Source organism: Carassius carassius, chromosome 15 (genome assembly GCF_963082965.1).
Source record: "Carassius carassius chromosome 15, fCarCar2.1, whole genome shotgun sequence".
NCBI classification, from domain to species: Eukaryota; Metazoa; Chordata; class Actinopteri; order Cypriniformes; family Cyprinidae; genus Carassius; species Carassius carassius.
Window position 1 is genome coordinate 6,460,303 of NC_081769.1, and position 72,089 is coordinate 6,532,391.

Genomic DNA, 72,089 nt, shown 5'->3' on the forward strand with positions numbered 1-72,089 from the left:
GCTGTCGATCTAGAAAGTTTTGTACCTCGGGACTGGACGTGGCTCTAAGGATATATAACCTGTCTCTGTCAGTCACATGAGGTCTCCATTCCAGATGAAATTCGATATCTTGCAGGTAAGCCTGGATGCCGTGGCCCTCTGTGAAGTTCGGGTTGAACCTGCTGATGTTTTCAGACAGCTTGATGAGGTCTTTGATGGTCATCCCATGTGCAGCTCCAAGGTCTTGGACGGGAGGTTTTCTTTCGTTGGCAGGAAAGGGTTGTGTGGCGAAAGCAGGTGAGGTTTTGGGTTGCGGCCCTTCGCTCCTTTCGTCATATGCAAGTTCTTGGACGTGGGACTCTGCTCTGCTCAGCAGTGATGAGGCTAAGAGATGTTTCTCTTTCCTCTGCTCTTGTTTCTTCTCGTAAGCATATTGGAGTTCTTTTCTGACCATGTAGAGCTCATCGTTGGTATCATCTAGTTGTTGGGTCAGATTGTCCGTTTCAGTTCTGTACCTTTCAAGGTGTTCTTCCAAAGCACTAATTTTAGAGTTATTGTTTCTGATGTCTAGCTTGGCTTTCTCTAGCTGTTCAGCATACTGGACTCTGTTTACCAGGTCTTTCTGAGCAGCCGTTGCATGCTGCTGGTCGAGCTGAGCTGCTGCCAGTGCTGCTTGGATCTTTTTAACTTGTTTCCTGCTCCCTCTCGCTGGGTGCTTTGAGTTGATCTTGAACTTTCACTTCCAGCTTGTCTATGCAACGTTGAGCACATGTCAGCTCCTCTTGAAGGTGGGTGATGTGCTTGTCGCTCAGTTTCAGTTGGGTTGTGAAGGCATAGCTTAGGGAGCTGGTGATCTTGACTAGCTCCTCATGGTTGTTGTTCTGGCTTGAATCTTGTGTCAGGAATCTTCTCAGGATTAGGATTATTATTAAAAATAGTAACAGTTCAAATGTCTTTGGAGTGAGGCTGTCTGTCATGCCTCTCAGCCAACTGTTCACATCTTCCCCATGGACAATGGGGTCTGCAGTCTGCGGCATGTTGGCACACTGGGGAGAAGAGAGACTGACACAGATCTGTGTGGAGTAAAAGCCTATGTGTTGCGGGACAACTAAGTGTTGTATCAGTGATTGTGGACCACTAGTGAAGTGTGGTGATGACGGTGTTGGTCTCATGGTGTAAGTAGACTAGAGATGCGAAGATTTTGTCACTCAAATGAGGAAGAGGAAAAGAGAGCAAAAGGTGAAAAACAAATTTAATGACAAGCAAAATTTTCTGTTTTTCAAATGAGGAAAATACATTTTTCCCAATTAAATGTTATCAAAAATTTAAACAACATTATTTAATCTCTTGTTTTGGACAAAAGAATACAATAATAATGCTGATATCTCTTTCCTTAGTCTGACAGGATTGACATCGTACACCTTACAGCTGGACCGCTCACCAGGAAGGCTGCAAAGGCGACAGATGTTCAACATGTATCTATTAAATTCATCTCAATGTTGGATGAGATACTAAAACTTGGATTGCGTTTCCAAATGTAGGGAGGTTAGGAAGAACAAAGGAGAGGATGATTACAATCAAATTCATAAGGATGATTTGTCATCTTTGACACAATTGTGTATTTCATTCACTTAGAATTGATTGATGGTTCTTACATGTCCCTACAAATGTTAAAAGTGAATAGGAAAGGAAAGGAGAGGGGACGGAGACAGTAAGTCTCAGTAGCGGTTATCTCAACTACGAGGAGAGCGTTGTTTTAGTTGCTGCACAACTAATCAAACAAAATAAACTTTAAATGAAAGAGTTGTCTTTCTAATTTATTTGAACTCTAGTGAGGGATAACAATGTCTCCTTTTAGGGCTCAGGTGTGTCATTCCCAAGCTAGGATACACAGAGAAAGAAATGGTAAAAAAAGTTAAATTAAAAAGTAATAAATGGGCAAAATAAGCAAAATTTAAATTAAATCAAGGAAATCGATGAATAAAACAATAATGCTTAAGTGTATAACAAAAACAGGAAGAAAGAGGGGTAAAACACAATCAAATAAGTACAGGTCTGAATAGCATATACAATATTCAGATGGGCAATAAATAAATTAGGTAGAATAAGTTTACTTAAACTTTCAAAGTTCAAGGCTTATACATTCCTAAAATAAGTAGGCCTCAAAGAAAATACTAGAAATAATGATCATATGAAATGATCCGAGAGGGAAATTTGAATGATTCAAAATAAATTTAATGTTTCAGTTAAATTTCAATTTAACACAATTAATAATTTTGAGTCAGTATTTCCCTTTCTAGTAAAATTAAAATAAGTGGTATAGTGAGAAAAAAAGAGCAGAAAGAGAGAGAAAGATACCAACAAGTGTTAGTTAAGATGTTTAAAGAGGTAAATCACATAAGCGTTGCCCAAACAGACACTATTCAACCACTGGATGTTAATGCTAACGGCTAATCTTTGAGGCTAGTGGCTTTAGCATAGACGTCAATGTAAATACAACCGTTTCATTAGCTTAGCAACACCGTGGAGTTTGTTTACACTAGCATCGATGCGCTGTGCGTGCGCAGTTCAAAGTTGCTCCAGATGTACGTTAAGACTTCCATGTTACGTTCGTAACTGTGGCAACCAAAACAAACTTTAGTGTACTAGCGCTAGTATGACAAGTACAGTTAAGCATGTTACATTAAATGTCGGCTCATTTTAACACTGTACAAATAACAACACCGCTTTTAGTTGGTTTTGCGATGTGGCACTTCAACTCTCAGTTCGTATAGAGTACAATTTACTTAATTCAAATAGCAGCTTCTTGCTGCAGTTAAGGGAACAAAGTGATAGCGATCTCGGTGGATCTGAATCTATGTGCCAGTTTCTCTGGACACAAACACAACAGATTTTTTTAGCTGTTGGTACACAGTTAAAATTTACTTGATCAAGCTTTTAAAACACTCCCATTCAAATTACTCTCAGACACGAGATCTTACACGAGGTTGCATTCACTTTGTGAACGGACACAAACAGGGAAACATTATTCTCTAATGTTTAACTCAGGGGAGTAAAATATAATTTGATTTGGCAGTGGAACACGCACTGGCAATTAAACGATGAATACTGAGGCTTTGATAAATAGAGGAACACGATTTATTCACTGATTTATTCCCCTTTGAATAACAGTTTAAATTTAGCTCAGTTCAGCGAACGGTGACTGAGATAGGATAGCTTTTGAGAGACACTGGAATATGGAGGGATTATTGGGTCAGGTTATAAACAAAAAGTCTAAAACTAAAAGTCTTAAACCAAAACTAAAAATCTAAATTTGAAACTTAAAGTCCAAGTCGACAATTAATTTGATATTTAGGATTGGGCATTTGGTATTTAGGATAGGGCATTTTGTATTTAGGATTGGGCATTTTCTATTTAGGGTTGGGCAATTGGTCATTTTGGCCATTTAGGATTGGGCATTTGGGGATTTAGGATTGGGAATTTGGTATTTAGGATTGGGCAATTAATCATTTAGCCATTGAGGATTGGGGATTTAGGATTGGGCATTTGAAGATTGAGGATTGGGCATTTGAGGATTGAGGAGTGTATGCAAATTAGGAGGCATGGCCCAAATACTGGAGGCTGGGTAAGCAGCAGGCCCCTCATCATGGCCAGGTGAAAGCAGTGACAGTGAGGTGGATGTGACAGTGAGACAAGGTGAGCTTTTAGCAGAATTGCCTGTTTTAACACTTAGTAATTAAGTGTTAAGAGGAAGTAAGCAAAATGGGTACATTGTTATTGTACACATTTAAACTTTAAAGGGAAAGCCTGTTTCCTCTGCTCTAGTGACTTTTATATTATAAAGGTTTTACCTGTTAGTCTTTAAATCGTAGACTCTATTTATAGTATAATTATTTGTTTACATATACATATTTTTTGTGAGTGCAATATTTGACAAATCTAAAGGGTTTCTTATTTTACAGCTGTTTACTTTTTGTGCAATATTGTACAGAACTTGAAGTTAGTAATTTAACTGAGAAAATACCATAGGGTTGGTTATGGAGCTATTATTATGACAAAATGATTTGAATTTGAATTGTGTAAATTTGAATTATTTGCAAAATTGAATTTTAGGTGGTAGTTTAAATAGTTCTGAATTTGATTTTTTTAAACGAATATTGAACATTTGAAATTTAACAAACTGAAATGTTTTTATGGCTGAATTTTATAGACATGTATTTTCAAACAGCTAGTTTTTTTGTTCTGAATTCTTATACTGCAAATATTCATTAAAAAAAATTCAGATTCAAGTTTTCAAGATGATGAAATTCGGAACTTCAAATTTAGTTTTCGAAAATTCAATGTCAAAAATTCAAACTCAAAAATTCAGATCTTACAGAAAGTAGGTCACAGGTCATCCATAGGGAAGAGTAGGTGATCTCAGAAAAGTCGAACAGAGCATTTTGGCCAATTGGGGCCTGCCGAAGTTTTCCAGCGCGAAGGTGGTGATGGTTCAAGTCAAGCCCTACTTGACTGTCTGACTCTGATCATGAATCGACCGGAGGTCATTTCATTTCGATTCTTAAACATGAATGTTTTTGTGTTTGTATGTTAGGTTAGTGTTCTCGGCACATGAGACATTTGTCTAAGTGGTCTCTGGTGTTTGTTTTAAAGTATATATTTTGTGTAAAAGTGATTAGAACGCCACCGTGTCTACTAGGCCTAAGTTACACAGACAGGGCGCGAGCGGCACGACGCAACACAGTGCTTGAAGCAACTGTTGCAAAGAGCTGGGACTAGGTTAGAAATAGGATGGGGAATCCGTGTGCTGTTGGGGATTTCACGGGTCGCGTCGCACCGTTCGCGTCCGGTCTAGACTGCGTCGTACATCGAGAGGGTGTGCTGTATCGTGAATACGACGCGAACCGGAGTGCTTGCAACCTCTTCAGACGTGACTTATTCACAAGACAGCACTAGCCTTGAGTACCTTATTGCTTTTCTAAAGCGATAACCACTCAATAGTCATATTAAAATAAATTGTATTAGTGCAACTTTCATGAAGTAAAATCACCAAAAGCCAACCTTCCGCTGGAAAAAAAAATTGTTCCTGGCTGTGAGCAGCAGCAGAAGTTAAAATATTTCGCCTGTAATGTTAGATGGCGGCAAAGACAGTCTTTATTACTGAGTCAGTCATCAGTCAGTAGAGAAGACTTTAATATGGAAAGGACAATTGCATTATGTAGACTCATTGTAAGACATTTAATGGCTAATTCACTCGCCGATCTGCAACAAATAGTTGTCACAGACCGTCGTGTTCAAAGACTACCATTATTACTCTGCGCCCTGAATGATATCTAGCTAAAAGCATTGCACTGTTAAACCAATAATGAACGAGATAAAAATTATTCTGCTTAAACTGTGTTTACAGGACAGTGAAGTTGTAAGGTCAGCCAGGCACTTGTTGTCATTGCTGACGTCTGGCAGTACAGCTGGTCCCAGTCAGGAAAATGCCTTTTTTTTTTTTTTTTTTTTTTTGCGTTAAGGATAGTTTGTTAGAAAATAAAACCGTTATATAAATGAATTTGTGCATGCATGGTTATGTTGAAATTACTTAAAAAGTATATGCATTAATTTCATGATTCCGCCTAGTAGGCAGCACCCTGTTCAGCAGCACCTTGTTCAGCAGAGGGCCACCATCCAAACTGAGATGACCCGGTTTTGCAATTATTTTATTTTTTATTTAATACTGACATAAACATGCCATTATTTGATGGTAGTTATTTTTTTTTAATTGTACTTTTTTGCCAACAGATCATTTCCTGTTTTTTTTAATAAAGAGCGGGGTAAAAGGCGGATTACTTCAACAAGCACTAGCAAACCCGCTAAAATATTGCCTGTGAACATTTATTTGCTGCCTCACCTCTTTGAACGAACGCCTAAAGAGGGTGAGCAACTCATTCACATGCAAGCTGGGTTGGGCCGAAAAACAGTGCATTTAGAGGAAAATGCCACCTATGAAGAAGTATAAAATATGTCTCTCTTGCATCTTTTAAAATTGTCTTTTGCTTAATGCAACAGAGATTAAGATTAATTCATTAGTACATTTGTAGTCTGTATACCTTTGGATAATTAGTTTTCTCGTTTTTGTCTTCTAAACGGAAAAACCCTTCTCATGAACATAAACAAATCTTGTCTTTTTATATTTTTATTTTCATCACACTTTGTTCTAATCCGCCAAATGGAAAAACAATAAAACCAAAATGGATTAACAGCTTGAATATTAGATCTCTACATGGTTTGGAATAAATGCTCCTTTTAGATGATTGGTCCACCAAAATCAAGCCGTGTTGTCATCAGTTCTTACTCCTCACAACAGAAAGAATAATAGTCATTTGATACAGTTGTACGGATTATTACAGTTTATTGCAAGTTGCAACTACATTTAATCTCTTTCTCATCAAACAGCAAGACTAATAAATGTCTCGACACAAGTCGTACCTGAACAGAGCTTTCTTCTGTGTACAGATACATTTGCGTGCTGTGAAATACTAATTTATTCTATTGAATATTCATTTATGTGGCATTGGCTCTCACAACTACCCCTAGCCTACGTATTTTGCACACTGCTGTTTTATTTAGCTGACCAACTCTTGAAATCTGTGTGCTAACGCTATATGCTATGCACTGGACAGTGCAGAGAGAATTGCATAAGCTACATTGTAGTGAAGCACAAAGCAAAATCGATTCAAGGGTAGACACTTTAAACAATAAAGCCAGAGATGAAGAGTTTTTTTTATATTTATTGCCATCTAAAAGATTTAAAACCGATTTTATAAATTTAAGTATTAAATTAGTCATTAAAATTAGTTTGACACTAAAGTCAGTTTTAACCAAAGGCATCTTGCGCTGCATCGGTGTCATAGAAACAGCATCATTCTGAAGTTGCTTTTAGATGTATTTAGAGAATTTAATTGTGCTGTGTGAGGTCAGTAAATGCTGTAACACTTGAATGCATGCTTTTCTCCCCTTGGTTGGTAAGAACAAAAGTGGATGTTCAGATGAAATTTTCCGGTGAACAGTTGCAGTTCTGGCTCCTCCGTCTCAACATACTGTACAACGAGATGTACATTCACATCACACGTTAACGCAGTGGTAGAGTTACGCTCATGTGACACTGCAGTTTTTCACAGGCATACACATTTATAATTTGCGTGTGTAAATAAATACATAACATTGCATTAACATTTCATTTGCTTGGTGTTCTGAGCGTGTACACACGAAGCGCGTGTAATCTATAGAAGCCTGCAGCGCGTGAGTACTGTTATGCGTCTTATTGGGCTTAAACTGTCAAATGCACAAATTACATAAACACAGTTGGTTCTGTCTAAAAAGTAGGCTAGGGGTAGTTGTGACAGCAGATGCAACGTAAATTAATATTTAATATGATAAACTAATTTCAATCAGGGCACACAAGTGTGTGAATACAGAAAAAAGCTCTGTCTATGCTATATCCCCCAGTACGGTTTGGGTCAAGCCATTCATTAGTCTGGTTGTTTGATGAGAAAGAGATTAAATGTAGTTGTAATAATCCTGACTACTACAGATTGACTACTACTTTTCTGTTGCATGGAACTGAGAACTGATGACGGTACGGCTTGATCTACACTGTACACGAAACCTGCAAAAACAACAAATAAATACCGTATTTTTCGGACTTTGAGTCGCACCTGAGTATAAGTCACATCAGTCCAAAAATACGTCATGACGAGGAAAAAAACATAAGTCGCACTAGACTATAAGTCACATTTATTTAGAACCATGAACCAAGAGAAAACATAACCGTCTCCAGCCGCGAGAGGGCGCTCTATGTCTTCAGTGTAGACTACAGAAGCACTGAGCAGCATAGAGCGCCCTCTCGTGGCTGTAGATGGTAATGTTTTCTCTTGGTTCATTTCTCTCGGTTCATGTCAAATTAATTTTGATAAATAAGTTGCACCTGACTATAAGTCGCAGGACCAGCCAAACTATAAAAAAAAGTGCGACTTATAGTCCGGAAGATACGGTAAATATATAAATGGATAAATATATTAATTCATAAGTCCACATATTACTCCAAAAATAAAATTATAAATAATTAAATGTGCCAGGAGAAAGAAAACAAGTTGTGTTCACACAAGTTTTTGCATGGGTGACAGGTGAGAAATTATTTTATTTGACAGTTTATTTTTTGATAGTGCACAAAATACTTATTTCCAAATTAATCAGTGAGTGTTTTTTCTTCAAAATTTACAAGGAGCAATATTTTATAACTTAGAGAGCATGTAACATTCGCTGAGAAATCTGTAGGAACGTATCACTGGTCACCAATGGGTGTCACTAGGCTCTTTTTAGGGCGGGCTTTAGCCCTGTATTAGGCATAAGATCAAAAATTTATTCACAATGTACATATTCATTAAATAAACTTGGTTACCTAGCTTTCCTGGTAGACTTCAGTAATTTAACATATCTGAGAAAATGATTCATAAAATTTGTTGACCCTATGTTTACTTTCTTCACTTGCACAGACAAAAATGAAAAGCCTATATCACTCAAAGCTCAGCTTTAGGAGGGGAAGAGACAGGGCAAGATAAGAACAAATAGAAAACTAAAAACTACCACGCATTTGGTACCTCAGTGATTATAAAACCCTGCCATTTATATCTACTTATTAACAGCTAATATCCTAGTAACACGCATGTTAATAAGCAACTACTTAATAGTGAGAATTGGACCCTAAAGTGTTACTTTTTTTAAATCATACACTCATTGGGGGCTGAGCTCCCCTAAAATGAAAATCCTAGAATCGCCCCTGCTGGTCACGTAATGTATACTTTTATTGTGTGTGCTGTTAGGATTGCCTCAGCTCCTCTTCACAGCAAATATCAATTGAATATTGTTTCATGTTAAAATTATTAATGTTTAATCTATTTAAAACGTTTTAGGTAATTCATTCTAAATGTATTTTTGTTCTTTTGTTGCACACAAGTATGGTAATGAAGTATGTGTATTTTATTATAAGTATACAACCTCTGGAATTAAATGCGTCTATGGAATAACCATCTACATCTGGCATTTACATGTCGTTGACGTATACCGCTGAACCTTCAAATGCAGCTAAAGCCACAAGCAAGAGTCATGGTATGTGTTTTTGTTTTTTAAAGTTTTGAAGTAGAACTGATAAACACAACACATTTTTGAGATGTAGGCTAGCACTGAAGTAGTGGAGTACACAACTAGCTTCAACTGAAAGTGTTGACATGTTGCTTCTATTCGTTTTGCAGATTGGAAAATTGAACCAGATAAAAATAAAGCAGCATCCTTATACACTAAGGAAATAATTTGCCAACATGACTGGAAAATCCCTCTTGATGACCATGGATGTGAGAATGGACAAGGAAGATCAAGACAGAGAACTTGTTGCATTCTACAAACAAAACGGCATAGAATGGGCATGCCCTGTGAAGTGCAAACTTCAAGGTGGTATTAAACAAGTATAAATGCATTTGTTCAGTGGCATACTTAGCTGGTTTTATTGGCCATTTTCTTTTCTTTTTGGACTGTTGATTTTAATCTGTTACATTCAGGGGATGCTGCCATTGGTGAAGGTGTGACAGAGGCTTCAGCATAGTTTCAATTTTAACATGGGTATATTAACTATTTTTATGGAACATTGACTGGCATTTTGTTTCATCTTTGAATACACAATGTTAATTTAAGCCCATTATTTTAAACCAGGAAATACTGCAAGGACCTGTCTCTTTGAAGGTGAACCAGGCCATCTTGTTCCATCATCTTCACAATTTCTCATAGAGTTTAAAAAAAGTTAATTTCATTAATTCAATTTAAAAGGTGAAACTAATTATATACTCATTACATGCAATTTCTCAAGTTTCACCTGTGTGTATATAAATCTCAAAAAACTGTTTATGTGTGTGTGTGTGTGTGTGTGTATATATATATATATATATATATATATATATATATATATATTAAAAAAAATGCAGACCTGTTGCAACAGAAATATGTAATTGTTTCCAGATGCTGCTACAATGTATCTGCTGGCCCTCGGATAGCAGTGTGAATGATGATGACAACGAAGACTGTTCGCTAGAAGATAGATGTCGCATCTTGTGGTATTTGCGTCACTTCATTGAGACGGCTATAAATGTTTTTTTTTATTTTTTTTTTTATAAAAATTAGGTTTTATAATTTGAGTAAAATAAAGCCTGTGGTAAGCTACTTGATGAAACTTTTTTGTTGAGTTTGGAACTAAATTTTGGTGAGTAATTAATTGTTGATTTTGTTTTATTTAGCATCCAGTTTTGGCTTGGGTGGGAAGTGCCAGAAGGAAAGATGGTAGTGGAAGTGGTTAACTCTGAGATGCCGAGGTCCTCCACTTTTTTCAATGTGCTACGCCTCCCAGCCCACTACATGGATTTCAGCAATTTTAAGGATGATCTCCTTATGTGCATTGGCACTTCAGAATATGGTTTTGGCCTTGTTTAGATCTGTGAACTCCAAAACTGTAATAGTAACACCAGATCTATATATTAGATTACATTACCAAAGTTTGTCCTGTTTTTTGGACATACACATGTAATCTTGTTGTTTAATTATCCACCAAATTCAAATTGTTTCAGCAGTTAAACTAATACGTTCATGTATTATTGCGGTTTTATTTTGGAAAAGGGCAAAAAAAAAAAAAAGCAACAGGTTACAACATACCTGCTGGAAAGCAATTTAGCAATCCATACTTCTATGTAATCTTATGGTTTAATTATCCACCAAATTAATTCAAGTTGTTTCAGCAGTTAATGTGTCATTACTCAAGTGCTTGGCAAAACTGGACTGCAGCCATGAACATGTCTATCCCATAGGATTGTGATGGTGACCTAGGATCCACTGTGTCCTTCAGTGCAGTAAGTTGCTCAGGTGTAAGTGGACATTGTACAGTAGGAACGTTAACACCAACACTTTCATCAGGAGGCAGTCAACTGCTTTCCCAATCAATCTCGGCAATGTTCATTTCCTTGGTATACAAAAGACATTATATATAATTATATATAATAATTATATATATAATGATATACTTCCTCTACAGTCAGAAATCTGGGTGTTATATTAGAGAGCAATTTGTCTTTTGAAAATCATATTTCCAATGTTACAAAAACTGCATTCTTCCATCTTAGAAACATTGCCAAGCTACGAAACATGTTATCTGTTTCTGATGCAGAAAAGCTAGTTCATGCATTCATGACCTCTAGACTGGACTATTGTAATGCACTTCTAGGTGGTTGTCCTGCTTCGTCAATAAACAAGCTACAGGTAGTCCAAAATGCAGCAGCTAGAGTCCTTACGAGGTCAAGAAAATATGATCATATTACCCCAATTTTGCAGTCTGTGCACTGGCTACCTATTAAGTTCTGTATCAGTTACAAATTATCATTACTTACCTATAAGGCCCTAAATGGTTTAGCTCCTGCGTACCTAACTAGCCTTCTACCACGCTACAACCCATCACGCACCCTAAGGTCACAAAATGCTGGACTTTTGGTAGTTCCTAGGATAGCAAAGTCCACTAAAGGAGGTAGAGCTTTCTCACATTTGGCTACCAAACTCTGGAATAGCCTTCCTGATAATGTTCGGGGTTCAGACACACTCTCTCTGTTTAAATCTAGATTAAAAACGCATCTCTTTCGCCAAGCATTCAAATAATGTATCTCTTAAATTGTGAGTGTAGTTGCATCTGATCAAATGTGCATTCTTATTCTTTAGCTTGGGTTAAACTAATTAATTTTACTCTGTTGGATCAGCAGCTATGCTAATGATGTCTCTATTTGTTTCTATGTTTTGCCGACTAGAACTACACAAGCTCCAGTCTGGATCCAGAACACCTGAGAAGAGATGATGCTGACCCTATGAGGACCTCAGATTATGCTAACCCTGAATCAAAAAACAGAACTAACAATTATTGCTGATGATGCTGACCCTCAGAGGACCCCAGATGATGCTAACCCTGAATCAAAAAACAGAACTAACAATTATTGCTACATGTGTGACTGCATCATATAATAATTATTAATTAATAATATTAATAATGTTCATCGTCTAGCTGACTACGTCTTGTATTAATTTTTTCAAAAAATCCTGTCAAACGTGCACAAACTGACAGTCACCACCATAAGCTACTACTAAATATTGTAGAAACATAATTTTCTGTAAAGTTGCTTTGTAACGATTTGTATTGTAAAAAGTGCTATACAAATAAACTTGAATTGAATTGAATTGAATATATATATATATATATATATATATAATTATATATATATATATATATATAATTATATATATATATATGAAGATTTCAGATGCAAAAGATGATCATTTTGATCAAGCTGGTATATTTAGGTTCAGTAATTTCACTTAAATGACAATAGGTAATTTGCATTGCCATTTAAGTGAAATTACTGAACTTAAATATACAAGCTTGATCAAAATGATCATTCTAGAAGAAAACTTCAGATCGCACTTAAGAGACTTTTGTATCTGAACTCTTCATATATATATTTTAAAATGCATCTATAAATGGTATACATTCTCAGTTCCTATAATAGTTCCAAATATTACATTTACATGATTACTAGAATGCTAATTACCGGTAGGTGTTTAAATGCCACTGAATTAATATTTGAATTCTCATGACCCCTGTAATTTTTCTAAAAAAAAAAATAATGTGAACATGGCTGTACATTTGCATAAATACCTCTTCGTTTGGGGGATCATCAACTTGATATTGAATTTGACCCAATTCCCAGAGCTGGTTTGGAGACATGCTAAGTTCTGTTCTCAAAGGGTGATAATCCCAACCATCTCGGAAAAAGTTTAGATCATCTTGTAGCCTTGGCAGGAATGTGTAGTGGCAACAGAAGAGATGTGTTTGGTCTGCAATATTAAGGTAGTTGTCCTCCTCGAGATAGTGTAGCACATCATAGTACACACTGGTCACTGCAGTCCACACATCTCTCCACAGTCTCTCTATTCTATAACAAAGCATTACAAGAAAACTCATAAGCAATTAGGTGGTTCAAACAAACACTTGAAGTATAAAGCACACAGTTACATAGTAGAGATATCTCTGCCACATAGTACTTTCTTTAAATACCTTTGGTTGTGGACACTTTTTCCTGAAATGAAACTGCTTCTCCCTGTGCCACGAATTGTGAACATTAAACGTGCAATGTCCACATTCTCAACTCCATGGTCCCCTCTGACCCTGTAATGTTACAAAGTTGGTCAAGGCAATGTTTTAATACTTAACCCAGTCCTCATTTCCAAAGGTTAATTTAATGTTCCTGGTGAAAATGATGCATAAAAACAATGAATAGTTGTTGTTAAATGTGTGCATTGGACAACATTTGACATTAACATGACTACACCATACTTCTGTAAGGAATAATTGACGACAGGCCGTTGAATTATTAGAAAAATAATGCACACCAGAGGTGTAACTGCCACTCCACTTCGTGACTGCATTACCACCTTGAGTGTGCATTATTTTACTAATAATGCAACTGCCTGATGTCAATTATTCAGCTTATACAATAGTTACCACAACTTACCACACCTTGAAACACTGTTCATATAATGCATTTCAAGACATTTGTAAAGTTTTAGTATGTAGGACTAATTTCTTACGCATCTAATCCCATGCCCCCGTTGCTAATTCCAAAACGTCATTTTAGAGATACTGTAGTAACGGAGGTTTGAGCCACTGATAGCAGTCTAATGCTGGGACACACTTAATGACTAGATGACACATTCTCTGACTGTTTCCATTAACGACTGCAGAAGATTTTGAACACAGCTTTAAACATAGACTGAACGCGCTGAACACTCGTTTGGGAATGATCAGTCATAAGTATCAAATTACATTCATAACCAGCCTTACAGTAAGTGTGTCCCCGGCTTTAAGCATCTATTAATGCAGTTATTAGAGTACAAGAGAGATGTTGCAATGAGACAGAAATACTATTATTTATTTATTCAATTCAGCAGACTTTACGTCACTTCCTGTTTGTTGTTGGCGGCTGTACCGCGTTTGAGCTCCGTCACTATATTCTTTTCATTGACTATTTTTAACTTAAAAATCAATTTTATACATCATCGTTTCCGTTTATATAACGTGTGAATATATCCTCTATTGTATTCTACAACAAAAACAATCAGAGCGCCTCGCTATCACTAGTTTTATTTTGATCTCCCGGGTCCGCTATTAGATTTTAGCCCGTTAGCATCAGCAAGCATGGTTGCTGCTAACTGCGCTTACATTGCTAATACTCTATTCACACACATTACCACTGCTGTACTCACTGTTACTTGCTTTAATGGCGGATGAATGTCTCCACTCTGTGCAGCTCGAGCTCTAGGCCGTGGGGAAGCAGATTCGCGACCTGGAGGTAAGGCAGGCCCAGCTGAGAGAGAGCGGAGAGCCGCGCTGGAATCATCCCGGGCTGACGCTCACAAGTCCGGGGTAAGCATACAGCGTGCTGCTAACAGTCCCACCACGTCTACTCCGTGTGTTTCTGTGCACAGGCCCGGTGCACCCAGGATGCGATCTTCCCAGATGTCCTTCACTGCGACGCCGGGACACCACGGACCCTGGGTGCATCCACAGCGGAGGACGCGAGCCGGGTCCCGGGCGACGACTTCTCCCCCTCCTGCCTTCGAGATCTCCATCCGGAACCGCTTCGCTCCCCTCCGCGAGACAGGACGCGACGCTGTGATCATCGGAGACTCCATCGTCCGACACGTAAGTGCTACGTTAGCCGAAGGTAAAGTGCACACTCATTGTTTGCCTGGTGCTCGTGTTCTCGATGTTTCTGCGCAGATACCCGCGATCCTGAAGGGCGACGAGAGCCCCAGAGTGGTCGTGCTTCACGCCGGGGTTAACGACACCACACTGCGGCAGACGGAGACGCTGAAGAGGGACTTCAGCAGCCTGATCGAGACGGTTCGCAGCACGACGCCCGCGGCGACGATCGTCATGTCAGGACCACTGCCCACGTATCGACGAGGACACGAAAGGTTCAGTAGACTTTTTGCTTTAAATGAATGGTTGTTGTCATGGTGTAAAGAACAGAAACTGCTATTTGTTAATAACTGGAATCTTTTCTGGGAGCGTCCTAGGCTGTTTCGCGCTGATGGATTACACCCCAGCAGAATCGGAGCGGAGCTGCTCTCTGACAACATCTCCAGGACACTTCGCTCCATGTGACTAGTAAGACAATTCTCAGATAACTATTATGATGAGTTTTGTTCCACCCGCTTAAATGATAAAAGTACTTGCGCTGTAAAAACTATTAAGACTGTGTCTGTTCCCCGAATAGTGAGGTCAAAATATAATGTAGGATCTAGAAAAAATCTTATCGTAATTAAACCAGAAAAATGTAAAGTAAATGAACAAAAACTATTTTTAAAGTTTGGGCTCATAAATATTAGATCACTCACACCCAAAGCAGTTATTGTAAATGAAATTATCACAGATAATAGTTTTGATGTACTCTGCTTGACTGAAACCTGGCTAAAACCAAATGATTATTTTGGTCTAAATGAGTCCACTCCACCAAACTACTGTTATAAGCATGAGCCCCGTCAGACTGGTCAAGAAGGAGGTGTTGCAACAATATATAGTGATATTCTCAATGTTACCCAGAAAACAGGATACAGGTTTAACTATTTTGAAATACTTCTGCTAAATGTTACACTGTCAGACATGCAAAAGAAGTCTAATGTATCTCTTGCTCTGGCTACTGTGTATAGACCACCAGGGCCGTATACAGAATTCCTAAAAGAATTTGCAGATTTCCTCTCAGACCTTCTAGTTACAGTTGATAAGGCGCTAATCATGGGAGATTTTAATATTCACGTTGATAATGCAAATGATACATTAGGACTTGCGTTTACTGACCAAATAAACTCCTTTGGAGTCAAGCAAAATGTCACCGGGCCCACTCATCGTTTTAATCATACACTAGATTTAATTATATCCCATGGAATCGATCTTACTGCTATGGATATTGTACCCCAAAGTGATGATATTACAGACCATTTCCTTGTATCGTGCATGCTGCGTATAACTGATATTAACTATATGTCTCAGTGATACCGTCTGGGCAGAACTATTGTTCCAGCCACCAAAGAAAGATTCGCAAATAACCTCCCTGATCTATCTCAACTGCTATTTGTACCCAAAAATACACATGAATTAGACGAAATTACTGACAACACGGGCACTATTTTCTCTAATACATTAGAAGCTGTTGCCCCCATCAAATTGAAAAATGTTAGAGAAAAACGTACTGTACCATGGTATAACAGTAATACTCACTCTCTCAAGAAAGTAACTCGTAGTCTTGAACGAAAATGGAGAAAAACTAACTTGGAAGTTTTTAGAATTGCATGGAAAAACAGTATGTCCAGCTATAGACAGGCTCTAAAAACTGCTAGGGCAGAGCATATACACAAACTCATTGAAAATGACCAAAACAATCCAAGGTTTTTATTTAGCACAGTGGCTAAGTTAACAAATTACCAGACGCCACCTGATTCAAATATTCCACCAACGTTAAATAGTAATGACTTTATGAATTTTTTCACTGATAAAATAGATAACATTAGAAATACAATAGCGAATGTAGATTCTACAGCGTCTAACACTTCAGTTTCATCCATCGCACCCAAAGATAAACTGCAGTGCTTTACAAATATAGGAAAGGAAGAGCTAAATAAACTTATCACTGTATCTAAACCAACAACATGTTTATTAGATCCTGTACCCACTAAATTACTGAAAGAGCTGTTACCTGTAGCCGAAGAACCGCTTCTCAATATCATTAACTCGTCGTTATCTTTAAGTCACGTCCCAAAACCATTCAAGCTGGCGGTTATCAAGCCTCTTATTAAGAAACCAAAACTAGATCCTAGTGTACTGGCAAATTATAGGCCTATTTCAAATCTTCCATTTATGTCTAAAATTTTAGAAAAAGTTGTGTCTGCTCAATTGAGCACCTTCCTGCATAAAAATGATCTGTATGAAGAATTTCAGTCAGGTTTCAGGCCCCACCATAGCACAGAAACTGCACTTGTTAAAATTACAAATGACCTGCTCCTTGCGTCAGATCAAGGCTGCATCTCATTTCTAGTCTTACTTGATCTTAGTGCTGCGTTCGACACCATAGATCATGACATACTCATAGATCGATTACAAAACTATACAGGTATTCAAGGGCAGGCTCTAAGATGGTTTAGATCCTACCTGTCCGATCGCTACCATTTTGTTTACTTAAATGGGGTGTCATCTCATTTATCATCAGTAAAATATGGAGTGCCACAAGGATCCATCCTAGGTCCCCTTCTATTTTCAATATACATGTTGCCCCTTGGTAATATTATTAGAAAATACGGAATTAGCTTCCACTGTTATGCTGATGATACTCAGCTATATATCTCAACGAGACCAGATGAAACTTCCCAATTATCTAAGCTAACAGAGTGTGTTAAAAATGTAAAAGATTGGATGACAAATAATTTTCTCCAATTAAATTCTGATAAGACAGAGATATTAATTATTGGACCAAAAAACACTACACAGAATCTTGTAGATTACAATCTGCAACTAGACGGATGTACTGTTACTTCCTCTACAGTCAAAAATCTGGGTGTTATATTAGACAGCAATTTGTCTTTTGAAAATCATATTTCCAATGTTACAAAAACTGCATTCTTCCATCTTAGAAACATTGCCAAGCTACGAAACATGTTAACTGTTTCTGATGCAGAAAAGCTAGTTCATGCATTCATGACCTCTAGACTGGACTATTGTAATGCACTTCTAGGCGGTTGTCCTGCTTCGTCAATAAACAAGCTACAGGTAGTCCAAAATGCAGCAGCTAGAGTCCTTACGAGGTCAAGAAAATATGATCATTTTACCCCAATTTTACAGTCTGTGCACTGGCTACCTATAAAGTTCCGTATCAGTTACAAATTATCATTACTTACCTATAAGGCCCTAAATGGTTTAGCTCCTGCGTACCTAACTAGCCTTCTACCACGCTACAACCCATCACGCACCCTAAGGTCACAAAACGCTGGACTTTTGGTAGTTCCTAGGATAGCAAAGTCCACTAAAGGAGGTAGAGCTTTCTCACATTTGGCTCCCAAACTCTGGAATAGCCTTCCTGATAATGTTCGGGGTTCAGACACACTCTCTCTGTTTAAATCTAGATTAAAAACACATCTCTTTCGCCAAGCATACGAATAATGTATCTTTTAAATTGTGAGTGTAGTTGCATCCGATCAAATGTGCATTTTTATTCATTAGCTTGGGTTAAACTAATTTTACTTTGTTGGATCAGCAGCTATGCTAATGATGTCTCTATTTTGTTTCTATGTTTTGCCACGGGATGTAACTAGGATTTACACAAGCTCCAGTCTGGATCCAGAACATCTGAGAAGAGATGATGCTGACCCTCAGAGGACCCTAAGAGATGATCCTAACCTTGAATCAACAAACAGAACTAACAATTATTGCTACATGTGTGACTGCATCATATAATAACTATTAATTAATTAATAATATTGATAGTTCATCGTCTAGCTGACTACGTCTTGTATTATTATTATTATTTTTTATTTTTTCTAAAATCCTGTCAAATGTGCACAAACTACTTAGCTGCTACTAAATATTGTAGAAACATAATTTTCTGTAAAGTTGCTTTGTAACGATTTGTATTGTAAAAAGCGCTATACAAATAAACTTGAATTGAATTGAATTTTAATAAGTTTAATCTTTTTTTCTATTATTGACAGGTGACAGTAAACTAGCTTTGAAACACAAAACCCTTTTAACAAGTAGGCCTATTAATATTTTTTTATTTTTTATATTATCTGCATTAAAAACCTGTGCTGCAGGAATATCCATCTAATTAGCCCATATTCCGTTTAATTTTCTATTGATTACAGATAGGACTATATACTTTATTTACTTTAAATGCATGTTTCCATTGATTGTGAAGCTAGACATTGAAAATTGCAGATCAATCGTATGGGAGCATGCATGGTTTTTCTTGTTATGAATTGTATCCTATTTTCCATTATTACAGTTAACTACGCAAAGTGATATGGAACTGTAATGCAGTCAAGACCTGTGGTTGTATTGAGTGATGACTGATGAGCAACGTGCTGCTGCTTGATTAAATAAAAAAAAAAAAAAGACAAAAAAAGCATCTTTACAGATGAAACTGACCTGAAACCCTGAACAGGAGTTCTGCTTCTCTGCTCCAGCAGTTCACTCTATTCTCTCTCTCTCTCTCTCTCTCTCTCTCTCTCTCTCTCTCTCTCTCATTGATTACTCTGGGTCTAATCCAAACCGTTTGGCGGAGGCGCGGAGAGCGCGCGAGTCATGACAATTCATGACTTATTAAAGATTTAATTATCAAATGGCGGATTCGCAAATGATCGCTTTAGTACATTCGTCAGGCAATTATACAATAATGAAATTAAATAGTGGGGCAAAATCGGCTGCCAGGCCACCGGGAATTGTCCCGGTTCTCCCGGTGTCCAGTCCGCGCCTGATTTCCACAGACACGCAGAATGTGCAAGTCATATATTGCATTTTTGGGGCTTTATATTCACAGACACTAGTCGATGTCATGTTTTGATTCAAGTGTACTGACCTACTTTTAATTTAGTCATCCAAAATGTGGCATATTCCGTCCGCGTTAGGCATTCCGTTTTTAAGACTGGATTCTACGAACCAGACTGTATTTCCGCATCCCGGGAATTATTAGGGCGGTATGTCTCAGAATTGTCAGTGCAATTTGGGAAAGAAATCAGTTAAATCTGTATGTGGATGTGTGTAAATATTCAAATGTAATCCCCTTTGTAATCGCAAAAAAAAATTCATAAGTAACTGTAATTTAATTACTCATTTTTTCTTAGTAACTGTAACTAATTACAGTTACAATAATTTTGTAATTAAATTACGTAACGCCGTTACATGTAACTAGTTACTCCCCAACACTGAATAAGTCTACATAATGCAAATGTCCTTTCCATATTAAAGTCTTCTCTACTGACTGATGACTGACTCAGTAATAAAGACTGTCTTTGTCGCCATCTAACATTACAGGCGAAATATTTTAACTTCTGCTGCTGCTCACAGACAGGGACTATTTTTTTTCCAGCGGAAGGTTGGCTTTTGGTGATTTTACTTCATGAAAGTTGCACTAATACAATTTATATTGAGTGGTTCCCTTTCGAGAGTACTCTCGTACTGCGTAAGCTAGCTTACGCTATGGGAAAAGGTCCCCTTTTCTCGAGAATATGAAGCCAAAAATTATCCTTAATTTTTAAATAATGTAAAACGCAGTGCTGCAGCACAGCAGACCCAAGCGATGCGGCTCGCGCGCTTATTGGCTGTGCTGCGGCAACTGCAGCAACCTATGGTGAGGCGGCGGAGAGTAACGAACCAATGGGGGCGCTTCGCGCCCATTGGACGTCAGAGCGCGCCAAAATAGGCGTGGCTGGAACTATATAAGCCACCGCTTCACCATAGGGATCAGATTTCATCTCCTTCAGCGATCTCACCTGCACTTCGCTGTCTTCTCCGGAGAAGCCTCTACACGCCGTCGAAAAGCCTCTCAGCGGGATAGCACTGCAACGCAGATCTGAGGACGCCGGCTCGTGCTTCATCTCGACGCCGCCTTCAGCACTCGCTTCCTGCTGCGCCATCCGGCGTGACTATATCCTTTTCAAAGCTAGTGTGTTTGCCGCTGCATCAAATTTTTTTCCTCCAGAATTCGAGGCGTTGTTTCAAATGCCTCGGGCCTGCGCTTCCTGCCGAGGCCCTCTGCCCAGCGAGGACCGCCACATCATCTGTGTCTCCTGCCTGGGCCGCGAGCATGCTGAGAGCGCACTCTTCAAGGGCGGCTGCCCTGAGTGCGACGACATGGCTATATCGACCCTGCGGGCTCGATTAGCTCAAACCAGCCACGATGCTCCACCCGCTCCGCCTCTTCTCTCTCAAGTGCCGCGTAAGAAACGCCGCGATCAGAGAATGCCTGAGCATACTGTTACACGCGAGCTCATGCCGGAACACTCCCCGCGTGCCTCGCCCGCTCTCGCTCCTTCGCCTGTCCTCTTCGTGGACGAGCAGCGCCAGTCCCTGCTCACCAGCGCCCCCTTCTCCTTCAGAGCGCCTGAGGCGGAAGAGGACACACGACAGCCTTTCCTTGCCGCGTCCAGTAGTGAGGAATGGTCGGGCTCCATTGCGGACCCCCCCCCCTCTACAGCACCCAGCTGCACCGGACAACGCGCCGATATCGACGCGGAGCTTACTCGCGTGTTTACAAGGGCTGTCAGCGACCTTCAGCTCGACTGGTCTCCTCCAGACGAGCCCGCTAAAAGCAGGCTGGATGAATGGTTCCTGCAGGGGCGCCCTTCGGCCCCTCCGCAAAGAAACGCCCCCTTCTTCCCGGAAGTTCACAATGAACTCACGAAGTCGTGGAAAGCCCCATTCTCCGCACGCTTGAAGACTTCTGTCTCGTCAGCGGCGCCCGAGACCACGGTTACGAGAGCCTCCCCCCTCTCGAGGAGGCTATTGCTGCACACCTCTGCCCGCCCTCAGCCGCTGGATGGCGGTCGAAGCCTGTGCATCCATCCAAGCCGTGCCGCACCACCTCAGCTCTCGCTGGCCGAGCTTACACCTCCGCTGGTCAAGCTGCTTCGGCTCTACACACCATGGCTGTGCTGCAGGTTTTTCAGGCCAGACTTCTCCGTAACCTAGACGAGTCTACCCCAGATACCTATGACTTTAAAGATCTCCGCAGCGCTACTGATCTAGCCCTGCGTGCGACAAAGACCACAGCACAAGCGATCGGCCGAAGCATGGCAAGCCTCGCTGTTTTAGAGCGACACCTCTGGCTCACGCTCACGGAGATGAAAGACGCCGACAAATCCGCCTTTCTCGACTCTCCTATCTCGCCTTCCGGCCTCTTTGGCCAGTCGGTTAAGGGTTTCGCTGAACGCTTCACTGAGGCTCAGAAAACGTCGCAGGCAATGAGACACTTCCTGCCGAAACGCTCTAGCTCTGCTGCGGGACGCCGTAGAAATGCACCGCCCCCTCAGACCTCGAAGCCATCGCAGCCAGACTTACAGTCTCGCCCAGCGACCAAAACCCAGCACCGCTCTCGCTCTACGAGCCGCAAACCGCCAGAGAGACGGGGACCTCGGCCCAGGATTGTGCTGAACCCCGAGCCTCCGAAGCCCTCCTGACCTTCGGGCTGAAAAGACCGTGGTTAAGTCCCGCTGCGGCCGGACCACCACACAAGAAACCTCACATGCTTCCTCCAATCCCCTCACTAAAGGCGGTTGGAGATGTCTATACTGCAGTAAACGAGCCTGTTACAATGCAAGCACGCCTGCACACAAACACCGTTTTCACGGCGACCTCAATAAAGCACAAAAAGAGCTTTTTCTATGTAGGCAGTGTGCCCACTACACAGTACGCACCCCTACATGTATACACACTCCCCCAAGTGTCACAAAGACTCACTCGGGTCTCCTTTCATGCCCACCTTCCCGCTCGCGCCGGAGGTGCTCTAAATGTAGCGCGCGTGCCCACTTCTCAGTGCGCAACCCTACAAATAAGCGCTGTCACCACAGTGTCACAAGCACAGCATACTCGAGCTACTGGTCCCCTCATAACAGGCGGCCAGTGCCCGAAACACATTCAACCCATAGCCGCACGAGCCGCTGCATGGCAGGCCATCCCCGGCATATCAGATTGGGTTTTGAATATAATAAAACGAGGTTACTCGCTCGAGTTCGCTCGCAGACCGCCGCGCTTTCGCGCCGTGGTCGAAACGAAAGTGAAAAGCGAAATGACACACGTCCTTCGCGCCGAACTGATAAACCTTCTTGCAAAAGGGGCGATAGAAACTGTCCCCCCTGCGCAGCGCGAGTCAGGCTTTTACAGCCGCTACTTCCTCGTACCAAAAAAGGATGGCGGTCTCAGACCCATCCTAGATCTCAGACGTTTGAACAAAGCGCTTATGACGCGATCGTTCAAAATGTTAACTACCAAACAAATACTCGCGCAAATTCGCCCGAGGGATTGGTTTTTCTCAGTGGATCTGTAAGACGCTTACTTTCACATTCAAATAGCACCCCATCACAGGCCATTCTTGAGATTCGCCTTCGAGGGGCAGACTTATCAGTACATGGTTCTTCCATTCGGCCTCTCCGTAGCGCCCCGTACGTTTACACGGTGCATGGATGCCGCTCTCGCACCCCTGAGAATGCGGGGAGTGCGAGTATTGAACTACCTCGACGACTGGCTAGTTTTAGCCCATTCCGAGGAACTACTGACGACACACAGATCCTGGATCCTCAGCCATTTAGAATGCCTGGGTCTCACGATCAACACTGTCAAGAGCGCTCTGTCTCCCAGCCAGAGGATTTCCTTTTTGGGGATAGACATAGACTCTGTGACATGTACAGCGCGTCTGACGTCACAGCGCGCTCTCACTATTCAGCATTTAGCCGTGTCGTTCAAAGCCGGGTCTCTTTACCCGCTCAAACAATTTCAGGAAATGCTAGGTCTGATGGCATCAGCCTCTGCGGTTCTCAAACTGGGCCTGCTGCGCATGCGCCCACTACAGCGCTGGCTGAGAGACCGTGTTCCAGCGCGCGCCTGGATTTCCGGCCGCGCGCGCATCAGGGTGACCCACGGCTGCATCGCAGCTCTGGCCCCTTGGAAAATAGCCAACTGGTATCAGTTAGGAGTAAGCACGGGCGCTGTCTCGAAATGGAAAGTAGTCTCGACAGATGCATCCAACCTCGGTTGGGGCGCCCTGTACGAGGGCAGGTCTGCCTCCGGCCTCTGGTCGAGCCCGGAGCGACTGTTACACATAAATTGTCTGGAGATGATAGCGGTCAAACTATCCCTGAAAGCTTTCCTCCCATTTTTAAAGGGCCACCACGTTCTGGTCAGATCAGACAGCATGTCAGTGGTGGCCTACATAAATCGCCAGGGTGGTGTCAGGTCAGAAACCTTGCACACCCTGACCGAGCGTCTTCTGACATGGGCACATTACAATCTGCGCTCGCTAAAGGCAGCGCATGTACCTGGCATCCTGAACCGGGGCCCGGACATGCTTTCCAGGGCGAATGTTCCCCCTGGGGAGTGGTCTCTTCACCCACAGACGGTTCAGTTGATGTGGAGCATCTTCGGCAGGGCAGAGGTCGACCTCTTCGCCTCAGAAGACAACGCTCATTGCCCAATATATTTTTCAAAGAGCATGGACGCGCTGGCCCTCGATTGGCCCAGACGCCCGCTTTATGCCTTCCCACCGGTCGCGATGCTACCGCAGGTCATCGATCGGGTCAGGAAGAGCAGATGTGCTATGCTGCTAGTAGCCCCACTCTGGACGACCCAACCTTGGTTCTCCGAGCTGATGCAGCTGTCCAGTACAGCCCCATGGCCAATACCGCTGCGGAAAGATCTCCTCACGCAGCTGAGGGGCGCGCTCTGGCATCCCCACCCCGAACTTTGGGACCTTCATGTATGGCCCCTCAACGGGTACCCAAGAACCTCCCTGAGGGAGTGTTAAAGACCATTACGGAAGCCAGAGCGCCCTCAACCAGGCGCCTATACGCGCAGAAATGGTCAGTGTTCTCCACCTGGTGCGGGACACGGAACCTAGACCCTCACTTATGTGACGTGTCGGAGATACTCTCCTTCCTACAGGAGCGTTTAGATGCGGGCAGATCCCCGTCTACGCTCAAAGTGTATGTGGCAGCCATTGCAGCTTCTCATGCTCCGGTGGCCGGCCTATCACTGGGAAAAAACGAACTGGTCATTCGTTTCCTTAAGGGAGCTCGTCGGATGAACCCTCCCCGACCCCCTTCAATCCCTTCCTGGGACCTGTCTACGGTCCTAGAGGCCTTAAAGGGCCCCCCTTTTGAACCGCTTCAGTCTGTCGATATGAAGCTTCTTTCGTTCAAAACCGCTTTTCTACTGGCTCTGGCCTCAGTCAAGCGAGTGGGGGATTTACATGCGCTATCTGTAAGCGCTGACTGTCTCGAGTTTGGGCCTAATGACTCCAGAGTCATTCTCAGACCAAGACACGGCTATGTCCCCAAGTTGCTCTCAACACCGTTCAGAGCGCAGGTCATCTCGCTGTCAGCCCTTTCCTCGCAAAGCGACGAAAGCAACGCGAGCTTCATCTGCCCCGTCAGGGCTCTTAAAACCTATATTGCGCGCTCCGCCTTATTCAGGAGGTCGGACCAGCTCTTCATATGCTTTGGTGGGCGCACCCGAGGTCTCGCCACCACGAAGCAAAGCCTATCGCGATGGATAGTAGACACTATCTCGCTGGCTTACAAATCTAAGGGCCTTCACTGCCCGTTCGGCATCAGAGCCCATTCCACCCGAGGTATGGCCTCGTCATGGGCGTGGTCCTGCGGGATACCACTGGATGATATCTGTGCGGCGGCAGGCTGGGCCTCTCCGTCCACATTTATTAGATTCTATAATCTGCAAGTCCCTGCCCTGCAGGCCAGGGTACTTTCTATATAGACGTGCTAAGCCTTATCACGTCCCCCTTTTTTTCGTTCTCTATATAAAGCTCACTAAGGTTGGCTGTTGGGACTGGGATTTCTCCTGCTATAAAGCCCCGAGCTCTCGCCTCGGGCTGTGACAGGTCGAAGTTCCCGAGCACGCACGGCGTTTTACATTGTGTTCCCATAGCGTAAGCTAGCTTACGCAGTACGAGAGTACTCTCGAAAGGGAACGTACTCGGTTACTAACGTAACCTCGGTTCCCTGAGATGAGGGAACGAGCACACGGATTCCCCATCCTATTTCTGACCTAGTCCCAGCTCTTTGCAACAGTTGCATCAAGCACTGTGTTGCGTCGTGCCACTCGCACCCTGTCTGTGTAACTTAGGCCTAGTAGACACGGTGGCGTTCTAATCAATTTTACACAAAATATATACTTTAAAACAAACACCAGAGACCGCTTAGAATGTCTCACGTGCTGAGAACGCTAACCTAACATATAAACACAAAAACATTCATGTTTAAGAATCACTCCCCAATTGGCCAAAATGCTCTCTTCGACTTTTCTGAGATCATCTACTCTTCCCTATGGATGACCTGTGACCTACTTTCTGTAAGATCTGAATTTTTGAGTTTGAATTTTTGACATTGAATTTTAGAAAACTGAATTTGAAGTTCCGAATTTCTTCATCTTGAAAACTTGAATCTGATTTTTTTTAAATGAATATTTGCAGTACAAGAATTCAGAACAAAAAAACTAGCTGTTTGAAAATACATGTCTATAAAATTCAGCCATAAAAACATTTCAGTTTGTTAAATTTCAAATGTTCAATATTCGTTTAAAAAAATCAAATTCGGAACTATTTAAACTACCACCTGAAATTCAATTTTGTTAGATTACACTTGCAAATAATACAAATTTACACAATTCAAATTCAAATCATTTTGTCATAATAATAGCTCCATAGTTGGTTTATTTATTTATTTATTTTTACTATAGAACATTTTACAGAAGGGAGTAATTTGTTTACAAAGGTTTTCTAGTGCTGTTTTTGACATAAGTTTGCATTTAGATAATTTTATTATAATGTCATATTTGCTTGTATTCTGCACAGTTCACCTTACAGCAAAACAGTGATTTGTGTTGTTTCTACTTTAATGCTTCAGTTTTAAATAATAAATACCCTTTTCCAACAATCTGTTTCAATTAGTAATATATCACTATCCTATTGACATTGTAAAACGGATCTAGTAAAATATGACGTTTACAAATACATTTTTTATGTATACAAGTTTTTATTTTTCTATTTAAAAGTGTACATTGCTAATGTATTTTTGCAGAGATGGTACAATACATGTATGAATGGCCTATGTTTGGATTGATTATATGAGTTTAAGACAGTGTATTTGAATGCATTTTAGAAGGACTTCTTATTATTGAGGACACCACATCATGGTCCAGTTTAAATATGGATGTAAAGTTATTTTTGACATGAGACCATAGTCTAGACCATGTTCGATTGTTACTGTTAGAAAGAGTCTGGAGTTTGTGAGCTCTGGTGTGTTTTCATTACAAAAGGTTATATTATTGTGTAACTTCAGTTACGGACAGTGTTTGGAAATTGTTGCACTTCAGATCACACACATCAACTTTCACATGACGAAATCCTACAATCTTACATTGCTTTTTTTTTTTTTTTTTTTTTTTTACTTTTGTGCCCATCCTGCCTCACTAAAATGGAGTGTAAATTAACCAATATATATGTGAGCCAGAAAAAGAAAGGAAAAAAGTAAAGTATATAATTATTTTTTTTTTAAATCCTCAAAAAAAAAGAACAGCTAAATTTTGGAACTTTGCGCTCCCTCACGTGCCTCTCACGCATCACCCCCACTCCCAGTATTCCACAGAGAGAGAGAGAGGGTGACCAAAAATGTAACCGTACACCATAAGCATGCGGACCACAGATGCATCCGGATGTGGGAATGGACCATAAATCTACAAAAACATTCCTCAGGACTTCATTTATGGTTTTGTCACAGGTCGGACATCTAAAAAAAATTGTACAAACAACTTATTTCCTTGCTAAAACTCAAAGGTTGATGTCGGAATTTCACGCATGCCGATTTTCGTATCTGGAAATTATTGTGAGGTCAGAGGTCGCATATGATTAAGATGTCACGAAATGTCTTAAAGGTCAAAGTCATAAATCAAAAATGACATTTGGTATCAAGTACTTACTACTTATATATATATATATATAAGCAAACATGTCTAAATGCACATGAATAATCAATTATGGAAAACTTAACTATGGAGACAGTTCAGATTATCTCTTGAAGACAACGGTGTCTTTGTTCAGATGAAGTCGGTTCAGTGTTGGTTCAGTTCAAATCAATAACTGTGAATTTCATCAAATTTTGAAGCAAGGTTCAAATATTATATCAAATATTATAGGAGGACATAAACGCAATTCAGGACTGGTGCTAGGACACTAGCCTTGTAGTGTTTTAAATTTCTCTTTTACAATTACAAAAGTAGAATATATTTCCATGAAATAATTTCAAGTTAGGTGCACATCCCAGAATAAACACTCCAGATAAATCCTAAGCTACAGTAGCCTTGAGGTCATAAACGCATGAATTAACATTTCTGCATTTGTCATTGAGAGAATATGTCTTAATTTAGTTGCAGTTAAATGCAGTTTCACAAATGATAGATGTATGGCATTCAAAAGAAATATTGTTATCAGATAGCAAACCTTGGTTCCTACCGATAACTTGACAGAGCACCTATCAAATTTCGGAGAGTATTATATGCTAATATGTGTGGAGGTTTTTGGTCCAATAATTATTACTGCTGCAAACCTTTTACTTTTGTGAACATGTTATGTTTCAACAGGCTGTGAAGAAATATAGAGCTAAGTATCATAAAGTGAAAGCTAACATCATGTTTCATGATGATATATCCCAGCGGTAACATTTACATGGTGAAAAGCAATGGTCCTACTTCTAAGCCTTGTGGTACTCCATACTGAACTTGTGATTGATATGATACCTCTTCATTTACCATTACCAACTAATGATGGTTTGGTAAGTATGCATTCAACCATGCTAATGCAATTCCACTAATGCCAACATAATTTGAGGTTAATCAAAAAATATTGTAGTTGATAATATCAAATGCAGCGCTAATAACATAAAAATACTGATTACATATTTGTAAAATAATGATTACATTTATAGGGAAATGTTCCAAATTCTGCATGTAATTGTCTCTTATCATAAGAAGAGCTAAAAAAAAGGCAACTCTTTTATAATAGGTCCATTTAATGTTGAATATTCAGATATCAGATACCTCATATGGTTGGGAGGGACTTATTCAGCAATACATGAAGCACCATTTCTGAGCAGAGTCTTATTCAACTAGACACTCTTCACAGACTGCTGGTGTGTATTCATTTTCATATCTACAGTAGCACACTTTTGGTTTGAGATGTTTAGTCAGTGCCTAATATTCTACACATGAATAATATATTAGATATATAATAAACAGCAATTGTTTATAAACAAGTATTTGTAATACCATTTATTTATTATATAAAACATTTACTATTTTGTTTAAAAGCAGATAATTGAGCTTGAGTCATTGGTGGATTCCAGGTGAGTTCAAGGTTTATGCACTTATATATATATATATATATATATATATATATATATATATATATATATATATATATATATATATATATATATTCTCATTGTCAAAAGAGACCAAGTTGTGTTACTTTTCTTTAATTATTGTTGTATTTTTCCTTTTCACAAAACCTTAATATCTGTAAATGTCATGTTCATACTTCACAAAAACACAAAATAATAAACCAAGTCTGTTTGTTGATAATTTTGAACAGCTAGTTTACATTATGTTATTCAAGACTGGATTTGTGAATATACATGAATGAAAACAGATGCAATTGAATAGTTTTTATTAACTGCATTAAAAACTTTGCAACTTTGCAACTTTCCTTTTCTGTGTAAATGAGGATGAGAAATTGAAAATTATTTCTTCATATTCTGAGATGATGTGATGAGTTCTTATGTTTTAAATCAGGATGGCCATGCGTGTGATTCTAGCACTAACATTTTTTACTGGGCTGTGCGTTGAGAATTTGACAGGTATGTTTATCTGTAACCATTTGTTTTGTAGTCATATTACATATCAATCAGATTAAATTATTAAAATTATAGGCTGAAATATTTTAATTGGAAGCTTGTGGTTAATTAATTGATTGATTGATTTGTTTGTAATTCTATGAAGCTCTCTTATATATATATATTTTTTATTAATTGAACAGCCAATCTTGCTCTCAATGCCAAAGTGATGCAGTCCTCCTTAGAAAACAATCAGGGAGATGCTGAACATGCTGTAGATGGAAACAGAAATGCAGATTACTGGCAGGGCTCATGCTCTCACACAAAAGCTGAGTTTAACCCATGGTGGAGAGCTGACCTTGGAAAGGTCTACAGTATAAGCAAGGTTTCCATCACTAATCGTAGAGACTGTTGCAAAGAGCGGATCACAGGAGCTCAGATTCGCATTGGTAACAGTCTGGAGAACAACGGAAACAACAATGAGCTGTAAGAAATGTTTCATATGTTTTATGATGTTTGATGTTTATGATGCCCGATCTGGTTTAACTGGGGTGACCATACATTCACTTTTTCCCGGACATGTCCTCTTTTTGGACTTAAAAAAAAGAAAAGAAAAAAAGTTTCGTAGAGCCAGGATTTCTAAATCATCAAAAAAGTCCAGGATTCTGCTTTGGTTTTCTGCATTCGCCAATTTTTTTGTGCAATTTTGTATTGCTCTTACAATTCTCTTTAGGTACCGAATTCTCACACGCCTCCATTGGTCGTCATGTAAGCAAACATTGGTCAAACTGCATGTCTGTCGACCTGTTAGTTTCTTCTTTGCTCTGCAATATATGTTTCACTGCATGAGAAAACGATGTGTGGTGTGAGTTTATGTCAGGTCATTTATAGCAATGTGATATAAAACATGAACAATCATTTTGTATTGTGAAGAGTGCTATACAATTTCATTTGATTTCAATAGTCTAACTGAATTTGTTAAATTTACATTGCATTGAGAGGCCTCTGGTTTCTATTTTTAACACTGTCCTTTTTGTATTTGCAGGGTTGCAACTGTTTTCTCTGCTTTCGATGGCACAAAAACATTTGAGTTTGAGCCTGTTAACGGCCGATATGTCAACATTTTTATACCCGGGAATAATAAAATTATTACTCTGTGTGAAGTCGAGGTGTTTGGAGGTAAGGGACATAGAGAAAAGACAGCTCTGTGATAGATTTTGTTCATGTATTTACTAATGTGTGTATATTTTATTTACAGAAGCAGGCAAACCACTGTACATTTGTGTTCCAAGTGAGTGCTCTTCATTTTTTCTGAATGCTGTCAGTTACACATATATTTTATAACCAATAAGGGATCATGTACATTCAGACAGTTGTTATCTACTAACATGCTCAAAGTGCTCTTTTGTCAAGGTAAATTTTATTTTATTTTATTTTATTTTATTTTTTCATTATTTAAGGCTCTTTTGTGAAGGCCTGCCCAATCTTACTATTAGAAAAATTAATGAATAATAATTAAGCCATAAAATGATGACCTTTCACTTGACCTCATCCGACCTCAGTAATTTAGCACACTATCAGGAGACCTTCAATTACATCTGCGGCTGCCATCATGTGTCCAGTAAGTCTAAGTGACAGTTTTTTCTGCTTACTTCTATGAGTCCATTTCAGACTTTCTGTGTTTAGTGCTCTGTAATGTTCACATAGCCTTATTTCGGATACCAACCCAGATTGCACAGGTACCTCTGCAAGATGTCGGTTAAAGATCACTTCACCTGGAAAACATCTGTTGTGTACAAAAATCTAATAGATGTCTTTAAGAAGGCAGTTTTACATACATTCTAAATCATCTTAGAGGATCGTAAAGATTTTAAAGATCTTAAAAACATCTTATAAACGTCCATTTGACATCTGATAGGAAACATCCTATAGATGTATAGCAGATAAGCAAACACTATAAAAAATGCGTCTTGTGGATGTAAAAGATTTAAGTGTGCTATCGGGGAATAAAGTGTCAGGTCAAGCATAGACTATCCTGTCTTTTTGAATTAAAAATAGATTTATTTACACTGGGCATGTTTCACGGGCGTCGAAGGGTCTGGTCTTTTTTTATGTTATTTGACTAAAAACTATTCATACTTTGAACTACTATTATTACAGTATTTATTATTTAAAAAACTTAGCGTAGAGTGCCTTAAAAATAATTAGGCTATCACAGCACAGGTAAAACTTATACAGGCTTATCCTGATTTTCTCATCCCCCAAATTATACTTATCAGTCCTGTTTTTATTATCATTAAAAAATAAATTCAGAACAGGATTAGTGTAGATTTATATTTGAAATATGACAGTTTTTTCTAAAACAGCAACAGTAGTGCCTGTAAACTCAGTAATAATAATAATAATAATAAACTTCAGTTTCTAATCTAATAATAAGAGTTCCTCTTCAGGAACTCGAGCTGCGTCAAACAACGCTTTGGGGAATGCGTTTAGCGTGAGCGACTCTGACGTCACGGGCAGGGTGACGTAAGCGACCAGGAAGCTATAAAGGCACGAGCCGCGCAGCTGGCTTCAGCTTCGCGTATTTCAGCAAGCGCTCTGTGTGTGCATGTCATTCTGTCTTGTCAGTCTTATTTATTGTTGTTTGTCACTATTAGCTCCTCAAAGAGTAAGCAATAGTCAAACAGCAAAGCTAAGACCAGACATCTGAAAGGCGAATCCAGATCGCGTTTCAGATTGTGTGTTCATCACGAGTGGGAATACACTGTCTGTGCGCGGTCTGCCTGGGATCGAGGCATGCTGTTTCGGCTCTTGAGGGAGCCGACTGCCTGCACTAGTACAAGCCAGTGTGGACGCTTCGATCCCGGAGGACTCTCTCGAGGGGGAGTCTTCGCCAGCGTTCCTCGCGGTGTGGTTCCGTTTTCGCCGAGGCGGAGTGGCGCCTGCACTCGCTGGGTTCGCAGATAAGATCTGCTGGAGGGTATGGAGACGGGCGCATCCCTATCTCCTACCTCACCCGCCAGATCTGCCCGATCTCCGAAAAAGAAAAAGCTATCGTATTCAGTTCGGCTCTGCACCACCGCAAGGCAGGGTCTGGTTATGGAACAGGAAGTGAAAACCCTATTAGAGAAGGAGGCCATCGAGGTGGTCCCTCCTCAAGACAGGGAGTCCGGGTTCTACAGCCGGTATTTCACAGTTCCAAAGAAGGATGGGGGATTGCGTCCGATTATAGACTTGAGGGTCTTAAATCGTTCAGTTATGAGATTGAAGTTCAAAATGCTCACGATCAAGCATGTTGTAGGTCAGATCAGGTCCGAGGACTGGTCTGTCACAATAGATCTCAAAGATGCATACTTCCACATATCCATCCTTCCACAACACAGGAAGTTTCTGAGGTTCGCTTTCGGGGGCGAAGCAGACCACATATGTCGAGTTCCTTACCTTCGGCCTTGCACTCTCACCCCGCACAATCACAAAATGTGTAGACGTGGCTCTGGTTCCTCTGCGCATGCAGGGCATCCGCATTCTCAACTATTGGTTGATTTTAGTTCAGTCAGAGCAGGTTGCGGCTCGGCATCGAGATGTCGTTCTCGCACATATGGGGGAGCTGGGTTTGAGACTGAACGCCAAGAAGAGTGTACTTTCTCCGGTTCAGAGAACCACGTATCTAGGCGTAGTATGGGATTCGACCGCGATGCAGGCACGATTGTCCCCTGCTCGTATCGAGTCGATCCTCATCTCAGTCGAGAGAGTCAAAGAAGGCCAGTCACTCACTGTCAAACAATTTCAGATTTTGTTCGGTCTGATGGCAGGGGCAGACGCCCTGGGAATGGAGGCTTCACCCCAAGGTGGTGAAGCAGATATGGAGAGTTTTTGGCAGCGCTCAAGTAGACCTTTTTGCGACTCAAAAGACATCACTATGTCCCCTTTGGTTCTCTCTAGTTCATCCAGCTCCTCTGGGACTGGACGCTATGGTACAGACCTGGCCGAGGCTTCATCTGTACGCCTTTCTCCCTATTGCTCTGCTCCCTGGAGTTCTGGTGAGAGTACGCCGGGAAGGGGTCCGTCTGTTATTAGTGGCCTCATTCTGGCAGGGCCGAGTATGGTTCGCAGACCTGGTCTCGCTCCTCGACGGCTCTCCATGGGAGATACCGATCAGGACAGACCTACTCTCACAGGCGCAGGGCACGATAATTCACCCTCGCCCGGAGTTATGGAAGCTGTGGTGTGGTACCTGAGGGGGCACAATTAGCAGCTGGTCTCTCAACCGAGGTTGTTGAGACCCTCCTCCAATCCAGAGCTCCCTCAGTGAGGAAACTGTATGCCTTGAGGTGGAAACTCTTCACCTCATGGTGCAGAGACCGACAGCTAGACCCAGCAAACTGCCCAGTTGGTACAGTTCTGGAGTTCCTACAGGCCAGGCTCTCTGCAGGGTTGACCCACTCCACGTTGAAGGTTTACGTGGCGGCCATTGCAGCCTACCACGCCCTTCTCGGTGGCCAGTCTCTGGGAAGACACCCCTTAGTTACACGTTTCCTCCGCGGTGCGCTGAGGCTGAGACCTCCAGTATGGTCCCGTAATCCCCCGTGGGACTTGGTTGTGGTGTTAGAGGCAATGTGCAAACCCCGTTTGAACCTATTCAAGATATTTCAGACAGACATCTGACGCTTAAAACCGCCTTTCTGTTGGCTATTACGTCTCTGAGGAGAGTGGGAGATCTGCAGGCCTGGCTGATCTCATAGAAGAGCGTGACGTCACGGGCGGGGTGACATATGCCACCAGGAAGCTATAAAGGCAGGAGCCGCGCAGCTGGCTTCAGCTTCGAGTACCAGCAAGCACTGGCAGGGGTGCCGGGGGTATGGCTTCGAGACGCAGCTGGTACTCGAAGCTGAAGCCAGCTGCGCGGCTCCTGCCTTTATAGCTTCCTGGTGGCATATGTCACCCCGCCCGTGACGTCACGCTCTTCTATAAGACAGATTGGATATGATATTCAGAGTCGCTCACGCTAAACGCGTTCCCCAAAGCGTTGTTTGACGCAGCCTCTCGTTCCCTCGAGGAACTAGGGTTACATACGTAACCTAGAGAGGTTATTAATAAGTGCAAAGAAAATATTCTTTAACTTTTAATCTTAAAGGGCACCTATTATGCTGTTTTTTTACAAGATGTAATATTGCAACACACATACATAGATAGGTGATTATCTATGGAAATTATGGTTCAGTCCCAGAGATTGTTTTCCTCATATTTTTTTAAAGAAACCTAAGCAGTTTTGAGGCTTGAATTGAGGAACTGATTAAACTAAAAAAAATTAAGGAAAGAAGGCTACCTGTTTATTTTAAAAGAATTTGCTCAATTTAGCAATTTTATTTTGCTAGTGATAGTCAGTTCCCAACATGCTTTGCATATGGCTGGAAATGGAGAGTACATATTGAAATTAAGTGCTACTTTGTGTTTTTGAGTAAAGGGAAACATCTTTTTTGTCTTTAATGTTCAGTTATATTTGACATATGAAAGAGTTTCTGTTACGTTGAAGTTTCTGTTGTTACCAATGCAGAAGAGTAGAGCTTATGGTTATGGATAACTGCATGTACTTCTACTATTGAGGCATAATGTTTTGTTCACTGAGCAGAAGCTTCGCTAATGTTAGTGCAGTAAAGTTTTTTTCCTACTTGAGCTATTTGGCCCAAGTAGGAAATATCAAGTCAAATACAAAGAGACCTTACTCAAAATCATAGACTTTGGTTATTAAAATAAATTAGCACATTTCTAATAATTGTGTCAAAGATAAATAATGTGGCCTAAATAATGTGATGTCACACCGCTTAGAGAATCAAAACAGCATGTCTATTAAGACTGATTAGGTTTAAGGGGAATTATTTTTTATCATTGTAGGGTGGTTGTGTTCACACATTTATGTCCAAACATCATGTTACAGTGGATTTTGCATAATACATAGATGCCTTTTAAAATGGTATTTTCTGTTTCTTTTACAAAACTGTTACGGCATTCTTTGCTTCTTTAACAAATTCATATCGATATGCATATAAGCAAGAAAAGTGTCACGATATATTACTGTATGGATATTTTGAGCACAGCCCTATTTAAAGCCTTGTTCAATGTGACCCTTTTACACTTTGACCTGCCTCTTCAAAGGTCTCAGCATGGCCCTGGACTTGAGTTGAAATGTTTTATCAGCTCACTAGTAATAAATGCAATATTTAGAAATATTATAAATAATTTTTTTTTAATAACAATAATGTCTTATTTTCTATAAATCAGGAAATCTTGCTCTTGGAGGTCAAGCAGTTCAGTCCTCCACATACGATTTTTCTGGAGTTGCTCAAAATGCTGTCGATGGTAACCGGCAGTCAATGTACGCGCTCAGGTCATGCAGCCATACTAACGGGGACAGAGAGCCCTGGTGGAGAGTTGACTTGCAGGACGTCTACAGGGTAACCAGGGTTAGCATTACTAATCGTGGAGACTGTTGTGGAGAGAGGATCGTGGGTATTCAGATCCGTATCGGCAACAGCCTGGAGAATAACGGCAACAATAATCAGCTGTGAGTGCTGTCTCTATCTTAATATTTAGATAAATTATTAGAAAATTAATAAATATGATCAAATTGCTTTGAATAAATCCTTTTAAAGGTTTTTTTTTCAATGTTTACACAGTTTTTGAAACTATACCTCCTTTTCTCAAAACTAAAGATTAGCAAAACACAAAACTAAGCAATTAAGGCCATGTCCAAGCAAAACTAAGCAATTAAGGCCATGTCCACACATACACGGCTATTTTTATAAAGTGAGTTTTTTCTTCTTTTTTTTTTTTTGAAAAATCTCTGTCCACATGAAAATGCAAATGTGTGCTATGAAGCTCTGCCAAGAGCGTGCCAAGCCAACAATTAGTGATACAATCTCAACTGTAAAGCCATGCTGGCCAATCAGAAACCCAGTAAAAATAACTTTAAAAACAACCGCGTTCGTGCGGACGAGGCCTAAATCCTTTTAATACAAACTTGCATTTGACAGAAGTATATCTGATACGCCCCTCTCTATTTCTCTGTTTCTGTGTGTCTTCACAGGGCTGCGACTGTTGGGTCCATCCCACTTGGAAACACAAAAACTTTTAAGTTTAAGCCTGTTAAGGGACGATACGTCAACATTATTGTGCCTGGACGCAATGAATTCCTCACTCTGTGTGAAGTTGAGGTTTATTCAGGTGAGAGATAAAGGGAGAGAGATGTGGTGTGTAGAAATTTTTTATATATGTACTATATGTTTATGTTGCCTTAATGATTATTCCCCCTCTGATTTCATTGCCAGATTAAGTGGAACAAGATGACGATACACCACAGTCCACTGATCCTATGAGCAAAATGAATCAAACTACTGTTTTCTGAGCAATACTAATATTGCACATTTTTCATTGTTTTTATTTTACTTTTACACCTTTATCCTTCCTCCCGGGTTATTTACACCATAAACACTTCCATCCTTTGTTTATCTTTGCTTTCTATATTAATAAATTACTACAGCATTGCATGTTGTATTGCATGTTTCTGAATCAAAAATCTTTTGGATCTTTACATTGACGAGGAGGTATAGTGAAAGTGATATGAAGTAATTTGAAGTGCACTGATTTTAATGACAACAGCAAAAAAAAATTTATTTCTTAACTGTTTGTGCCACTGTCTTTCAGTTTTGACAGAAGACATGCATTGATTGTAGTCTTTTTAATGAATACTGTCCATGGTTTCAAAAGTCACCAATGAACATGGTTTCAATTAAACATTTTCTTTACTCGCAACTTAAGAAAAAAATCATTATAATAAAAATGACAATAATAACAATCACCTACATAATGGATGACCAGAGGATGAGTAAATTAACAGCTATTTTTCATTTTTGGGTGAACTATACCTTTAATCAGCACCGTACTCCCTTATCATAAGATATGTTTAATTTCACTTCACTTGACAAATGCATTTGGATACAGAATAACCTGCAATGTCTTCAAACAAACAAAACTTGCCATGCATATTAGAGTTTGAGGTATGATGACATAATGCATGTATGTAAATAAATATAAATTACCATACATTGTACACAAAACTGTAAAATTACGATGTAAAATTAACAATGTGTTAAATACAGTAAGACTACTGTAAAATGTACAGTAACTGGCTGGCAACCCTGCTGCCAGTATTTTACTGTAAAATTTAAAGTATGTTTTTATATTTTGTATACTGAATTTTTACAAAAATATATTGAATACTGCATTTATTTTATTTTATTTTATATATTGTATATGGCATTTAACATACTTCTTTAAATAGCAAATACTTAAAGTATGTAAAATGATTGCATACAATATAGTTTCCCTGTTGCTTACTTAATGAGTGGCAGCTGAATTTTAAATTTAAACTATTAACTGCATACACGTTAAACAATTTTAACTGCATAAAGTGTTGTATAATGCATAACTTAATTCACCAAAAAAAAAAAAAAAAAAATTATGCTTCTTAATCTTAAAAACAGGCAAAAATGTAAAGTGAAGTGACATTCAGCCAAGTATGGTGACCCATACTCAGAATTTGTGCTCTGCATTTAACCCATCCGAAATGCACACACACACAGAGCAGTGAACACACACACACACTGTGAGCATACACCTGGAGCAGTGGGCAGCCATTTATGCTGCAGCGCCCGGGGAGCAGTTGGGGGTTCGATGCCTTGCTCAAGGGCACCTAAGTCGTGGTATTGAAGGTGGAGAGAGAACTGTACATGCACTCCCCCCACCCACAATTCCTGCCAGCCCGGGACTCTAACTCACAACCGTTCGATTGGGAGTCCGACTCTCTAACCATTAGGCCACGACTTCCCCTTAATATATCACTTTCAAATTTTCGTGAAAAAATTTTCATAAAAAGTGTTTTATTTTGAACTCATTTTTATTCATTTAAATTATTTCATTTGTTTTTAATGGACGAAATTTTGGTATGATTTTTTTTTTAATTACTTGAAACATATTGGTCATCATGGACCTTGACACAAAGAAATATGCAAACTGTGTTATAATCAAAACATGTTCAAAATGGTCATATTAAAACAGTTCACCTAAAAGTGAAAATTCAGTCATTACTCACCCTCATGTCGTTCCACACCCTTAAGACCTTCGTTCATCTTCACAACACACATTAAGATTTTTTTTTTTTTTTTTACTAAACCTGATGGCCCAGTGAGGCCTGCATTGCCAGCAAGATCATTTTCTTTTACAATGCCCAGAAAGTTACTAAATATATTTAAAACAGTTTATGTGACTACAGTGGTTCAACCTTAGTGTAATGAAGCGATGCGAATACTTTTTCTGTGCCAAAAAACAAAAAAATTACTATTCAACAATATCTTGTGATGGGCGGTTTAAAAAAAAAACACTGCTTCATGAAGCATCGAAGCTTTATGAATCTTTTGGTTCAAATCAGTGGTTCGGGGTGCATATCAAACTGCCAAAGTCACATGATTTCAGTTAATGAGGCTTTGTTACGGCATAAGTGTTTTGAAATTTCAATAGTTCACGTGACTTTGGAAGTTTGATATACGTTCCTGTGACGAGTGGGGCGGGGCCAAGAGACGTGGGAACAGGAGCGAGGCCGGTGGAGTGATTGTGAATGAGCGACACCTGCTCGACCCACCGGTCTCGAGTCCCACGGAGGAGATGGAGGGATATAAAACCGGTGCGACGACAGTGACGGACGAGAGAGGACCAGGCCTGGGTTTTAGTTTTAGTTTGCTTTTTATTTGTGTTTGCTTCTGTTTTGTATTTATTTTGATTATTAAAGTTTATATTTGATTGTCCGCCGGTTCCCGCCTCCTTCTTCCCGTGATCATGGAGTTTTATTGTTACAGTTCCGAACAAATGATTTGAAACAAAAGCTTCGTAAAGCTTCAAAGCTTCATGAAGCAGTGTTTTGAGATCGCCCATCACCAGTGGCGCAAAAATGGGGTATGCAGTGTATGCAGCGCATAGGGGCGCCAGACGGGAGGGGGGCGCCATTGTGCCAAAACATTTCTTTGAAAATATTTAATAAAATGTTTAAAATAATTAAAAAATAATGTTTGTTAAAAATATAATGTTTGTTTAGCATTAGTAATTAGTAATGAGTAATTTTTATTTTATTATATAAAGTGATATCAACTGACTATCCTCGACACACTTTAAAAGAGCCGTTGCTCTGTGACAGACAGTCACATGTCAAAAATGGACAGAGGAGGGAAGCGTTCTGGGGCGCAGAACAGAAAACGTAAAAAACAACATGAAAAACAATGCCTTAAAATGAGGACATCAATGTCCAAGTGGATAAAAAGAGATTGGTAAGCTTAAAATATAATTTGTATCACTGTAAGTCTTGAAGTTAATCAACATTTAACGTTGTTGTTAGTGAGGGCATAGTTAATTAGCTATCCCCGTTGCTCAATAAATAAAAAAAGCCGTTGCGGTATGTTTGTGAATGGGCATTTGATTTAAATTCCAGAAAAAGGAAGAGACTGTCAAAAATGATAGCTGAGCCTCTCATCACCAAGCACAACCTAGTTAGTGGGCCTTTTGTCTCATCCTCTGTTAATGCGGACAAGACCATTATGTCAAGGGACGGATGGGCTAAAGCTGCACAATAATAAAACATAAAATCGACAAAGCCCTGCTGGAACCGGACTGGACAACCAGGCTGTAACGTCATATGAACCACTCTTCGGTTCGGTAACTTTTAGATCCAACCAGTCTTCCACCGGAGCTGTTTTCGTGAGTTTTGTGGTCTACGCGCGACCATAAAATGCTCCGCTGTCACTCAGGCATTAAAGCTGTGTCTGTTCATTTGATTTTGAACTTTCTCCTCTACGTTTGACTATCTATTAGATGCGGTGTGTGAGTAAATTACCTCATCCAGATCTATTTTAATAAAAACATGCTTGTGATGGTCGGAGAGGGGTGCTTATTTGGAACAATTTTTTTTTTCTTTTTTTTTCTTTTGAAAATAACGGTGTATAAAATTACATCTGTAATTTACTGATTAGGAAATAAAATCATGAACATGGCTGTTCATTAAAAATGAAAGTACTTTAATGTTTTAATCACAAAAATATATGTTTGGTAGTTTTTAACCACTAGCCTATTTCACTGTGTATATATGCAAGTAGTTTCATAGGCTACTGAAAGTTGGCATTGTAGTATATAACAGTAACATAATGGTAAACCAAACACAACTGGCTGAGTGCAAAAAGTACAGTAACACAGGACTGTCAGTCAGTGGCTGTGGGCGGGGCCTAAATAATGTGATGTCACACCGCTTAGAGAATCAAAACAGCATGTCTATTAAGACTGATTTGGTTTAAGGGGAATTATTTTTTATCATTGTAGGGTGGTTGTGTTCACACATTTATGTCCAAACATCATGTTACAGTGGATTTTACTCAGCAAGGAAGATGGAGAGGAGGACAATGAAGAGCAGGTGAAAGAGAATAGCAAAGCAGGTCAAGAGAACAGGTAGGAATAGACCACACAGGATTTTTTGACTAAATGTATATTTCAGACTTAAGGCATAAATATTGTGAAATATCTGGTCCATTTACTCAGCCATGAAGATGAAGAGCACAGAGAGAAAACAAATGAGTCAAGAGCAGGTGAAGAGAACAGGTAGGAACTGTCACACAAGATATTTTGACTTAGGTTTGGTTTGGTCATGACATACTTTTTATATGTTCTCTGAGGTAGGCTACACTTCTAATGCAAGTACAGTTTTTGTGCACCAAAAACTCATAAAATTGTAAAATATGAGGAAAAGCTCATAGTTTATTTATTTTTTTGTTGTCCACAAATGTAGTCCATCATCCTAGTAAAAACAACAGTCACAAAGATCACATAATTTTTTCACAGCATTAAGAATGCTTTGATGAGTTCTGTTCAATAAAGGCATAAAAGATAGTTATTGTCTGTGTTGTTAGTGTGTCACATATACTTTTTTGGTTGTTGGAGGGGGGATGGGGGGGGGGGCGCCAACCATGATCTTGCATACCCCTCAGCAAATGTACAGTTGCGCCCCTGCCCATCACTAGATATTGTTGAATAAAGTCGTTGTTTTGTTTTTGTTTGTTTTTTTGTCCCACAAAAAGTATTCTCGTCACTTTGTAATATTTAGGTTGAACCACTATAGTCACATGAACTTATTAAAATATGTTTTAGTGGCTTTCTGGGCATTGAAAAAAAAGAAATGATCTTGCTAGAAATGCAGGCTTCACTGAGCCATTGGATTTCATCAAAAATATCTTAATGTGTGTTTTGAAGATGATCGAAGATCTTATGGGTGTGGAATGACATGAGTAATTAACCCTTTAAAACCACAAAGATGCTTTCAGATAGCTTTCATCACTTAATGAATAGACCAACATGGCCAAACAAGTCATACAAACCTTCCATCAAAAACTGATAAAAATCAATCAAAGAACAATTATGCTCCAGATGATGTTCCATCCCAGGATTCAAAGTGTGACTAGAAATATTGAAAAGAATAAAGAAGACAATAAATTAGATATATTACAAAAGATAACAATACTTTCAGAAACTGATTGGGGGAATACAGATACAGTCAGAGACAGATAGAGGGATGAGAGGTACAGTCAGAGACAAATAGAGGGATGAGAGATACAGTCAGACAGATAGAGGGATGAGAGATACAGTCAGAGACAGATAGAGGGTTGAGAGGTACAGTCAGAGACAGATGGAGGGATGAGAGGTACAGTCAGAGACAGATAGAGGGATGAGAGATACAGTCAGAGACAGACAGGGGGATGAGAGGTACGGTCAGAGACAGACAGAGGGATGAGAGGTACAGTCAGAGACAGACAGAGGGATGAGAGGTACAGTCAGAGACAGACAGGAATGAGAGGTACAGTCAGAGAAAGACAGAGAGATGAGAGATTCAGTCAGAGACGGATAGAGGGATGAGAAGTACAGTCAGAGACAGATGGGGGAGGACAGATACAGTCAGAGACAGATAGAGGGATGAGAGGTACAGTCAGAGACAAATAGAGGGTTGAAAGGTACAGTCAGAGAAAGATAGAGGGTTGAGAGGTACAGTCAGAGACAGATAGAGGTAAGAGGTACAGTCAGAGACAGATAGAAGGATGAGAGGTACAGTCAGAGACAGATAGGGGGAGGAAAGATACAGTCAAAGACAGATAGAGGGATGAGAGGTACAGTCAGAGACAGGTAGAGGGATGAGAGGTACAGTCAGAGACAGATAGAGGTAAGAGGTACAGTCAGAGACAGATAGAGGGATGAGAGGTACAGTCAGAGACAGATAGAGGGATGAGAGGTACAGTCAGAGAAAGATAAAGGGTTGAGAGGTACAGTCAGAGAAAAATAGAGGGATGAGATGTACAGTCAGAGAAAGATAGGGATGAGAGGTACAGTCAGAGACAGACAGAGAGATGAGAGGTACAGTCTGAGACAGATAGAGGTAAGAGGTTTAGTCAGAGACAGATAGAGGGATGAGAGGTACTGTCAGATAAAGATAGAGGACAATAAAAGGAAGATGCAATCTTGGTGTGTGTGTATCCTTACATTTCAGAAATTCCATTGGAAATCCATTATTTTGCACAGAAGAGTGGCAAAATGTCGGTTGACTGCCACACGTTTCTTCTGTATCATTTGTGCAGTTTTTTTCTATGGCACTTTTCCCTTTGCTTTGGATCTTCTCTCCGGATTTACATCCACAAAGCGCCTAAAGGGTCATGAAACAGACAATATGTAATTAAGATCGGTTTGAGGACCTCCCAGAAAGTTTGAGATGTCCACTAATTAAAAAAAACAGATTTAACTCAATAGCTTGCTGGCGTTAAATAGGGAGACAAATATATTTTCTTCTCGAGTTAAGAAACATTGTGTTAAAGGTCTCAACAGAAATAACACTTATAACATAACATTATTAAATGGAAAGTTTTGATATAACTTATCTATAAGTAAAATGCTGGTTCTGAAGTTTTTAGAATTCAACCATTACCTTTGAATGAACTCCAAAGGCACGCACTGCTTCCTCCTGTTACTCAAGATTAAACAAGTAATAAGCAGCAAACAGAGTGGCAAGGCTGGACAGGAAACTGGGCTGAATGCCCTCACACACAACCTTGCTTTCAATACTCAGCATCCAGTGCCCACTTGTCAAAGTGTCTCCTAAAACAATAAAACATGTGACAATAGTAATTTTTACCTATACCAATTTTTTTTTTTTTGTATTTCAGATTTTACATTTACATTATATATTATATTTAATATATAATAAGATAAAATATAAGATTCAAATCAAAGGTGCAATAAAACTTCGGAAAAAAAGAGAAATATTCTACAACTACAATAACTCAACTCGTTTGTTTATTGGTCATTGTCGGGCATGATCAGTTCATTTTTTCAAGTGTGCAAAAATACACACAAGATTTGCCTGCCGACATAAATATTAACACAGATATCTATAAATAGAATATTTAATTTCAAGTAAAAAGTATTCGGTTGACCTATGGTAATACATTATACAAAGCAGACTTTATATCAAACAGATATACAGATACTTTATATCAACGAGTCCTTAGCCATCTTCAGGAATCGGCTTAAAACCCATTTCTTCCATCTTTATTTGACCCTCTAACTTTAAATGCCATGTAGCAGGTTAACCACCACTTTCGATTAATGGGTACATAAATCACTCAAGATATGTATATAATTTTTAAAATGTCTCAAAAATGGTCTTAAAGACCAGTTTTTAAAGTTTTTGGTATTAACGTTTTTTGTTTACGCAACTCTGTGATGACGTCACGTTGGGGAGAAGTGGAGGAAAGGTAGCCTCAGCCTAGTATGATGCCGCGTTCCAGGCAACCTGTAACCCGTGTTTTTCCAACCTTAATCCCGTGAACGGCAGTCAAACCCGTCACTTCCCACCCGTGAACTTGTACTAGATCAATGTACTCCGAGTTCCGAGTTCTGAAGTCACACAGCACGCGAAACAACGATGGCAGCCCCTACGCATACTACTGCCTACGGATGCAGTGTTTATGCAAGTGGTACACGTTGAAAAAACGATTTTAGGTCAATGTAACGTTGCAATAAAATAAATAATCTAGCTACAATTCCTTGCGCTCAGAAAGTTTGGCGTAACTTGTAATTTCGAACCAGCCAGACGTGAGAGGGTAAATGAGGAATTGCCAAGAACTGATGAGTTGGTGAAGTGTCCTGGTGAGTTGCTACATTTCCAGACTTTTGCCCCTATTTAGTTTTTTTTTTTAATAATAAAAATGTTAGAATTTTATGAAAATGTTTATCATTCAAGGAGTGGCAGCTGTTTAGTGATTCTTTAGTGCACTGGTGCACTTGGTGCAAGGTGCACTTTTTCATTGTTAATTTCGTTTTGTTTTTTCTCACGATATTCTTAGCACCATATTACATAGCCTTAAGGACCTTTGAAAAAATAAAAAACATACAGAATTTTATGTGCACACACGAAACCATTACACTTAGCATATAGGACAATGCATACTGAGCCACCTATTGTGCCATCAGCCCATTTTGCGCTTTGTTTTTTGGTTGCCACAGAATATGCATTAAAGACCTAAGGCCTTGGAATATGACATACTGCCTTAAGCCAAATTTTGAACACTTTTTTACAAAACCACTATTTTTTATCAACCCTTGAACTTGGTAACTAGGACAATGCACACAGCCATATTTAACCATTGTTATATAATAATATAAATCATCTAAGCATGCAAAAATTAAAATAAAAAACATCATGCACATGTGAATAGTTTCTCAAGGGCACAAAAAATTTCTTGTGTGCAGTTTTTTTTTTTTTTTTTTGAAGGTCTCTGTATGTTCACTTGCATGTTTCTATTACTTCAAGAATATCAATGAACCCCCCCCCCCTGAAAAATAAAAACATTATAGATGAAATATATACCAAATATAAAGCTGAAAATAGTTATGTATGAACCATTTGTGTTAAATATGAGCCAAAAATCTAGAGCCCGACCGAAATGTTTTTTTGGGGGGGGGCCAATGGCGATACTGATTATTAGGGGTAAAAAAAGGCCCTATATAGAATACAGTATAGACATAAACACATTTTTCGCAATAATAACTCAAATGTGGTGATCAAACACTTGTGTGTCTCTATGTGACAAATAGGCCTATGTAATGGAAGCAGGGTATGTAACTATTTAACTTTAAACTTTATTATTAAAAAGGTGTCACCCAGCCCGCAGCTCTACAGATGTCTGTTAGCGAGGCGCCATGCGCCAGTGCCCAGGAGGACGCTACACTCCTAGTTGAGTGAGCTCTCACCCCTAGGGGGCATGGCAGGTCTAGAGCCTGATAAGCCAGGACAATAGCACCCACTATCCAGTGGGATAACCTCTGCTTGGAGACAGCCTTTCTCTTCTGCTGGCCTTCGTAACAGACAAAGAGCTGGTCTGAGGTCCTAAGGCACTGAGTTCTGTCCACATAGGTGCGGAGCGCACGTACTGGACAGAGCAGTGCCAGGGCTGGGTCTGCCTCCTCCAGGGGCAGCGCTTGCAAGTTCACCACCTGATCCCTAAAAGGAGTGGTGGGATCTTTGGGAACGTACCCAGGCCGGGGTCTCAAGATAACGTGAGAGTTAGCCGGCCCGAATTCCAGGCACGCTTCGTCAACTGAAAATGCCTGCAGGTCCCCGACCCTCTTCACCGAAGACAAAGCTTTCAGGAGCACAGTTTTCAAAGATAAAACTTTAGCTCTACTGAGAGCAAGGGTTTGAAGGGAGCTCTCTGCAGTGCCAATAGAACCACTGCGAGGTCCCAAGAGGGGACTTGCTGAGGGCGAGGCGGATTGAGCCTTCTTGCTCCTCTCAGGAACATGATGATCAGATCGTGCCTCCCCAGAGACTTACCTTCAACAGGGTCATGGTGAGCCAAAATGGCGGCCACATAGACCTTGAGGGTGTAAGGAGACAGCCTTCGTTCCAAGCCCTCCTGAAGAAAGGAAAGCACTGACTCGATCGGACATTTCCAGGGGTCCTCACGTCATGAAGAACACCAAGTGACGAAGAGGTTCCACTTCAAAGCATAGGAGTGTCTGGTGGACACGGCTCTAGCTGAAGTGATGGTAGCTACCACCTGTGGTGGCAAGGTACCTAAACGTTCCGTGACCCGTCCAGAACCCACACATGTAGGTTCCACAGATCAGGACGTGGGTGCCAGAGGGTGCCCCGTCTCTGAGAAAGAAGGTCCTTCCTCAGAGGAATTGGCAAGGGAGGGGCTGTCGCGAGGAGTACAAGTTTGGGGAACCAGGTCCGGCCGGGCCAAAAAGGCACAACCATGAGGACCTGCTCCTCGTCCTCCCTGATCTTGCACAACGTCTGTGCAAGAAGGCTCACTGGGGGAAAGGCATACTTGCGCAGGCCCAGCGGCCAGCTGTGTGCCAGGGCGTCCATGCCGAGAGTGCCCTCGTCAGGGAGTAAAACAACTGGCAATGGGAATTTTCTGGAGAGGCAAACAGGTCTACCTGAGCGTCTCCGAATGCGTTCCCATATTAGCTGAACCAACTGGGGGTGGAGTCTCCATTCCCCGGGGCAAGACTGCTGCCGTGAGAGCTCATCGGCTGCACGATTGAGCCTGCCCGGAATGTGAATGGCATGAAGCGACCTCAGATGCTTGTGACTCCACAAGAGGAGATGGCGAGCGAGTTGCGACATGCGGTGGGAGCGTAGACCACCCTGACGGTTGATGTACGCTACGGTCGCAGTGTTGTCCGAACGGACCAGAACGTGCTTGTCCTTCAGCAGGGCACTGAAGCGGTGCAGAGCAAGCTTTACTCCTAGCAACTTGAGGCAATTGACATGCCACTGAAGTCGGGGTCCTGTTCAGGAGCCCGACGCAGCATGCCCGTTGCACATGGCACCCCAGCCCGTGGCAGAGGCATCTGTTGACACAACAACATGTCTGGACACCGGTTCTAGGGGCACGCCAGCCCGTAGAAACGAGTGGTCCAACCACGGGGTGAAGTTTTGGCGGCAGGCCGGATTGATGGTCACTCGGAGCTGTTGCCATGCCCATCTCGGGACTCGGTCCCTGTGCTCCAGATCACACAACCGCTCTCGAGAATGAGCTAGGATCAGCCAGTCGTCAAGGTAGTTGAGGATACGGACACCTTGTTCCCTGAGAGGAGCCAGGGCTCCCGCCGTGACCTTCGTAAAAACGCGGGGAGACAGGGCCAACCCGAATAGGAGAACCATGTACTGATATGCCTGCTCCTCAAAAGCAAACCGAAGAAACGTTCTGTGTCGAGGAAGAATGGAGACATGAAAGTACGCATCCTTCAGGTCGATCGCTGCAAACCAATCCATCGGATGAACACATTTGAAAATGCGCTTGGGCTTTAGCATCTTGAACGGGAGTCTGTGCAGAGCTCGGTTCAAGGCACGCAAGTCCAGGATTGGCCGTAACCCACCTGTCTTCTTGGGTACTATGAAGTAAGGGCTGTAAAAGCCGGACTTCATGTCGGCTGGAGGGACCGGCTCTATCGCGCCCTTTGCCAGCAGGGTCGCGACCTCCGTGCGCATGACAGAGGCATCTTTGCCCACCATCGTCGTGCGGACACCCCGAAACCTCGGGGGACGCTGGGCGAACTGAATCGCTGGGGCAGCATGGTGGAGCAGACAGCCCCGGTATGGGAGGCATAGCATCCCTTAGCGGGGGCGGAGTGCGGGCTCTCGTCTGACTCCAAGTAGCAAAGAGGGCATGAGAAGGCAAAGTGTTCTCGAGCCGGCTTTGCATGGAAACTGGCAAGGGGAGAGGAGAATGAGAGCGGCGAGGAAGCACGTTGCCAACTGTCGTTCGTGGCCTCGTGGCACTTTTAGTCAAGGTTTGGGTACCACCGGCCGCAGGGCCAGTGGCGGAAAAAAAAGAAAACGAGAACAAAGGATTCTCTGCCAGCCCTCCTCTGGGGGAAGGAGTGGTCCTGCTACCATCTCCTGACGAGGTGACGTCTCCAACTCCGGGTCTTCCGTCTCAGGAACGACACTTGGCCTGGCATTTGGCAGGCTTAGGGACAGAGACGGGTTGCGTCTCCCTTCTGCGGCCATCTCCTCGCTGCAGCCAAAGAAGACTGCTGCTGTGGCCAAGCGGGAGTGGAGGAGGCCGCAGGGGGGTGCCCTCGGCAACGAACAGGCTGAGGCGACTGCTTCTGGGTGACAGAGAACTGCTGGGCAAAGCTCTCTACCGCGTCGCCGAAGAGGCCATCCTGGGAGACTGGGGAGTTGAGGAGCTGAGCCTGATCAGACTCCCTCATGTCTGCCAGGTTCAGCCATAGGTGGCACTCCTGGACCACCAAAGTGGACATCACCTGACCCAAGGAGTGCAGTGACCTTCGTCGCCTGGAGAGCGAGGTCGGTAGCAGTGCGCACCTCCTCCAAAACCCCTGGGTCAAGTCAAGTCACCTTTATTTATATAGCGCTTTAAACAAAATACATTGCGTCAAAGCAACTGAACAACATTCATTAGGAAAACAGTGTGTCAATAATGCAAAATGATAGTTAAAGGCAGTTCATCATTGAATTCAGTGATGTCATCTCTGTTCAGTTAAATAGTGTCTGTGCATATATTTGCAATCAAGTCAACGATATCGCTGTAGATTAAACTGGGTCAGCACAGCCCTCGTGCAGCTGCCGGAGCAGCTTGGCCTGATAGACCTGAAGTGAGGCCATGGCATGCAGGGCAGAAGCGGCCTGACCCGCAGCTCTGTAAGCCTTGTCCACAAGCGTGGATTAGAATTTAAATGCCTTGGAGGGCAGCTTGACTGCATAGAAACAGAACGCTCCACCAGGGGAATCCCAGCATACCACTTGGCCGCCCCGCCATCGAGAGCAGTGAAGGCGGAGGAAGTACCAGAATGGTTTCGGGCAGTTAAAGGTGCCTTCCATGAACTGGTTACTTCCTGGTGCACTTCCGGGAATAAAGGAACCAGAGGGGGGTGCTGGCGATCCGCATGAGCAGCCCCCAGGAACCAATCATCCAGCCTCAAGCGCTCAGGACAAGGCGGAGGATTCCTCTCAATCCTGGTGCTCTCCACTGCCCAGGAAAGCACGGCCGTCAGCTCGGGAATGGACTCGGACAATGCTGGGAGGGAGGCAACACAGCCGAATCCTCATCTCCCGAGGACTCATGCCCGCCTTGTGATGCAGCGATCGACATACGGTCCTCTTCGCGAGCCCCGAATGAGATGTCAGAAGCCTGAGAGGGTCCAGCAAATCTGCCCGCATTTCTTTTGTGAAAGAAATTTGCTCTTTCAGAGGTGTTGAAGCGCTCAGGGGAACGCGGGAGCTGTTGCAGGAAACCCAAACGAACTGCTGAATCGTGCCGTCACACCAACACCAGTGACTCTTGCTTGTAGCACTCCGGTGAAAGCAGCAAGCGATGTGCTCAGCTCCGAAGCGATAGCTTGAATGCGAGTTGCTCGTGCTGCTCCTTATATACCCGCTCTGCAGGGCGGAGCTCGCGATGCAAATCCTGCAGACCAAGGTACTTTGTGTACCATTAGCTTGTCTTGTACCACTCGAAGGTGATTGGGCTCTCGGGCGAGATCCCATTCATAACGTCGAACGTGACCGACTGAAAGGGAACACGATGACGCTGTTTATTTACTTAGCATTGAGTCTCTCCATGTAGGTGACAACACAGCGTTAAATCACCATTTAACAAACTGAAACCACCACCGCACTGACGTCTATTATTGGACTGCAGAAGGATACAACATTTTCAGTCTGCTACGTTACTGACTGTACTGACAATCTATGCTGCCACACTACGTCTACACTGAACATGACAAAGCGACCTTTGAAAATCATTTGTACTTTGTGTCAGTCCATCATGAATAGAATGAGGCATCAGTTTACTGTCAGGATTTGTCGTGTTGCATCGCGCTACATCTAGTGCAGACAGCATCACTGATTATAATGGCTTCTATTGTATTTTGTTGTGTCGTGCTGCTTGCATCATGTGTAGACACCTATTTAGGAAATGTGACCGATGTGATATGCATGAGTTCTGAGCTGTGGTGTGGCCAGTATAAATACAAGTATAGACTAGACTGGCGAAAATCAGCTCTAATGCCACTGAATTATATGTACTGTAAAAAATAAATTATAATATCAGCTGCATATTCACTGATAACGATATATCTATTGGCTGATAATATCCTCAAACAATTTGTTGATCGGGCTCTACAAAAATCGAATGAGAGGTGTGGACATTTGAGTCTGGAAAAGTATGGAATTTTGAAATGGAAAATGTGTAGGAACCCTGATATTGTCACAGCGCGGTAGGACACGCAGAGGAAGAAACAGGGTCTGGTTCCAAATGCAGGGAAATTATAACTTTGAAAGGAAAATATATTTACCAATATATTTCTTAAAATATATTGTGATATATTGTAATATATTATTTTCCCTTTTTATTTTCTAATATATTATATATTTGAATACATTTAATAATATATTAATGATACATATATTATATAATATATTGCAAAATATACAAATGATTGCCGCTCTCAATATATTGCAATATATTGGAAAAAATAAATACATATAAGAATATTTGCCTAATATATTACATGATATTTTCCAATATACTGCGATATATTTTTGTTTCATAAGGGAAAAGGCCAACACGGCAAAAACCAAAACAGAAGCAAATCACCTGAACAAGAGCAGTAGAAATCCAAAAAACACGATTAACCAACACAACTACACTAAACATTAACATAATACAGCCAGACAGAGTGGTGTGTGAGATGAGAATATATAGTCCAAGACAATGAGCAACAGCTGTGTGTGTGATTGAGAGACAGGTGTGCAGAGTGAAGGTAAATGAGTCCGGGAGCAAGGGAGAAACACAGGTGTAGCAACTAAAACAATGATGAGGTAACAATATAGGCGGGGTAAGAAAAGAGACAGGACAAAAGCACATGGCACCAAACAAACACAACACTCACAGAAGACAGTGACAGAAAGACAGAAGACTGTGATAATTATAAGATTTAAAAGAGAGACATTAACCCATAACTTACCAGCAACACAACATCATCATCTAACATGAGCATCTGTGATAAAGCAATACAAAAATATGCACAGGTATTTATCTTCTGCAGGTTACATGTCCTTTACCCATTTGTAAACTCTGGAAACGTTATACTTTACTATTTTCAAAAGATAATAAAGATAGCGATTTTCTTAACTCATTTTGCCAGTATGTTTGCAGGACCTCGCAAAACACATCTGACCCTTCTTGTGTTCACATTACAGTTTTTGTTCTCCAATTTTCAAAAAGACTCAAATATTCTCAAAATAAAAAAATAAAAATAACAGGCAAATATAAAATAATTCGGGACTGACCGATCCGTTATAATGAGTAGAAACAGCTCACAGTCAGCCGCCTCACTTACAGAAAGACAATAATAATAACCATCATATTTTCAAATTTAGAAAGGCGTGAACCGTTTCATTGTTCAGTTTCCTGGATGACAACCAGATTAACCAATCATGATCAAAGCAATAAAGTAAAACAACCAATAGGAATTGTTTCAGCGTGATAACGCTGCAAAATGTATTTAGTTTTACTGTTGTTAATGATGATAATATTTAACAGATACCTTTAGTTTTTAGAATAGGTTTCCTGATCAAAATATTGCAAAATGCTATTAAAATAATAAAAATTATATTAAATAATTTAATATAAATAATTTAAAAGACAGAAATTTATTTTGAATGCTGTTGAACTCATACAGATCTCATAGAAAAATAATAATAATGTTTATTTACATTTGTTTTGTTTTTGTTTTTTACCTTTTTCAACCATTTAGCATTAAAAACAAATTCAATGTTAAAACAACAACTGACACCCTGATGAAGGCATGTAGGCGCAATGCGTAGATGTACTGTACCTCTCACCAAAAGAGTTTTAACCTATAAAGCCAGTGATGCAATAAAGGCTTTTTAACTTCTCACTATACAATTCGAGTGCCTTGGAGTTCTAGTTCTTAAATATATACTATCCCATACAACCAAAGAGCACCGAGATTTCATACCCCATACAACACTTCGTGATGCATTCAGTGCTTTGAACAACTGACCTTATTTCAACCATATTTCAATGTTGAAGGTTGGTGTCAGCTGGGTACCCATACTTGGAAAATAAAAGGCATGACGAATTAGTTACAACAACACAATGAAAATAAGTGCAGGTGTGTGGCTAGTTAATTTTAATGTCCAAAGCTTGTTGATTATTCATCAAGAGAAATAGGTTCAGCAGAAAAAAAAACAAACAAAAAAAAAACAAACGGAAACCAGAAACACTGAACAGATGGAATAGTAACAAATTCTAAAAAATAATAGAAATATTCAAATTCTAAATATCCCTCATCCAGTTTGTTTAGTATTTTAAGTTAATGAAGGGACACATTAACTTAAAATACTAAACAAACTTATTATTATTAAAGATTATTATTGGGATTTATTATTATTGTTATTATTATTGTAGAAGCTTAATGCACAATATGTAAGATTTTCATAATAAAATATCCAAAAACCACTTGCAGAGTGTTATAACCTATATTTCATGCAGATGTGCACTTACGTTATCCCTAAATTTCTCAAGGATTTGTGAATTTTAAATAATGACTCATCCCCAACTCACTGTCACCTATCAATTATGTAAATATTGTATCTGCATGTGTTTCTGCTTGTAACATGCCTCTTATGCGTGTTGCTTAGATTTGGTCTGTTCTGATGGATCATCATACTGCATGAGGAAAAACAGGGGCGCAAAACTGCTTGGTCAATATATCTGCTTGCTCCAGGTCTGCAGCCTCCCCTTCTTCAGATGTTTTTTGGAGCTTGATTAAATAAATGCTTTGTTTATAATGATGAGGACGTTGTAAGCTATGAAACACAGCGTGTTTTAATGGCATAAAGACATATACTAAATGTCAGATCAATGGAAATTTGATTTCTCATGTCATGACCCCTTTAACAAGCTAGAAAGCCACAAAATGGATTCACTGGGTAAAACACATGCGCTCTCACACTGCACGACTACACACGTCATTAAACATCTTCAGAAGTCTCCGTTCTGTCCTCCTTCTGAATCTCAAAACAAACTATTCATTCTTCTTCAGGGTTTTATTCCTCCCTCTAGTGGACATTGAGCTATATTACAAAGGTAAGTGCAATATGGTTTGAAAGGGATCTTTTCATTTTATGTTCAATTTAAAGGGGTCATATGATGCTGCTAAAACATAACATTATTTTGTGTATTTGGTGTAATGAAATGTGTTTATGTGGTTTAAGGGGGAAAAAAATTATAAATATAGCCTTCGGAAACTAGTTGTTTTTTACATCGTTCTGAAAATCGAGGTGTGCTGAGCTCTGATTGACCAGCTATCCACTGTGTTGTGATTGGCCAAATGCCTCAAGTGTGTGACGGAAATGTTACGCCCCTCACCACACTGTGATGCCTTGGCCGGCCAGAGTGATGAGACAAAAACATAAAACTCATTATAAACCTGATATAAACATGGTTTCTAGTGGTGTCTTATTTTGTAAAGCAAAAACAAAGAAGTTCTGCCTTCTCAACGAAACAGTGTCACACACTGCGGCCTTGAGTGGGCGGAGGCCAGCTTGAGAAACAGCAGGGCGGTGGATTCTACGAAGGAGCTTACCTTGTTCTTGCAGCAACCACATGTGATGACTACAGTGCAAAGCTGATGTATTTCTTCAGCGATCACTACGGATCAGCTGCAGGCATGACAAAGCTGATATCATGCTCTTTTGGAAGGCCAAACAAAGTTTCTTTTTTTTCTGAACATCTGGCCGGCGTTATGCAAATCTTGCCACATAGTGACGTACACATGTTGGGGGCGTGTTAGAACTAGGTGTTTTAGGGGGGCGTGGCAGAGGCTTAACTTTGATAATGAATATCTCTTTGGGTTTTAGACTTTAGTCTTTGCAACTTTACAGATCTTCTTCATGCACCAAGAGCTTGTAACAAACCAAAGAGAAAGAAGAAATTGAAATCGAATCATATGACCCCTTTAAACGTTTAACCTCTTCTTTAAACCATCCAATCAACATGTAAGCTTAAAAGACCTTTACATTTGTCCAGGGCACAATACTGTCTCTCTGCTTGAGCTTGTCCTGCCACCCAAACAGTACCAGTTGGCATGTAAAAAAAATTAATAAAAGGAAGTGTTTTGGCACTATTCTTTGTAACATTACGAAGAATGATTCTCTCCCTTATTTCCTAAAGGAATAAATGGGTAACCGGAGGATCCATGCAGTCCATATCTTGTGTCTTTATGTTTTTTTCAGCAGGGTCAGCTAACCTGAAATGATACTCATACGTTCCGTGGATTTTTATCAACTAATAAATGTGTTATGAACTAAATATTTCATTGAATTGGTAGTCAGGACCCTTTCCAGTGTAACACCATTTTTGTTGGAATGTAATGGATAATTGGACTAACAAGAGGCTTCATAGGTGAGTTCCTTCGGTTTTGTTATTCTTCATATGTTTGTTGTTGGTCTGACAAAGACACTGATTGTACCTGCTGTGTTTATTGTATCTTAAAATCTCAGCTTTCCAAAGATATATGACACGTTTATTTATTTTTATTTATTTTGGTTTTTCATGAAGTCAACACTCAAAGCATTGAGTGTACTGAGCTATATTGAATTTTATTATTTTAATGTCACAAAAATGTCACACAGTACACACAAACCACTGGTTTGTGAAATAGTGAAAGTCATAAGATTGCATGTTTTCTTGCTTAGCTGGATGTTGTGCTCATGATAATCAAATTGTTTGCATTCTCCCAGACTGATTTGCCGAAATTAAAATAAGGACGGTGAAGGGAATTGCGAGTCCTGCTCACTGTGAACCGGGAGTGAACAGGTGGCAGAGGATTCCGCTTGGATAATTCCTTCCTCGAATCTTAACAAATAAAATGTTCCTTTTGTTATCGTGTATTATAATTTTGATAGAAAGGGAGTAAGTATCTTCATTGTATTTTCTGTTTCGTATTATGTAGTATCATTAGCATACTTTGAGTAGGCAGGAAGTTAGAGGGTGTTAAGTATGTTATTTTAGCATAAGCCCCTTCCTGAAGTCATTTATTCCTTAAGTCATTAAGTCATCTTTGTATCATGTATCCTGAAAATCATTTATTTCTTTAAATCGATCAAATGTCAAATGTGATTGCTTTTTGGAAAGACTTGTAATTAACAGATTTGTAACTCTCTGTTAATATTTTCTCTGGCACTTGTAATTTCATCCAGATTCTCTTTCATGATTTTACTAGCCTTACCACAAACAACATATATTCTATTGACTGTTATGCAAAATTATAATTGACATAATATACTTTTGCAATATAGCAAACTAACAACAACACAGCTAAAACTTTACAATACAGGCTTTTGTTAACATCAGTTAACATTAGTGAATTCTTTAGCTATTTGTGCATGTGCTTGATTTTTATTTTTTTATCTCACTAACTTAGTGATGGGTTGATTTTAAACTATTTGTTCATCTTGAATCTTTAATGTGACTTGGGAACAACGAATTGTCTTAGCGCGTGATTCATTCATTTCTTGTTGGCTGCGCATGCGCACAGCCCCACAGAATAGACACCATGCAGTCTGTACCGAAAAGAGAAATGATAGGCGTGTTCGAGATGCATCGGCACTGAGCAGACCGATCGGGGTATGACATTAAAATACCGCGAGAGCAGACGACTCTTTATGCTCTTGAATCACTTTTGTGGTACTTTGATGTCATACATCGATCATCAATGCATCTTCAACAAGCCTGATTAGTTCAGAGTCTTGTATTATTATTATTTTATTTGTGGTGTTCAGTTTTATTTTGGTTTTAGAATAAGCATGAATTCTCTCCTCACAAATCAACTCTATCTTGTTTTGGTTACATGTTTCTCTGGTTATTGGCCTGGACTTTTATGTCACTTCCAGTCTCCCGCGGTGCTTGAAGTCAGTTTGTATTCTGTTTGTTCATTGGTTCCCCTTGATTGGTTTCCCCTGGTGTGTCTTCTTATCTTGTTAAGCTTGTTAGCCCTAGTGTTTCTTTAATTTGTTGTGAGTGATTGAATGCAATGGTTGTCTGTTTGCTTGTCATTCTTTAGTTTTTTGGTTTATTGTTTGTTCTAGTTTTTCCATTAAATATCTGTTTTCCCCCTGCTTCTCTACAACATTAGATTTTCTTACTGGCAAATCTCTATGACTAGTGCATCTTTTAAAATGTGTTATAAATAAATAAAAAATACAACTACTACTACTACTAATAACAATAATAATAAGGCTGATGTCAGTTGTGTGCCACTGAAAAAAAAAAAATCTCTCTCTATATATTGTTAAAACTAGATTTTCAAATACATCAGACTTCAGCCGTTGATTTGACAATCGATTGGTTTTCCCACCATGTTGTACTAAAGACTCTGGTCTAAATAATCCAGTCTCAAAAGTCATGTGAAAAAAATATATAATACCAAAAAAAAAAACTTTTTTGATCACATTATTGTATCACAAAAGGGCATGTAAAAACATCTCCAGGATCCAACAAAATGAAGTTAGTTGCTTATAGAGAGTTTTTAGTAACATATTTCAGCTTTAACAAACAATTTTTATTCATTTATTTTGAATCCTCCATGTGTTTTGTAAATAATTCAAATTAAACTAACCTGAAATCTTTAAAAATCTGGTGGACTGAATGTATGAGTCTCACAAATTCAAACAGTTTCCTGCCTGCAAAAAATATATATAATAATAATAATAATAATAATAATATATATCCTCCAGTCTTCAGTGTCACATGATCTTCAGAAATCATTCTAATATGTTGATTTACTGCTCAATAAACATTTCTGATTATTTTCAATGTATAAAACAGTTGTGCTGCTGTATTTTTTTGTGGAAACCATGATGCATTTTTATTTTCTTTCGCAGATAAATGAACGATTTAAAATATTTTTTTACATTACAAATTTATTAGAACATTATTGTGTGTATTATTTTGTCCATAAAGAACATTATTTTGTATATTTGGTGTAATGCAATGCGTTTATGCAGTTTTAGTACAAACAAAAATAGTTTCTGTACTCAATGCACCGCTTATGGAACAGTTCTTGCATGCATTAATGCAAATTATAATATGTAATATAATATATTATTAGCACAAAAAAGCTGCATTCACTGAATGCACATGACCTCAATCTAAATGTTACAGACAACAAGCTCATTGGAAACACATTATTATAAATCTTATTTTATGTATTTATGGCATAACTTAATTTTGTTTTTCATTTATCATGCTAATTTGTTGTTTATTAACAATTTTACTAATTAACTAGCTGGTAATACCTTATAATTCAGTGACAAATATACTGTCAATATATTGAATATCAATATCTTCTGAACTCTCTGTATGTCCTGTCATGGCCAAGAATGCCATTTATGAACTATCTGCCTGTACTTTGAGAGAAGCAGTCAATCAGCATTAAGTTAAAAGCAGATCATAAGTGTGTTTATTTTTTGTCTCATTAGTGTTTAGTGCACTTGTCAATGCTAGGAAATGTATTTTTTTTTTTTTTTTTTTTTTTTTTTTTTTACTGTGTTGAGACATGCTGAAGTTGCTTTTGGTCTCATACTGTATCACATACATTGTCAGTGTCCTGCACTTGCTTAGCCCTTTGCTGTGATAAACAGTAAAGAGCAAAAGACAGTATAAAGAAATACTCTTTGATAGAAGCAGTCATTCAGCCGAAGTTAAAAGCACATCGCAAGTGTATTTATTGCTTGTCTCATTAGTATTTTTAGCACAGTTGTCATAGAACGACACTTAAGCCCTATTCGGACGGGATTAGTTTTACGGGGGTAGATGGAGTAATATAACTTTACCACAGGACGTCTGTAATATTGATGTCCTATTCCGACTGGATTAGAAAGTCTCAGTAAAACAGTCAGAAGTGGGAGGGGTAACACGATTACGCAGCGCAGTCACCTCCCTACACTTACCTACACTTGTGTGCGCTGCTTTGGTTGCCAGATCCGCGTAACCAAACCAGCCCAATGGTCATTAAAAACTAGCCCAAAACCATCCCAATGGCCACCCACAGCCCAAATACCAACAAATAATGAGCGAAATCCTTCCATCTTTAATCCACTGAAAAAATCAAGTCACAAAAAGTCGTTTTAAAGTAGCCCAATTATTAACTCCGCCAGAAGGCCGCGGACCTGGCAACACACAGTAGCGTGCAACATTGATTTCTCCGTCAGTTTTGTGTTCTCAGCAAAAGTTTTTCTAATGTTAATACTACGCTGCAATGCATACACATTCAATCAATGTAAATGAATACACCAAAAATTACAGTAAATTGTTAAAATTTAAACTTGCACGTGCCTAGCGACGCCCCTGATGGTGGTGTCTGATTTTTTTTTAGTTTGACTATATATATAGGCTATACACACACACACACGTACCTTATACATAATATAATATAATAATAATAATAGATATATATATATTATATAATATTAATAAAGATATATAAATAAAGATTTGGGTCCAGTTAAACGATTTATTAATGCAATTCATTACATTCTGATGATTGGATTCTGTTGGTAATTGGAAATTAACTTAATACAAACAGAAGTTCCGTGCTTCTGAGAACTGCTTGTGACCTTTTCTTTAATGGTCTGTGTCGTCGTATTCAGGATAAACTTGAGGTTTGCCATTGATTTGTTCCACCGCCTAGAAAGCAAGTGAATGCTTCTTCAAGCGCTTCCATATTAAAAAAATACGCGCAAAATTACAGGCAATGATGAAATACTACCGTGTATTTTTTCAGATGGTCTATTCGCACGGGACTAGTATTACCTGAGGTAATTTCTCCGGACCTTTTTACAGAAGGTAAAAGTCGCCGTAATCTTTACTGACATTGTCCGTAATGATTACTGTGGCGAGTGGCGCCGATACAGGATGGCTGCCTCCGTGACGTGCTCTGCAGTTGTTTTTGTGTTTTTGTTAGTTTGTCCTGTCTTTAGTTATATTCCTGCAATCAGTTTCACCAGGGACGAATTGCTGGATATTCGGCAACACACATCTCCCGATATTTCATCGGTTTTCGACTATTCTGATGTTTTGCTGGACATTCTTGTCGGCGGAGCGGCTGCGCTGATCACACGCTTCAAGAGGACGCGCAGACGGGGAAAAAGAGCTGGCGCGCTCGTGAGACTCAGAAAACGCGGATTTCGAACGCCGTTGCCTAGCATCCATCTGGCAAATCTCCGCTCTCTACCCAACAAAACGGACGAACTGCTTCTGCTCTCTCGGACAAATAAAGATTTCTCCCACTCTGCTGCTCTGTGTTTCATGGAAACTTGGCTGAATGACACCATACCGGACAGCGCGCTCCATCTGCCGGACTTTCAGCTGTTTAGAGCGGATCGCGACGCAGAATCAACGGGGAAATCGCGCGGCGGCGGGACATGCTTTTACATCAATGAACGGTGGTGTACAGATGTAACTGTGTTAAAGAAGACATGCTGCTCAAATCTCGAAACGCTCTTCATTAACTGCAAGCCGTTCTATTCGCCGCGGGAGATTCATTCGTTCATTCTGGTTAGTGTTTACATCCCTCCTCAAGCGCACGTGAGCTCAGCTTTACAGAAACTCGCTGAGCAGATCACAGAGACAGAACAACAACACCCAGACTCTGTTTTAATCATTCTTGGGGACTTTAATAGAGCCAATCTCTCCCGTGAACTGCCAAAATACAGACAGCATGTTACTTGTCCCACAAGAGACAGTAATATATTGGATCACTGTTACACAACAATAAAGGATGCATTTCACTCTGTTCCACGAGCAGCTTTGGGACGTTCTGATCACCTTCTGGTTCATCTTATACCGACCTACAGGCAGAAACTAAAATCAGCTAAACCTATATTAAGGACTGTAAAAAGATGGACTAATGAAGCAGAGCAGGATTTACAATCTTGTTTTGATCTCACTGATTGGAGTGTTTTTGAAGCTGCTGCCACCGATCTGGATGAACTCACAGAGACAGTAACATCATATATCAGTTTCTGTGAGGATATGTGTATTCCTACCAAGACTCAACTAAATTACAACAATGACAAACCGTGGTTCACTGCAAAACTCAGACAGCTCCGTCAGGCCAAAGAAGATGCTTACAGGAAGGGGGACAATGTCTTGTATAAACAGGCTAAATACACACTGGAAAAGGAGATCAAAGTGGCAAAGAGGAATTATTCTGAAAAAATAAGGACTCAGTTCACTTTGAACGACTCCGCATCAGTGTGGAAAAGCCTGAAGAAGATCACCAATTACAAGACACCACCCCCCAGCACTGTGGAGAATCAACGACTGGCAGACGATCTGAACGAGTTTTACTGCAGGTTTGAAAGAACACCCATCACCTGCCCTGAACACCTCCCCACACAACCATTCACACCATTCACAACTCCTGCAACCAACCCTGAATGCCTCTCCAAACAACCGTTCACACCATTCACAGCTCCTGCAACCAACCCTGAATGCCTCTCCAAACAACTGTTCACACCACTCACAACTCCTGCAACCCACCCTGAACACCTCTCCAATCAACCGCTCTCACCATTCACAACTCCTGCAACCAACCCTGAATGCCTCTCCAAACAACTGTTCACACCACTCACAACTCCTGCAACCCACCCTGAACACCTCTCCAATCAAGCGCTCTCACCATTCACACCTCCTGCATCCCCCCTCTCCCCCACACCTGCAATACAGATCAGCGAGGATGCGGTGCGCCAGGTCTTCCGGAAGCAGAAAAGGAAAAAAGCACCAGGCCCAGATTGCGTTACACCAGCCTGTCTGAAATCCTGTGCTGACCAGCTGGCCCCCATCTTCACACAGATCTTCAACAGATCGCTGGAACTGTGCGAAGTCCCTTCATGCTTCAAACGCTCCACCATCATCCCTATCCCAAAGAAATCCAAAATTACAGGACTAAATGACTACAGGCCTGTGGCTCTAACGTCTGTAGTCATGAAGTCATTTGAAAAACTGGTGCTGGCCCACCTGAAAGACATCACTGGACACTTGCTAGATCCTCTTCAGTTTGCCTACAGAGCAAACAGGTCTGTGGACGATGCAGCAAACATCGGACTGCATTATGTTCTGCAACACCTAGACAGACCGGGGACCTATGTGAGGATCCTGTTTGTGGACTTCAGCTCTGCCTTCAACACGATCATCCCAAACCTCCTCTTGCCCAAACTAACTCAGCTCTCCGTGCCCACCTCCGTCTGTCAGTGGATCAACAGCTTCCTGACAGACAGGCAGCAGCTAGTGAGACTGGGAAAATACACATCCAGCACCCGTACAATCAGCACCGGAGCTCCCCAGGGCTGTGTTCTCTCCCCACTGCTCTTCTCCCTGTACACTAACAATTGCACATCTAAGGACCCCTCTGTCAAGCTCCTGAAGTTTGCAGATGACACCACACTCATCGGCCTCATTCAGGACGGTGACGAGTCTGCTTACAGACAGGAGGTTAAAGAGCTGGCTGTCTGGTGCACTCTCAACAACCTGGAGCTTAACACGCTCAAAACAGTGGAGATGATCGTGGACTTCAGGAGAAACCCCCCTGCACTCCCCCCACTCACCATCATGAACAGCACTGTGACTGCAGTGGAGTCATTCAGGTTCCTGGGCACCACTATCTCTCAGGACCTGAAGTGGGACATTCACATTGACTCCATTGTGAAAAAGGCCCAGCAGAGGTTGTACTTCCTTCGCCAGCTGAGGAAGTTTATCCTGCCACAGGATCTGCTGAAACAGTTCTACTCCACCATCATCGAATCCATCCTCTGCACTTCAGTAACTGTCTGGTTCAGCTCAGCTTCTAAATCTGACCTCAGAAGACTACAGAGGGTAGTCCGGACTGCTGAGCGAATTATCGGTACAACCCTCCCATCTATTCAAGAACTGTACTTATCCAGAGTGAGCAAAAGGGCTGTTAAAATCACTCTGGACCCCTCACATCCAGCACACTCCCTCTTTGAACTGTTGCCATCTGGTCGACGCTACAGAGCACTGAGCATCAGAACGACCAGACACAGGAACAGTTTCTTCCCTCAGGCAATCCATCTTATGAACATCTGATAATAACTGTGGGACACACTACACTATTTATATTTATATACACTACACTTTTTATCCAACACACATACTTAGCGTACACTTAAATCTTTTGCACATAATATACATGTACATACATGGAACACAATACACTACTTATATTTATATTTATATACACATACACTTATTTATCCAACACACATACTTAGCGTACAGTTAAAACTTTTCCACATAATATACATGTACATACATAAATGCTCATTTTAATATACCTGCCATACATTGTCAATTTGTATATTGTCAATCCTTACCCACCTATTTGTATTTTTTTGTATTTTTTATTCCTTATTGTGTTTTTTGTTCTGTCGCTGTTATGTTGCACTGCGGAGCTCTGTCACGAAAACAAATTCCTCGTATGTGTGAACATACCTGGCAATAAAGCTCATTTTGATTCTGATTCTGATTCTACTGAGATGGAGCATTCGGACGGGACTAAAATCACCGAGAAGCTCTGATAAAAATTGCTTTACCCCACGTCCCTATGTTAAACTAATCCCGTCCGAATAGGGCTTTAGAATGAATTCAAGCAGGATAAATGTCAAGCCTTTGAGTCTGTGCTTATATTTACTCTAAGCTACACAGTATTACTACACCATATTTTAGATTTAAAACATTTAACATGTGTACAGAATCATTTATACAATATGAATCATGTGTTATATTATCTTAGAGAAATGGTGGTTTACTTTGCACTAGACAAGTTCCAGTATTCAGTAATGTAATTTATCACGGTAATGATTATGCACGATATTGTCATCGTGGGTACTTCTAAATACCGTGAATAATTATATATTACAAATTATTCATTGGAATGCATTTTGGAATTGGAATTTGGAATGCATTTTAAGAATACTTTTTTTCATCAACTGGCCAAACACCGCTGTATGCTGCTTAACACTTACATCATCCTCCACAATCAACACGTGGATCAAAATGGTGATGTTGCAGATGGATGTCTGTCCATTTATTGTAGCTTCTCTTCAATTTTCACTGTTACCAACAAAATTTAATGATTCAGTGATTCTTGTATATTAATTTAATAATTCAAGCAGTTTTACCTGCACAAAATTATACTTTTTTGAATAATGTACCATAAGGAAAGCTTCATCCACAATGTATAGTAAAGACCTTGATTTTTGTGAACAAAGAAAACATCATGATCATGTGTAATAAATAAAAAATCATGAATCATGGTGACGTACCCACCTTACTAAATGTCTTAATTAAGGTGTTGTTCATCCATGAAGTCATGAATGAAAGATTATGAACTTATGTTAGTTCCTGATAATTCAAGAGATATTAATGCATGAAGTAATGCAAAATTCACACATTAATTTATGCATTAATTCATGGTAATTTGTGTACCCTTACCGTAAAGTGTTGACGAGATGCGCATTAAATATCGTGCATCCCTAATTATACGCTCTTCATCACGGCTTAATTTCATTGTGAGTGTATAGGGAACAAGATGGTTTCACATCTGTAAAATGCTATTGCGACCTTTTCAGGTTCACTTTTTGCATTTGGGCTTTTGTTTGGAGATTGTTTATCTTCTTTTTTACCCGATGTAATGTTTTTCAGGAAACGTTGCTTTTCCAGCTCATTCAGTGTCCTGAAATATCTGGGCAGTCCCTCTTGTTGTAATACATTTTAGTGTGGCTGATCTGATCAGATTTTGCTGTTGTCTTAAGATATCTTATTTTATTTACTTATATATATATATATATGGTGGCTTCAACACCTCTGAAAGAGCAATTTCCTTTCACAAAAGAGACACGGGCCGATTTGCGTCTTTTTAAAGATGTAATTTCGCTGGTGCGTTTCTGGGTGCGGTCGATACATCGCACCTCGTGACGGTCACGATCGCTGTGTCACGTGTCTGAGCTTCCAGCACGCTGAGACTGCATTCGTGGATGGCTCATGTTCTCATTGCGGGGACATGACCATCTCGGCGTTGAGATCGAGACTCGATTACCTTAAAAGGTATAGAGTCCCCTCTGCCACACCCCGTTCTAGCTCTTCTTCTCGCAGGAGGGCTACTTCGGCTGGTGGCCAGGGTGATCTGAGGGTTACCGTGTGGGCTTCCCCGACGAGCCAACCTCCTCGGGCCACACCCCCCTCACATACGCCGCAGCCGGTCGAGTTTCTGGATGAGTTTGCTGGACCCTCTCAGGCTACTGACATCTCATTCGGGGCTCGCGAAGAGGACTGTATGTCGATCGCCGCATCACAAGGCGGGCTTAAGTCCTTGGGAGCTGAGGATTCGGCTGCGTTGCCTCCCTCGGGAGTGCCAGCGTTGTCCAAGTTCAATCCCGAGCTGACGGCCGTGCTTTCCCAGGCAGCGGAGAGCATCGGGCTTGAGTGGAACCCTCCACCCTGTCCTGAGCGCTCGAGGCTGGATGATTGGTTCCTGGGGGCTGCTCATGCGGATCGCCCGCACCCCCCTCTGGTTCCTTTCTTCCCGGAAGTGCACCAGGAGGTAACCAGTTCATGGAAGGCACCTTTAACTGTCCGAAACAGTTCTGGTACTTCCTCCGCCTTCACTGCCCTCGATGGCGGGGCAGCCAAGGGGTATGCTGGGATTCCCCCGGTGGAGCGTTCTGTTGCGATGCAACTGTGTCCACAGAGCGCCTCCGCTTGGCATGGTGGTCCCAAGCTGCCCTCCAAGGCCTGTAAGTTCTCAGCCACGCTTGTGGCCAAGGCTTACAGAGCTGCGGGCCAGGCCACTTCTGCCCTGCATGCCATGGCCTCACTTCAGGTCTATCAGGCCAAGCTGCTCCGGCAGCTGCACGAGGGCAGTGCTCACGAGGGGTTTTGCCAGAGGCGCGCACTGCTACTGACCTTGCTCTACGGGCGGCGAAGGTCACTGCGCGTTCCTTGGGTCAGGTGATGTCCACTTTGGTGGTCCAGGAGCGCCACCTATGGCTAAACCTGGCAGACATGAGGGAGCCTGACCGAGCTCAGCTCCTCAACTCCCCGGTCTCCCAGGATGGCCTCTTCGGCGACGCGGTAGAGAGCTTTGCCCAGCAGTTCTCTGCCGCCCAGAAGCAGTCCGAGGCCATCAGACACATCCTGCCCTGGCGGCCCTCTGCTGCCTCCACCCTGCCGCCGGCGCAGCAGCCTCAGTCTGCTCGTCGCCGAGGGCGCCCCCCTGCGGCCTCCTCCACTCCTGCTCGGCCACAGCAGCAGCCTTCACCCCGGCCGCAGCAAGGAGATGGCCGCAGAAGGGTGCCGCAACCCGTCTCTGCCCCTAAGCCTGCCAAATGCCAGGCCAAGCGGCGTTCCTAAGACGGGCGACCCGGAGTTGGAGACGTCAGCTCTTCAGGAGATGGTAGCAGGACCACTCCTTCCCCTGGAGGAGGGCCGGGGGAGAATCCTTTGTTCTCGTTTTCTTTTTTTTCGCCACTGACCCTGCGGCCGGTGGTACCCAAACCTTCACTAAAAGAGCTGTTTCCTCTACCTCCGGGTCCCAAGAGGCCACGAACGACAGTTGGCGACGTGCTTCCTCGCCGCTCTCATTCCCCTCTCCCCTTGCCAGTTTCCAGGCAAAGCCGGCCCGAGAACGCTCCACCTTCTCATGCCCTCTTTGCTACTTGGAGTCAGACGAGTGCCTGCACTCCGCCCCCGCTAAGGGACGCTATGCCTCCTATGCCGGGGCTGTCTGCTCCACCACGCTGCCCCACCGTGGGTATGCCTGTAGTCCCCTTGACCCCGCTGGTTCGGTTTCTGGGAGCCTGGCTAGAGCTCCCCAGGCCTTCCCGCTGGCTCATCCGGATGCTTAGGCTCAGCTACACGATTCAGTTCGCCCGGCGTCCCTGCAGGTTTCGGGGTGTCCACGTGACGATGGTGGGCAAAGATGCCCCTGTCATGCGCGCAGAGGTCGCGACCCTGCTGGCAAAGGGCGCGATAGAGCCGGTCCCTCCAGCCTACATGAAGTCCGGCTTTTATAGCCCTTACTTCATAGTACCCAAGAAGACAGGTGGGTTACGGCCAATTCTGGACTTGCGTGCCTTGAACCGAGCTCTGCACAGACTCCCGTTCAAGTAGCTAACGCCCAAACGCATTTTCGAATGCATTCGTCCGATGGATTGGTTTGCAGCGATCGACCTGAAAGATGCATACTTTCATGTCTCCATTCTTCCTTGACACAGACCGTTTCTTCGGTTTGCTTTCGAGGGGCAGGCATATGAGTACAAGGTTCTCCCATTCAGGTTGGCCCTGTCTCCCCGCGTCTTTACGAAGGTCGCGGAGGGAGCCCTGGCTCCTCTCAGGGAACAAGGTGTCCGTATCCTCAACTACCTCGACGACTGGCTGATCCTAGCTCACTCTCGAGAGCGGTTGTGCGAGCACAGGGATCTGGTTCTCAGACACCTCGCCCGACTGGGTTTTCACGTCAACTGGGAAAAGAGCAAGCTCTCCCCTGTGCAGAGGATCTCTTTTCTCGGTATGGAAATTGACTCGGTCGCCATGTTCGCGCGGCTTACGAACGAGCGCGCACAGTCACTGCTGAATTGCCTGAGACAATTAGAGGGCAAGAGAGCGGTTCCACTGAAATTGTTTCAGAGGCTCCTGGAGCATATGGCGTCCGCAGCGGCGGTCTTATCGCTCAGGTTACTCCATATGAGACCGCTTCAGCACTGGCTTCACGACCGAGTCCCGAGATGGGCATGGCACACTCCGAGTGACCATCACTCCGGCCTGCCGCCAAAACTTCACCCCGTGGACATGTTGTTGTGTCAACAGATGCCTCTGCCATGGGCTGGGGTGCCTGGACAGGACCCCGACTTCAGTGGCATGTCAATTGCCTCGAGTTGCTAGCAGTACGTCTTGCTCTGCACCGCTTGAGGGCCCTGCTGAAGGACAAGCACGTTCTGGTCTGCACGGACAACACTGCGACCGTAGCATACATCAACCGTCAGGGTGGTCTACGCCCCCGCAACTCGCTCGCCATCTCCTCTTATGGAGTCACAAGCATCTGAGGTCGCTTCGTGCCATTCACATTCCGGGCAGGCTCAATCGTGCAGCTGACGAGCTCTCACAGCAGCAGTCTCGCCCCGGGGAATGGAGACTCCACCCCCAGTCGGTTCAGCTGATTTTGGAGCACTTCGGAGACGCTCAGGTAGACCTGTTTGCCTCTCCAGAAAATTCCCACTGCCAGTTGTTTTACTCCCTGACCGAGGGCACCCTCGGCACGGACGCCCTGGCACACAGCTGGCTGCTGGGCCTGCGCAAGTATGCGTTTTCCCCAGTCAGCCTTCTTGCACAGGCGTTGTGCAAGATCAGGGAGGACGAGGAGCAGGTCCTCATGGTTGCGCCTTTTTGGCCCGGCCGGATCTGGTTCCCCGAACTTGTACTCCTCGTGACAGCCCCTACCTGGCCAATTCCTCTGAGGAAGGACCTCCTTTCTCTGAGACGGGGCACCCTCTGGCATCCACGTCCCGATCTGTGGAACCTACATGTGTGGGTTCTGGACGGGTCACGGAAGGTGAAGTGAAGTGACATTCAGCCAAGTATGGTGACCCATACTCAGAATTTGTGCTCTGCATTTAACCCATCCGAAATGCACACACACAGAGCAGTGAACACACACACACACTGTGAGCACACACCCAGAGCAGTGGGCAGCCATTTATGCTGCGGCGCCCGGGGAGCAGTTGGGGGTTCGATGCCTTGCTCAAGGGCACCTAAGTCGTGGTATTGAAGGTGGAGAGAGAACTGTACATGCACTCCCCCCACCCACAATTCCTGCCGGACCGGGACTCGAACTCACAACCTTTCGATTGGGAATCCGACTCTCTAACCATTAGGCCACGACTTCCCATGGGTCATGGTGAGGTTTAGGTTTAGGTACCTTGCCACCACAGGTGGTAGCTACCATCACTTCAGCTAGACACCAGACATGCCTATGCTTTGAAGTGGAACCTCTTCGTCACTTGGTGTTCTTCACGGCGTGAGGACCCCTGGAAATGTCCGATTGGGTCAGTGCTTTCCTTTCTTCAGGAGGGGTTGGAACGAAGGCTGTCTCCTTCCACCCTCAAGGTCTATGTGGCCACCATTTCGGCTCACCATGACCCTGTTGAAGGTAAGTCTCTGGGGAGGCACGATCTGATCATCAGGTCCCTGAGAGGAGCAAGGAGGCTCAATCCGCCTCGCCCTCAACAAGTCCCCTCTTGGGACCTCGCAGTGGTTCTATCAGCACTGCGAGAGCTCCCTTCGAACCCTTGCTCTCAGTAGAGCTAAAGTTTTTATTTTTATCAAGGCATTTTCAGTTGACGAAGCGTGCCTGGAATTCGGGCCCGCTAACTCTCACGTTATCTTGAGACCCCGGCCTGGGTACATGCCCAAATTCCTAGAACTCCTTTTAGGGATCAGGTGGTGAACTTGCAAGCGCTGCCCCTGGAGGAGGCATACCCAGCCCTGGCGCTGCTCTGTCCAGTACGTGCGCTCCGCACCTACGTGGACAGAACTCGGTGCCTTAGGACCTCAGACCAGCTCTTTGTCTGTTACGGAGGCCAGCAGAAGGGAAAGGCTGTCTCCAAGCAGAGGTTATCCCACTGGTAAGTGGATGCTATTGTCCTGGCTTATCAGGCTCAAGACCTGCCATGCTCCCTAGGGGTGAGAGCTCACTCAACTAGGAGCCTAGCTTCTTCCTGGGCGCTGGTGCATGGCACCCCGCTAGCAGACATCTGTAGAGCTGCGGGCTGGGTGACACCTAACACATTCGCGAGATTTTATAATCTCCGTGTAGAGCCTGTGTCCTCCCGGGTACTCGCCTCTTAGCGCCAGTAAGGACCTGCTCGGTGTCAATCCGCTTGCTGCGCCATTCCACTCCGCGGACTGGATGTGTGCGCTATTCCCCTCAGGTGAGTTCCTCAGTCAGAACCCTGGGTTCCTCCAGCACTGTTAATGTACATGCCCTTTGGTCAGCCCTGTGTGGGACTAGGTGCCTCCATGTGTTGTGATTCCCCTTTCTGGGCAATCCCACGTGTGTATGTCCACAGTAAGTCTCTCCGCAGCATGTGTCTTTCCCTTGGCAAGGCCCTTGCCAGCTCTGTCATTGAAACTTCCACCCTGCGGGCTGGGTACCTCAGAGTTCTTATGTATCACCACCTTGGTAGATACCTGCCTTCTGTAAGTCCTCCCATGGGCAGGCAGCCTGCTAGCATACATCCAGCTGGAATATGCAACCCAGTGTATTCTGTGTGAGCTTAGGCCCTAACTCATGCTGGCCTCACGACAGGGTGCTATCACTCACACGGGTCGCTGGAAGACAGCCATGTGGCGTTTTGTAAGGGACCCCATTCGTAACGTCGAACGTGACCAACTGAAAGGGAACGTCTTGGTTATGTATGTAACCCTGGTTCCCTGAAGGAGGGAATGGAGACGTTACGTCCCCTTGCCACACCGCTGTTCTGCTGAATGGCCGGGTCACTGGCTCGGCTCCTCAGCGAAGACTTGAATGCGAGTTGCTCGCATTGCTCCTTATATACCCGCTCTGCGGGGCGGAGCTCGCGATGCAAATCCCGCAGACCAAGGTACTTTGTGTACCATTGGCTCGTTTTGTACCACTCAAAGGTGATTGGGCTCTCGGGCGAGATCCCATTCATAACGTCTCTGTTCCCTCCTTCAGGGAACGAGGGTTACATACGTAACCAAGAAGTTCTTCAAAGTAGCCACCTTTTGCTTTGATTACTGCTTTGCACACTCTTGGCATTCTCTTGATGAGCTTCAAGATGTAGTCACCTGAAATGGTCTTCCAACAGTCTTGAAGGAGTTACCCGAGAGATGCTTAGCACTTGTTGGTCCTTTTGCCTTCTGTCTGCGGTCCAGCTCACCCCTAAACCATCTCGATTGGGTTCAGGTCCGGTGACTGTGGAGGCCAGGTCATCTGGCGCAGCACCCCATCACTCTCCTTCTTGGTCAAATAGCCCTTGATGCCTTCAGTGTGACTCTACAATTTTCATAGTCATGAAAATAAAGAAACTCTTTGAATGAGAAGGTGTGTCCAAACTTTTGGTCTGTACTGTATATATATATATATATATATATATATATATAATAATAAAATAAAATACTGACTCTAAACTTTTGAATGCTAACATACATAAAATAACAGTTCTACATACACCACAAAGTGTCTTAATGCAGTCCCATGGTATACTGATATAATCATATAAACATATTATCTGGAATTAATCGCAATTGTCATGCACATCTGATTTAGCAGTAAACTGCTTTCAGGTGACGCAGCATCTTCTAAACAGAGCTGTAGTTCTCTGACAAGTTATGCAAAATTGCATTCATAATCGCAGGCGATTATGAAATCGACTAAATTGTTAGCGATAATGACAGCTGTTTGCATATCTTCTCTGAACTACGGCTCTGTATAGTAATGCTGCTCCATCAGAGAGCATGTAAAAATACCACATAACATGTTTTTACTCCAAACTCATTTTATAATGTCAGTCAAGTGTTTGAAATAAATCCTTCAAGATGCTTTCACATCTGTAAAATGCATCGAGTAAAAGAGAAAGTAAACAGTCTCCAAACAATTGCCCGAACGCAAAAAGCGAACCTGAAAATGTTGCAATAGCATTTTACAGATGTGAAAGCATCTTGTTCCCTGTATACTCACACTGAAATTAAGCTGAGATGAATAGTAGAGCATATAATAGGGATGCATGATAAATATTGGCACGATATTTAATGCACATCTCGTCAGTAAAGCTGGTTATGTAATGTTTGGTAAATTTCTACATGTGTATGCTTTCACATGGAGCAGCATTTACTACACAGAGCCATTGTTCACTGACAAGCTGCTCAAAACCACGATCATATATTTGTGCAGCTTGTCAGTGAACAATGGTTTTGTGTAGTAAATGCTTTTAATACAAGATGAATTAAACATACCTGAGCCACTCCCCGTGCCAACGGGTATAAATAGGGCAACAGGTGCATCCACTCATTAGATTT

The 72,089-nt window shown here is 41.7% G+C and overlaps 2 protein-coding genes and 1 long non-coding RNA gene across 3 annotated transcripts; 2 read left to right on the forward strand and 1 right to left on the reverse strand.

The window, feature by feature from the left end:
* Nucleotides 1-10,766: 10,766 nt before the first annotated feature.
* On the reverse strand, nucleotides 10,767-13,273 carry LOC132157660 (uncharacterized). Its single transcript, XR_009437579.1, has 3 exons — nucleotides 13,160-13,273; nucleotides 12,761-13,037; nucleotides 10,767-11,026 (listed from the first exon to the last, which is right to left on the reverse strand). It is a non-coding gene; the product is annotated as an uncharacterized LOC132157660 (long non-coding RNA).
* An 808-nt stretch (nucleotides 13,274-14,081) lies between these two features.
* On the forward strand, nucleotides 14,082-18,821 carry LOC132158047 (uncharacterized). The gene is made up of 3 exons (XM_059567299.1): nucleotides 14,082-14,181; nucleotides 14,590-15,274; nucleotides 18,469-18,821. Exon 2 carries the CDS (start codon nucleotides 14,606-14,608, stop codon nucleotides 15,269-15,271), a length of 666 nt encoding a protein of 221 aa, XP_059423282.1. The 5' UTR covers nucleotides 14,082-14,181; nucleotides 14,590-14,605; the 3' UTR covers nucleotides 15,272-15,274; nucleotides 18,469-18,821.
* A 10,825-nt stretch (nucleotides 18,822-29,646) lies between these two features.
* On the forward strand, nucleotides 29,647-37,251 carry LOC132157662 (fucolectin-1-like). Its single transcript, XM_059566984.1, has 7 exons — nucleotides 29,647-29,790; nucleotides 29,970-30,252; nucleotides 30,812-30,945; nucleotides 31,025-31,057; nucleotides 36,046-36,328; nucleotides 36,851-36,987; nucleotides 37,092-37,251. The coding sequence occupies exons 1-7, from the start codon at nucleotides 29,727-29,729 to the stop codon at nucleotides 37,094-37,096; spliced, it is 939 nt and encodes a 312-aa protein (XP_059422967.1). The 5' UTR covers nucleotides 29,647-29,726; the 3' UTR covers nucleotides 37,097-37,251.
* The last annotated feature ends 34,838 nt before the right edge of the window (nucleotides 37,252-72,089 follow it).

What these genes read in the sequence shown, in the direction of transcription:
- LOC132158047 (XM_059567299.1), top strand. Translation starts at nt 14,606, where the DNA reads ATGCGATCTTCCCAGATGTCCTTCACTGCGACGCCGGGACACCACGGA.
- LOC132157662 (XM_059566984.1), top strand. Translation starts at nt 29,727, where the DNA reads ATGGCCATGCGTGTGATTCTAGCACTAACATTTTTTACTGGGCTGTGC. An exon ending in AACGGAAACAACAATGAGCT is followed by an intron (nt 30,253 to 30,811) that starts GTAAGAAATGTT and finishes TTGTATTTGCAG; the next exon opens with GGTTGCAACTGTTTTCTCTG. An exon ending in AACGGCAACAATAATCAGCT is followed by an intron (nt 36,329 to 36,850) that starts GTGAGTGCTGTC and finishes GTGTCTTCACAG; the next exon opens with GGCTGCGACTGTTGGGTCCA.